Consider the following 67,846-nt stretch of genomic DNA (forward strand, 5'->3'; position numbering starts at 1 on the left):
GTACCCAGCTTATGGTGTCTCTCCACAGTCTGGTGCAGGAAGCAGGCGTCCTGCAGTGAACACCAGGAGTGGCCATCAGAAAAGAGCCTTGGGCTACTCCTGGCTGCCACAGCCTGGTAGAAACCAGTCACAGCCTCTGTAAAGGGGTAACGGGCAGTGCTAATGTCTGGCCAGAAGAGATGATACTCATAGTTCTTCAACTCGCCTGCCTCGTGCATGGCACGGAGATGGTCCAGTGCCTGGAGCCAGGCCATCAGCACAGCATTGTGGAGCAGCACCCGGTTCCACTTGCCCCGCTCTGCCGTGTCCCACAGCCCCTTGCGATTTGAGAGGATACTGAAGGCCCCATGCAGGTGGACTGGCAGCCCTGAGATGATTGGCATGGGAAGGTGGCAGAAAACTTGCCCCTTCTCAGCATCCAGACGTGGCACCCACTTGCCATCTTTGGCTGGGGCAAGAGGAAGGGCCACACCAGCCATGGGAAGTGGAGGATGAAGTCCTGCCTGTGTGTTCTGGTGAAACAGTTCCAGCAACTCCCCATCACCCTGACACACCAAAACCAGGTAATGCCACATTGTCCTGGATTCCTCCTCACAGGCTGAGAGCTGCTCAATGGCTGCCCAACTTGGGGGATCCCCAGGGGCCCCCAAGTCTCGGATCTCCTTTCGCTGCAGCGTGGCCAGAGGCATGGTATCCTCTGCAGAAGTGGCTGTGTCCAGCAGCATCTCCAGGGATAGCTCCCTCACGTGCTTCAGGAAGAGCAGCAGGAGCCTGTTAGAGCGAAGGAAAGCAGCCCCAAGGGACTGGATGCGCTCTGTACCAAAGGCCTCAGAGCAAATCTGCGATGTCACAGCTTCCTCTTCAGTGCGAAAAGGCAAGCGGAAAAGGCTCCCTGGAAAGGGTCCTGGCTCAGGCAGACAGCAGCCAAAGATTCCATGGTAGGGCTGAAACTGTTCAGCAAAGACACGGAGGATGCGTGGCCGGCTGGAGAAGTCCAGGCGGATGCCAGGGGAGCCGGCCCTGGGGATGTGCTTGCCCAGATGGGTGCCATTGGGATCAAAGATGAGCAGTGTCTCCCCACTCAGCACTGCTGGCACATCCGTGACACGGTAGACAGAGCTGAAGCCCAGACCAAAGTGCCCAATCCGGCCTGCCTGGCCCTCCTTTGTGGCAGCCCCAATCCGGGTGATGTTCTGGAGGTCATCCTCTGTGAACAGGGCATTGTTGTAGGCCCAGAGGGCTGGGCCATGGCAGGCAGCCATGCCTGGGTCTAGCAGCCCAGAGGTGGCCTTTCTGCGGCACCGCAGGTCCAGAAGGAAGCGGCACACGGTAGCGCTGGCATCCTCTGCATTCTGGACCATCTCTGTGAAGAGGTCGCCCTCCTCGCCGTATTCCCGGAGGATGTTGCGGAGGCGTAGGGTGATGGGCTCTGAGGGGCCACAGGCTGTGAATGGCTCTGGGCCCAGCACCTGCGTGCTGAGACACTCCGTGCCCAGGAACATGGCTGTGCTGGAAGGCACTGCCTCGTGCACCACCTCTTGAACATCCTCCTCTTCCTCCAGCTCCATGTCCAGGTACACAGCAGAGGCAGCTGGACGGAGGGCAAAGCCTGAGCCCTGTGGGATCCTCACAGGAACTGGCACAGTGCCCTTGCCCTTGTGGCCCCGTCTCTTCAGCCACTCTAGGACAGCTACAACCACCTGCAACTCTGTGGCAGTGCCCGCTCTGGAGCCGCGCCTGTCTATGTCCTGCCCCAGGGAGCGCAGGGCTGACACCGCCCTCTCCTCACTCACCCCGTCCACCACCCCCCAAGCCCTGAAGAGGCAGCTGTAGGGCAGGAAGTCAGGGGGCACTCGGGGCACCAGCAGCCCCAGCTCCAGCTTCTCAGGATAGCCCAGTACTGCATCACGTGGCAGGACAAGCCCAGACTCAGTCCACACAACGGCACCATCTGGGGCAGTCCCAAAGGCCTTCAGGTTTTCCTGCATGTGCCAGTAGATAGGCTGGAGAGCGGGACCCACCTCATCCATGTCCCTGCGCCCCGCCAGCTTTCTCAGCTGCTCCCACACTCTCTCTGGCGGTGGGGTCTGACTCAGCCCCAGCTTCTTCTCTGCCTCTGGCACAAAGGCGTCAGTCAGGGGCATGGCAAGCCCAACCAGGGATTGGTACTGCATGGATCGCAGCTCCCGGGGGGGCAGGAAGGGCTGCCCAAGCTCTCCTGTGCACTTGGAGTGAGGTACCCATGGCAGGGCCTGGAGCTGCCTGAGCTCTGCAGCGCTGAAGCCATCCAGTGCCTTGGGGTGGTTGCAGACTGTGATCAGTGCCTCAGCCCTGTCCAAAGCTGCCGTGCCACCCTGACTGACTTTTGCTGCAGCTGCCAGGATGTCTGAGGGCAGCAGGCACCCCTCACCATGCCGCAAGCCCACGGCCCTCAAGGCACGTAGGACGGACGGAGTGTGGAAGGCAGCAGGAGGAAAGCGCTCGGGTCCCAGCAGGGCCTGCAAGGTGCTGTCACAGGGGTCATAGAGGTCTTGCGGGCATGCGGGGCCATCAGGGGTCTCCAGGAAGGCCAGCTTGCTGCAGGCCTGCCGGAGTGGGGAGCTCTGTGCAAAGACAGTGTCTCCGTGCTGCAGTACCCAGAGCAGCAGAGCCTGTGTCTCAGCCACTCGCCCCACATATGCGCCTTGGGCCACAGCTCTGATGGCTTTCAGCATCACGCAGGCTGCACTGATGAAGGGCCTCTGGAGCCTCCCGAGTAGCCGCCGGTCAGCTTCATCCCGGCACCGCAACACGGCCTCCGGCAGCACCACGTCTTGGGGCAGCTCCAGCTCTGGCTCCAGCGCCAGGGTGGCAGCAGCTGGCACCAGCTCTGAGGGCTGTGGGGTGGCCAGGCAGGGCAGTGGCAGAAAGAGGGGCAGAGCAGCCAGAGTGGCCATGTCCTGCTTTGTCAGGGATGGGACGTCTGCCAGGTAGAGCCGGAGGATGAGCACATCTGCATCAGGAAGCGAGGCCATGCGGGAGGCCAGTGCTGCAGCCCCCTGCCTGCCCAGGGCCCGCAGGGCATTGAGGGGGGATGGAGGCAGGACATAGCGGGACAGGGAGCGGTGCCACGCGCTTGGTGGCACCACAGGGCAACCCAGGACCTCCAGCACAGAGGCCACAGCAAGTGGCAGGAGCTGGTCCTCCCACACCTGGAAGATAAGACTGGATTCAGGTATCAGTGGAGCCAGATGGACAGTGGGGGCATCCAGTGAGGACAGGGCTATGAGAGGAAGTCCCTCCAGAGGGCCCAAGTCATCCATGTGGTGGGCCAGAAATTGCCACAGGGCTGGGAACCAGGAGGCTGGGGGCTGGGGGGGGCCTTGGGCTGGGCACCATGTCACTGGGGTTGAAGACTGGGATGTCCAGGTGGGGGGCAGAGCCAAGAGCAGGGTCTGTACAGTCACAGCTGGATCCAGCAGAACCAGGTTGGGGAAGAGACCTGTGTACAAGAGGCAGAGGCTGGACTAGAAACATGTGGGACCTGGGATATGGCAGGGGGACACAGGATGGGGGAAAAAGAACCTGCAGGGGATGGGTGGCCCCCATATGGGATGTGGGAGGACCTGGGCTCTGGGGGGGTGGTGTATACCCTTAGTAGGAGCACAGAGAATCCAGTAACCCCAGATGGATGGGGATATAAGAAAGAGATATGGGAGGTAAAAAGGTGTTAGGGGAACCAGTATTGGGGCGCACAGAGATCTTCAGATGAGGAACACAGTGAGACCCAGGACCCAAGGGAGCACAGAGGGGACAGAGGAATGTGGGAAGAACAGCAAGGACATGGATCTCCAGAGAGACAGGGAAGTACAGGGAGATACTGGGGCTGCAGAATAACCCAGGGCGTAGAAGGTTGCCTGGGGATGTTGGGATTTAGGGGGGGCAACCAGGGGACATAAAAGTGGTCCAGAGACTCCCATCTCTTACCCTCCTTGGCAATGCCTCGCAGGAGGCTCTCTAAGCCTGGCTCCAGGTCTGAGGGCAGGAAGGACCCGGCCAAGGCAGGTAGGAGCTCCCTGTGGGAACAAACAGACATGCTGGGAGACCAGAAGGGCAATGGGGAGCAGCTTTCTGGGCACCTGCCTCAGCTCCCCCTTGGTTACACTAGGTGAGAGAAGGAGGGCAGTGAGGAGCCCAAATGTCCAGGGACAAATATCCAGGTCTGGCCATGCCTCCTGTTCCCAATTCAAGAGCAAGAGCTGTGACTGCGGGCAACTGTCTGTCCTGCCCACTCTGCAAGGAACGAAGCTGCCGGGGTCCGCGGGCTCACCTGGGGCAGTCAGATGTGTCCATGTAGACAACGGCTGACGCAGTTCCAAAGGCCACGAAGGTTCCGTCGGCGCGAGGCAGAAGAGGGAGGCCCCAGAGCTCAGCATGGCAGCCATCCCCGGCCACGTAGCGCAGCAGGGAGAGGCGGCCGGCAGCCGGGAGCTCTGCGGCCCCGTGGTGCCGCAGCACCTCCCGCACGTGTCCCGCCGTGGCCTCCCGCAGACCCTTCGGCATCCCCAAAGTCAGCGCCCTCCACACGTGGGGTGGGACCTCAGCCACCGGCTCCCCAGCGGCCACCAGCAAGGCCTGAATCGCCTGCCGTGTGGCTGCATCACCCACAGCCTCTGGCAGCAGCACAGCCTCGAGGGCCCGCAGCCGCCCCGCTGCCCCGTCTGCGGCCGGCAGCAAGACGGGGGCAGCCGCCAGCTCCTGGCACACACGGCTCATCAGGCTGTGGATACGGCCAGAGCTCGGCGTGCACTCGGGGTCTGGCCACAGGCTGTAGGCATCTGCACCGGGCAGAGCCACGGCCATGGCAGCCAAGTGGCTGTAGACCCGGGGCAGGAGGTCGAGCAGCAGAAGAGCATTCCAGCGGGCATCTTCCTCACCCTCCTCACCCTCCTGGGGCCAGCGGAGGTGGCGGCGATCATCAGAGAGGGCAAAGGGAGCGCTGGCATGGACGGGCAGCCCTGTGGCTGTCTCATCAGTGGCTGGCAGTGGCAGGAAGCAGCAGAGCCGCCCTTGGCAGGCCCCGTGGAGGGGGTGTGCCAGGCTCAGCTCAGGGCAGCACCCCAGCCGTGTGCCCAGAGCCACGACTGGCCCCTCAGTGGCCCTGCCTGTGGCCACCAGCCACTCGCTGCCAGTACTCACGCTATCCCTGTGCAGGGCCACCAGGCACCACGCCAGACTCAGCCCCTCATCCCCCAATGGCACCAGGACAGGGAGAGGCTGAGGGCATGCTGCAAGTGTTCCCATGAGTGTCTGGACCCCGTCAGGGGCCACACGGTGCAGGGCCACGCGGCGGACATGGCGGAGGAAGAGGAGGGCAAGAGGGGCCTCTGTGAGGAAAGTCTGCATGAGGTTGCAGATGCGCTCAGCATTGGAGACCCCTGCAGCGATTTCTGAGGGTTGCTGGCGAAGGGGGAAGCGGAAGAGGGTGCCCTGGGCTGAGGCACGGTGCTGTCCCACAGCTTCCAGCCCAGCCCAGAAGGGCTCGAAAAGGCCAGGAAGGTCCTGGGCTTCGGAGATGTCCCAGCGCTTGCCAGCACCAGGCAGCACCTGGCATTCGGGGTCCAGCACCCCCAAGTATGGGGGGCTCAGCACACCTGGTAGGTCTGGAGACACGGGAACCGTAAGGCCACAGAGATGACATGGACACCACTGCCTTCCCAGATCATCCCAACCCATCAATGCCCAGCCAATGGCCTCAGGTTTATCCCCATGGTGCCTCCCATAATCCAAAGCTTAATCCCAATTCACCAGTCCTCCCTCAGTTTGTCCCCCTAGCCCTGCTCTCCATTGCCAGCCAGCCTCCCTCCAGCCTCCTGATGCTTCAGGTTTCCAGCTTCAGGTTTCCTCACTCTGGACACAGCCCTCCATTTGGCACACCCCCAGTGCCCCCCAGTTCCCCCCAGCACCTGTAGTTCAGTGCCTCCAGTAAAACCCAGATCCCCAGTTCAGTCCCAGCTGAGGCTCCCAGTGCCACTCACCGGTGAGGTGGTAGACAGAGGTGAAGCCCAAGCCAAAGCGCCCCACGCTGTGGGGATCCTCCCGCTTGTGTGACACCCCTGGGCGCTGAATCCCTGTCCAGTCCCGGGGCGACATCACATCGTCATTGTAGGCCAACAGAGCTGGGCCTGGTCAGCACCATCCATGGGTAAAGGGGGAATTGGGACACGGAGCAGGAATTGTCATTCACACTCAGTGTTCCCACAAGCTCCAGTCCCACAAAACTCCCCTCACTAGCACTGAGGCCTCCCAGTAACCTCAGTGTCCCCAGCACATCCCAGAACCCCTCACCAGTTCCAGTTCCCTCAGTCCCTCCCAGCACCAGCCAGTGCCACCCCAGGGCTTCATCTGGTTTCTCCCAGTGCCCGCAGTGCCTCTCACCCTGGGTGCCCTCCAGGCCCCCTCCGGTGATGTTGAATTCCCGCTCGTCAGACACAAACACGACCTCGTTAGCGCCAGCATCGTCTGCATTCTGCACCAGCTCCTGGAATTAGACACCAGTGCCTGGTCACCTGGGCCCTCCAGGCCCTGAGAAGAGCATCAGCCCTCTCTCCCAGCTGGGCACCAAGGACCTGGGGCTGGTGCTGGACAGGGACCAGCCCCACTGCCTGCAGTAACTCTGCCCCGCTGGGCAGGAGATCGCGGATGGGTGATGGGGATCTGACCTTGAGGATCTGCCCTCTGTCCGGGTACTTCTGCAGGATGCTGTGCAGGTAGTCAAGGAAGCTGGGTGCCCGCTGGCAGAAGGTCTCTCTGTAAAGCAGAGAGAGGGAGAGAAGGTGTGAGGAATGCTCTGTAACCAAGATGCCCATGTTCTCCTTGGATCCCGCAGGATGTGCCTCTCTTTGGAAAGGGTCAAGGACCCCATCTCCTTCCAGGACCCCCTGAAACAACCACCTCCAAGGATGACAACTCCACTTCCCCAGACCCCTATCTCTTCCTGGGATGCTCCAGTGCACTGGTTTTGGCTGGGATGGAGTTAATTTTCTTCCCAGAAGTGTGTCCAGGGCTACATTCAGGATTTAGCATGAAAACAGTGTTGGTTGCACACTGATGTTTGAGTTGCAGCCCAGTCAAGGACTTTTCAGTATCCCATGCTCTGCCAGCAAGGGGGAGCATGGCCAGGAGACCTGACCCCAGCTGGCCAGAGGGATATTCCAGATCACAGAACCTCCTGCCCAGTACAGAAACTGGAAGGGGGTTGGCCAGGAGCCACCGATCACTGCTGTGGGATGGGTGGGGCACTGGTCAGTGGGGCATGAGTAACTATTGGGCTTTACTGGTTTCTCTTGGGTTTTATTCCATTCTCTCTCCTTTTCATTACTATTAGTAGCAGCTGTAACATCAATATATTTAGCTTTGTTTCAATTATTAAACTGTTCTTGTGTCAGTTCAGAGGTTTTACCTTTTCTTTTTGATTCTGCCGTACTGGGAACAGCAAGTGGCTTTATGGTATGAGCTGCGGGCAGCTCAACTGTCCTGAGGGTTTAGGTAACCACAGAGTACAGGGAAGGGGAAGGGGAAAGGCTACGCTGGAAGATTTGTCTCATGGCTTGGCTCTCGCAGGAGAAATCCTAAGGTGTAATTATTGACAGTTCCCACTGGATGGCTCCCGAAGCCCATCGGGGACGGCAATGCTGAGCACAGCCGGCAACTTCGATTCAGCTCCAGCCGTTCTCTCGTACCACAGCCCCGTGTTACCAACCACAACAGAATGATAACCTTAGTCCAGAGCCAGGGAGGATGAACATTCCCACGGGATCACACACACCAGGAAGGGTTTTTATAAAATGCACCTGAGTGCACGGGCAGGAACTCCAAGAGCAAACTATGACCCACAGCTGTTAAATAAATACGAGAGATGCTCACAACAACTTTGTTTTAACACACTCTGCTCAGATCTGTTGTTATTTCAACTCTTTGTGCCCCAGTTGAGCACCAAGGACTGTTGTGGTTTAACCCTAGCCAGGAACTCAGTCCCATGCAGCTGCTTGCTGCTCTGGTGAGATGGGGGAGAGAATCCAGAAAAGGTAAAACCCGTGAGTGAAGATAAGAATAGTTAAATAACTGAAACTAGACTAAATATATTGACATTACTGCTGCTACTACTATTAAGAATAGTAATGGGAAGGAGAGAGAACAGAATAAAACCTGAGAGAAACCAGCAGTGCCCAGTAGTCACTCATCACCCACTGACCAATGCCCAGCCTGTTCCCCAGTAGTGATCGGTGGCTCCTGGCCAACCCCCTCCCAGTTTCTGTACTGGGCAAGAGGTTCTGTGGTCTGGAATATCCCTCTGGCCAGTTTGGGTTGGGTCTCCTGGCCATGCTCCCCCCTGATGGCAGAGCATGGGACACTGAAAAGTCCTTGACTTGGAGTGAGCTCGATGGGGCTCCAACTCAGCGTGTTACAAACGTTGTTCTCACTTTGAATCCCAAACACAGCACTGGAGCAGCTTCTGGGGAGAAAATTATCTTTCCCAGTCAAAACCAAGACATCCAGCAGCTCCCAAAAACCCTTCCTGTGAGCCCTGACCGCTGCAGTCCTCACCTCCCTCAGTCACCCTTCAGTTCTCCCCAGCACCCCTTGAGCCCCCTGGCCCACCAACAGCCCCCTGTGACCCCCAGAACACTCCAGCCATGCCCTGTCTCCCCCCACAAACCCCCAGTGACGCCCCCAGATCCACTTACGCCTTAGGCTGCTTGAGGGCCATGGTGGGCACTGCGGGGGACCCCTGCCCACTCCTGGAGCTGGAGCCGGAGCTGGAGCTGGAGCTGCTGCTGCTGCCCGGTGCCGCAGTGCGCTGCCGGCGCTCGGAGCTCCGCTCCGCCCCCTGCTCCGCCTCCCTGGTGCCGCCTCCCGGACCGGGAGTTTCGATTCCCCGTTGCACACACTCATTCGGAGAAATGTGCTTTTTTCTCTTTTTTCTTTTTTTTTTTTTTTTTTTTTTTTTTTTTTTTTCAAAAATAGGGGCGGGGAGCAAGGAGGCATGAAAGGAGGCGAGGAGGACCAGGGCGGGAACTTGCCTATGGGGCAGGGATATGGGAAAGTGGATACGTGGATGGGGTATGGGAATACATGGGTGTTGGATAATATTTTTTTAGATTTAGAGATGGGGTAACTGAGACGTGTTTTAAAAACTTTTATTCCATTTTCAGTCGCATGAGAAGGGTGAGACACTACAGATGTTATAATTCACACCATCACAATCAGAAGGCAACTATTTCCTAATTACAATACGCTATAAGTGTTTCTTGGCCTATCAGCTGTAGTCCCACCATGCTATAGATGCTTTAAAGCCAATCATCTAAAATTACCCCTCGTGGGTCCCACTACAATGCATCTTTCATAGTTCTATTTCTCTAAAGTATCTAGTCTTATTTGCAAGGCCACCTTTTGAAACTTTTTTCTAGCTCCATCTCTCTCTCAACAATATCTGTCCTATTCCATGGCATTTCTAGGTCAGCATTTCTTATCTCAAAGTTTGCATCTGGATGCACACTGTGTGAGCCTTCTGTCAGGCCCTGAGAACTCTCTACAAATCTATGTCCCACATGTGGGGATAGGGCTACAGGGATATGGAAATATGTAGGGATACACCTACAGGGATGTGTGGCAAGCACATTTCTCTCTCTCTCAGGATTTTTTATTGAGGTGCACAGAGAGAAATGAAAGAGAAAACAATTTCTATTTCTGCTCCTTGTTTTTCTCTTGTGGAATGTGTTTGGAGAATTGTTTACCCAGAGTGAGCACTTGGTTGGATCATGGTGGATTGTTTGGGCCTGATGGCCAATCAGATCCACCTGTGTCTGGATTCTGGAGAACAGGGTCACGAGTTGTGAGTTAGTGAGATATGATAGTTAGAGAAAGTAGCATGTAGTATTTAGTATTCTCTTTTACATAGCATATAAATGTATTATAACATAATTATAATAAAGAAATCATTCAGCCTTCTGAAATGGATTTAGACATCATCATTCTTCCCATTGGGTTTGCCGACATCTACCACGGGGATGTGGTATGGGAATCCGTGGGGATATGGCTGCAGGGATGTAGTATGTGAATATGTGGAGACACTGCTGTGGGCCCAGGGCCATCAGGGCCTGGTCTCCTGCCTCAGACTGGCCTGCAGAAACACCTGAACTGTCCTGGGCCAAAGGGCTGTATCTAATGGATCATGGGACCATACGGAGATCTCTTGCACTGTAGAGATCACATAAGACAAATTTCAGACCCATGGACTGTTACAGACCATGTGGGGACCACACGACATCACAAGGACACCACATTGAGGCTACTTGGACTGCAGAGTGAAGGCAAAAAGACCACAAAGGCATGAGACCACTTGGAATGTATGAAGAAGGAACCTGTAGGACACAGTGACTTGGGGCAAATGTTGGACAAATTTCAGGGGATGCAATGAGGCACCTCTGCAGGGAAGCCTCCTCACTTCTTCCTGCTTTCACCTGTCTGCTGAGTGCGATGGTGTTCGGGTCAGTGCTCCACCGCTTTGACCCCTCTCCAGGCAGATTCCCATTCCTCCAAGACCCTCAATCCCTGTGACCCTCAGAGCTGTCCTGGTTTTGGGCAAATCTGGGAGAAAACCTCCGGAAGGAGCCCCCAGAAAGCAAACCCCCACGGCCCCTCCCCCACCCGCTTCGGGAAGAATTTCCTCAGAGAGAAGTGGAAAAAAAACCTGTTTATTTAATAGGCAAAGCACTCCCCAGCACAAAAAACGAACAACACCAGATGACAAAAACTCTTTCACTGCTCTGAAGAGATGACAAATTCAGAAAGTCTCTCCTGGCAGTGGTCGCCCAGTTATCGGTCTCTGGTGCTGGGGATGGCTCCTGCAGGTCACAAAATGCAGGCTCTCGGTGTTTCGTGGTGTTTCCCAGGTCCCAGTCTGGAGCAGGTTTGAATGGTATTCAAGAAAGGGAAAGAAAACAGTCCGGGAAAAAAAATTGGACTGCCTAGCTAAAGTAACTAATAAGCAAAAGCAAAAGCAAAAAAGCAGGAGCAAGAGCAAAGCGAAAGCAAGCAAGCAAGCAACAAAGCAAGCCCTAGCCTCTCCTAGACACAGACCATGGGGGGGGAGGTGAGCTGGCTGATAAGAAGACAAAACAAACCTTCACTTTTCAGAGCCAGTCCTGAAGGCACAGAACATAATATCAGGCATGAACAGAACACACGATTTGGGATACAAGCACCATAACATCACCCTAGGACAGGTGGGACTGCAGATAGACATGGGTCTCTGCTCCGTGTTTCCTCTCTGCAGGGATGGGGATGAGTCCTGCAGTGCTGCCAGGAGCTCTGGCTAGCCAGGTTACAGTGGGACACACACATAGCTGCTGCTGCTGCGCCAGAGGATGGCGTTGTGCTCACAGGAAAAGCTGGGGAAGAGAGAAGGGAATGTTTGGGTGATGCCATTTGTCTTCCCAAGTTACTGTTACTGTGATGGAGCCAGGCTGTCCCGGGGATAGCTGAACCTGCCAGTGGGAGATGGGGAATTGTTGCCGCAGGCCCCCAGCTGGGTAATAATTAGCATTGACTCCAGAATTCAGAAGGCTGATCAATTGCTTTATTATTATATCATCTTATAGTATATTATATTTTACTTCTATTACAGTATATTACATTAGCAAGAGCTCTCACTCACTACTAACTTGAAAACCCATGACTCTCTCTCCTGAGAGTCCCGACACAGCTGTAGATCCAAGCAACCATCACCAGAATCCAATCAAGCAATCACCTCGGGTAAACAATCTCCAGAACACATTCCACATGGGCACAAACACCAAGCAGCAGCAAGTGAGATAAGAATTGTTTTTTCTTTTCTTTGCTTCTCTCACAGCCTTCTGTGGGAAGTGCCTGGGAAAGTCTGTGCCTGCTCTCTGTGGCCAGAGAGCTGCTGCCATAGGGAATAAATCCTTTGGTTTGCTTTTCTTCCATGTGCAGCTTTTCCTTCCCTTATTAAACAACTTTATCTTAAACCACAAGGGGCTTTTTTTTCACTTTGACCATTTGATTCTCTCTGCCATCCCACCAGGGATCGTGTGTGAGGCTTAATTGCTGTCTGGGATTATACTATGACAGAAGGTAAGTAAAATGAGTCCTTCCCTTGATAGGTGCAATAAAACTGACCCTGCTCTTCCCTGCTTTTTCTCATGTGCTGGGCTGAGAGGTGGACAGAGCAAGCTGAGGCACCTCCTGGGCTGTTTGGAACAGTTTAGCATGTCTGGAGCAAAGTCTTCCTTGTTGTTCTCTCTGGATGTAGCAGGGCCAGGACAAACACCAGTGTTCAGAGATGAGGCAAAGGGAGGGATCTAATTAGACATTTATTCTCCAGTATCTCGGCTCTCAAAATTAAGGCAAAATTTGAAAAATTGAAACTGAAAATGAAAGGCAAAAATAGGCAGATCGCAAGAAAATGAAGTAGAACCCAAAACAAGACTGACATTATAATTGTTTTTTTCTCTTTTGGAAAATGCAGGTTCACTGAAAAACCAATAAAACCTGCTTGTAAGAAAGAATCAGTTCTTATTATTCTGAACTAATCTAAAACAACCCAGGTGGAAAAGCATTTTTCCTATTAATATTTTCAACAAGAATATTTTACTATTTTATAATTCAAGATGATGCATTTATTGCAGTATTTTAATTAATGCATAGTTTAAAGTGTGAAAAATTAACCAAAAAAAAATATTTACATAAAATATTTTTAAAATTTAATCTTAGGAATGTCTTCTCATTTGTCTTCTTGGACAGCATTATTTCCCAAGTTTTTGGCTTTTTTTATCACATTTCTAAAATTAAAAATTTTATCACATTTCTTGCCTTGGGAGCCTGAGTTTGCTGCTTCTCTTCAGCAGAGGCAGGTGTAGGACGCTGTGAAGTCTGTCCTGACATTTCTAAAGCCACCTTTCCTGGGAAGTCTGCTGCAGACTGGTTCTTGCTGCTCTCTGGCCTCGGTGCTGGGAGACATGGATGGCTGCATGCTCACCTGGTAGTGTGTGAACAGGCAGGTAGAGTTTGTTTCATGCTTAGCTTGTCGGAAGATGCTTCTGCATGTCTTTAGAGTTTGTAATTAAGACCTCCACTGACAGCCAGGGAGAATCCAGGTGGGAAGTGCCAGCCAAGGCCTGCGGGGCTATCAGGACACATGGCTCAGGTGTTATGAATGTGTCCCACCAATGAGCAGGCTATCAGGTGTCCTGATAGCCTGCGGGGCTATCAGGACACATGGCTCAGGTGTTATGAATGAGTCCCACCAATGAGCAGGTGGAAGATCATGGCTGGAGTCTGCTTTGCTGACTGGGAGCACTGCAGCAGTTGCTAGATTTTGGCAGCAGGGGTGGTTTCTTGTGATATTTGCATGGTTTGGAAACAGCTTGTATTTCTTTATTCTTCCCTGTTTTGTTTCTAGTATGGACACACTTCTGCTCTAGCCAGTGAGGCTGCAGAATTAGACTGGGGAAGGTAGATGACTGAAAGGAAAATATTATGTGACAATGGTTTCCTTCAGGACCAAAAATAGAAGAACCTACTGCTTCACATATTTGCACTGTAGCCAAAATTTTGCCTTGATGATTCTGATGGCTCCCTTCCAAGTCAGCATATTCTGTGATTCTGAGGTGAGAATGTCCAGTGGTAGAAAGGGCTAAACTGGCTGGGAGCAGGAATGCTGGGGATATTGACTCCTGTCAGAGGGTGACATTTCACTTGCTGCTGAGGTGAGGACGTGCAGCAGCCTTGTCTTGTAGGCAATGCAGCTGATGAGGAGCCACCTTTGGGCAGTAGAGGGAGGTGTAGCTGTAGCTGGGGGTGAAGCCCAGTTCACAGGGGAGTTCTTTGGAGTTGCTTAAGTGGATATGAGGAATTGTCTCCAGCCACAATCTTTCCCTACTGCCTGTAGAACCGTTTATGGTGGTGGGACTCTGGGGTACATTGTTCATTAAAGCTTTTGATATTTAAGCTCAAATGTGCTTGCAGGGATACAATAAGGGGCACATCCTGTTGGTGCTGTTTGTGGGAGGACCTGTGTGCCTGTCGAGACCTGTGGGACTGGCTGTGTCTGTGTGTGACCCCACCTGTCCTCTGGGGACACCACAACTGCTTGGACCTGGGGCCTTGGAGCTGTGGCAGCCTCCTCTCAGGCTGCTGGATCAGGCAACTCCTAACAGTGGTGATGGAGGGGGGAAACTCTTTCCATGGTCCCATGCTCTGGATATGCACCCAGAGGTTGGTCTCAGGCTGAGGGATGTGACAAAAGGCTCTGGAGAGGGGAGCAAGGATTCCAGTGGGCCCATGAATGGGCCCACGGTGATGCCACCATCATCCTGGACAGTGTGAGCCAGGCCAGAGCCACAGAATGGCCAGGGCTTGTTCTCCACTGGGCATGGTGAACCCAGAGCAGTTTGGTGTGGCCACTGGGGGCTGTGGGGCTGAAAGGAGGCTCTCCAATGAGATCCTGATGCCTTTTTGGGGCTACCTAAAACCAGAGGCCAGACAAAATTAAGGGAATATTAAGCAATTATATTTATTGAAGGGCCTTCAGGTACATTTTGGGCAGACAAAGCCCCCCAGGGGCTACACCCAAAATGGATAACAGTTCACAGGTCTTCATACATTTATAACTTTCATAAGTTTGGTCCATTTGCATATTGGGGGCTAATCTTCCAATTACAGCTTCAGGTAATGAAGTCACTTACCCCCGGTTTGCTCCCCCCAGCTCACTTTTGTTTACATTTCTTGTGGCCTGAGACAGTGAGGTGTCCTTGATTGCCAGGCCTGGAGAGGAATTGCTGTGTCTGAACAAAATGGGAAACAGCAGCTGACACTGTATGGAGTTTAGAGTTATACACTAAAGAATTTCCGGATTACAAATATATGAAAAATATAAAAGCTAAAATGCTAAGTCATCAATGCCAATAATTAGTTGAGGCTGGGGGAGGCAAAGGGTGGTTAGACAGGAGAGAGGGCCAGAGGAGGTGCCCAGAACAGGAAAAGGCCATAGGGCACCCTGCTGCCAAAACTTCTTCTTGCCCATGGAATCTCCAAGGGAGACCGAAAGGGCTGAAGGGGGAAGGAAAAAAAGGGTCTGGAAGAAGTATAGCTTTGCCTTTTTCCCCTGGTTTACAACCATAGAACCCCCACCCACCCAGCCCTGAGCATTCCCTGTTTTTCCTCTGGAGACCAGTTGTGGCAGAGGTTGCAGACGCCAAGGGTTCAGGATGTGCTGCCTGCAGCTCACAGGAAGGCAGGGAGCTATAAGCGCTGCCACCTTCAGAGCAGGACTCCTGGACAAGCTGCACCTGTCCCACACAGCCCCAGTGCCAGAATTCATCTGTTCTCTTCTCCCACATCCAGAGGTGCAAGCGACTTTCCCTGTTTCATTAGCTCTTCGTTATTGTCAAAGGGAGCTCTGTCTACGTCACTGGTCAACCCAGAGAAGATGCAGCTGAGGTGCACCTGGCTCCAGGTGTGGGTGGAAGGGAGCAGCTGTCTGGAGTAAGGACCATCAGTTGCTTCAGTGTGGGACTGAAGGGGTTTGGATGGATGAGGAGTGGGACCAACCCTGTGGGGTGCACCCAGACCTACAGGTAGGAAGTGTTGCTGTCCCTCCTGCAAAGACAGACCCTGTAGCCCAGGAAATGGCCAAAAAGGAAGTCAAGTTCCTTCCCTCCTATTTCATTCTGCTGAGCCACCAAACTTGTGGGTTTGTGGTTGCAAAACAACCCCCTATTTCATAAGACAGAGAAGAAGCCATTTCACCATCAAGTGACCAGATCTAAGAAAGAAACAAAAAGTCCTGATAGCCTTTCCCCCAAGGTCTGCCAGATCCTAAGACCTAAGTTGTCACAGGGGCCCAGCCCTGGGCATGTGACTGGGACGTTGTGGTTCCAGTTCAACCATCCCAGCCCTGCAGTCGTGCTGCAGAAACCCAAGCTGTGGGACAGAAGGTGGCTTGTGACAAGGTTGTATCAGGAGCCACAAGAAGCCACGCAGCTGCTTGGTGCCTCTGGCCAACACTTTGCTCTGAAGAAACCGTGCTTGACCCGAATACAGAGGGAGCCAAGAGAGACGTGATGCTGCCTGTGACCCATGTGCTGGCCTTAGGTGAGTGCCAGAGGCTGTGGGGATTCCCAGAGGGTGACAGGATGTGTCCAGACACTCCACAGAGATGTTATGCAGCTGATTCTCTTGCAGGCACTTGGCTGGTGTCACAGAGTGAGGCTACACCAAGTGAGTATCTTGAGAAGGTGGATGGGGAGTTTGGACACATTTCTGGGCCCACCCATCTCTCAGGGGTCTTCCACAGGCCCCTGGAACAAAATTCACCCTTGTATGGAGATGGGGCCTAGTGGCAGCCCTGGGCTCACAGCAGGGCAGCTGCTGGGGGCTCCCTGTCTGGCTGGCAGCATCTCTCTTCCTGTGCAGGTGCCCCCACAATCTCCATCTTCCAGAAGCCACCTGGGGTGATCCCACCTGGGGGTTCAATCACCATCTCATGCATTTGCCAGCGTAGCTATGGCAGTTTTGTGCTGTACAAGGGCAGCCGCCGGCTCCTGGAGCAGAGTGGCAGCAGGGCCGAGTTCTCCATCTCTCATGCCACCTACAAGGATAGAGGTAGCTACAACTGCCATTACCTGGAGGGAGGCACTGTGCTGGCTCGAAGTACTGAGCTGGAAGTCCTTGTGGAAGGTGAGTGATGTGCTGTTTCCCCTCTTGTGAGGTCACATGCCCCAGGGCACACCAGGATGCCTATGGCTGTTCCCATGATGGACGGGGTTTTTTTTTCTTCTTCCCTGGCTTGGAGAGGTGGGGACCATCTTCACCTCTGCCTGAGCCAATTGGTGGCTTCACAGAGATCCTGGTGTTCCTGGCACATCAAAGCTCTCTGCACCTTCTCATTCCCTCTCCTGTCCCCACAGAGCTCCGTCTGCCCAGACCCAACCTCTCTGTCCTGCCTGGGCAGAGGGTGACTCCGGGAGCTGATGTGAAGTTCCGCTGCACCACCACACACCCCAGCACCGGCTGTTACCTGTACCTGGAGGGCCAGATCCGAGCCCAGCTACTCCCCAGGGAACGAGGTGACTACAACCTCTCCCTCGTGCAGGAAGGTGACAGTGGCCGCTACAGCTGCCAGTGCTACACCTTCAGTGCTTCGATAGAATGGTCTGCTGTCAGCAACACCCTGGACTTGGTGGTGAGAGGTGAGACGTTGCCCCAGCCACATCCTGCTCCACTCTTCCTTCCTGCAATCTGTCACATCCTGGGGGAACTAGAAAAGAGGATTTAGGGCAGGAAAGCAGCTGTAAGAGGGGACCAAGGAGAGGGTTCCGGCTTCCTTCACCTGTGTTTGAGCCTGGCCAGCTCCTCAGGGACCCTGTAGATGACCTAGACACCAGGGTTGCTGGTCTGACAGGTGGGGATAAGTCAGAGGACACCTCTCCCTGCACCTCCCAGCCTCAAGGACAGTCATATGTTTTGTCACAGCTCAGTGTCACCATCTTGCTGGCAGTGGCATCTGAGGGCCAGCTCCATGTTTCTTCCCTCCTTCCCATCTTTGGCCCCACTTGGTGGGGTCACAGGTGAGAGGCTGTGAGTAGGGGGTGTCCCAGGGGACAGGGATGTGGGAGGTGCAGCTGGGGGCCCCCTCGGGGCTCCCTTTGCTCTCTATGAACTTCCCTTTGTGTCTCTTTAACCGAGGACATCCCTGGGGTCTCCCCTTGCCCTCTGGATCCTTTGTGTGTCCCTGCCCCCGTGGGAGGACTAGGATCTCCCAGTGGATTCCTCCCCAGTGACGGTCCCTTCTGTTCCTGCAGATTACACGCTGTGCAACACCGTGCGCCTGGCGCTGGCGGCCGGGCTGCTGCTCCTGTTGGGGCTCATTACGGCTGAGGCAGCGCGGAGCCGCTGCTGCCGGGGCTGGGGGAACTGCCCGCTCCCCGCGGGCAGCGCTGCCCCGCCGGGCACCGCCGCGGGACCGCCGCGGTTGTTCCCCTGCAGCCACCCGCGCCGGGATGAATAAACCCTTCCTGTTGCTATCCCTGTCCCGGTCCTGGCTGCCTCGGGGGTCCCGCGGGGCGGGCGGGCGGTGGTGGAACACCCAGGAACACGCAGAGGGGTGGGGTTTTCGCCCTTGGGCAGCGCGGTGACCGCTGCACTGACCGCTCCTGCTGTGCACTGACTGCTGTACTGACAGCTCCTGCTGGGCACTGACCGTTGCTCTGACTGCTGCACTGATTCCCTGGCCACACAGTGACTGCTGCACTGACTGCTCTTGCTGCACAGTGACCACTCCACCGACCACTCTACTGACCACTCCTGCCACAGAGCAACTGCTCCAGCCATGTTGTGCCTGCTCCTGCATGGTGACTGCTCCTGCTGCACACTGACCACTCCACTGACCTCACCTGCTGCACAGTGACCACACTGGCCATGCAGTGACTGCTCCCACACAGTGACCAGTGCACTGGCCTCTCCCACCATGCAGTGACTGTTCCTGCTACCCCACTGCACAGTGATTGCTCCCACTGCCCTGCAGCAGTGTGACTGCTCCAGCCTTGCAGCGACCGCTGATGCAGCGCAGTGACCACTTCTGCTTCACAGGCCTCTGTTGCTCACATTCGTTTATTATTTTAAAACACTGACAAAACATATCACACCATCATCTATATATATAAATTTACCTTTGTACCACTATAAGTTTATATATATAGAGCCTTTAAATCTCTGTACATTCAGGACACACAGTTCCAGAATAGCTGCACTGGCTACAACAGAAGGATTTTCATTATGAAAACACAGAGAGGAGGCACCAATATCAAAAACACAGAAAAAAATAAATTAAGAAAGAGTGCAAAATGAATGAAAGTGCAAAAAAGCTTTTGTTATTATAATCACACTCCCTCCACAATATGGTTCCCATTCCCCCCTCCAAGTACGAGTGAGCCTCAGGCCCCAGAAGGAAGGGCTAGGCTGGAAGAAGGGAGCCAAGCTGTAGCCCTCCTGTCTTTCCCTCTCTGCATCGAGGAGCTCTCCTGGAGGATGAGGAGTGAGGAACCCAAGTGGCAAAGTCATACCCCTCCCCTGGCTCCCTCTTCCAACAACCCCATCGCACCCCTGGGCCCAGATGTGCCCCTGTGGCAGCAGCTGCCCTAAGACCCCAGCCCTCCTAAACCACTGGAGGGTACTTTTCTCTTCTGAAAGTGCTTGTGATTGCCATGGAGAGCAGCGGAGGAAGGCGAGGGCATGTGGCTGTGCTCTGCTGGGGCAGGCATGGCCACCCTCCCTGCTGAGCTCCAGGCTGGCTGCTCCCATGGAAATGGAGACTTTGGCTTGCGCTGTCCCAGTGCTGCCCATTTCCATGAGGAGGAGAAAACAGTTTCCTAAGAGGCTCCAACTGCTCCTACATACCTAGAGTCAGCCACAGACCAGCCGTCCCAGGATACACCCCGTAACTGAGGCTGGAGCACGTAGTGGGACTTCTCCCATGGCTCCAGCTAAGCCCTGCCACCACCAGCTGCGGAGGCAGGAAGGGCAGAAAGAGAGACTTGGGGACCTCCACTCAGAAAAACACTTGACTTGAAGAATTCTTCATTGACTTAGAAATGCTGGCTGCAGTCACAACTCTCAGAAAGGCCCCAGAGGAGAACCTGTGGGCCAGACCCAGCCCACTGTCCTCTCTGACTTCTTGGTGACGCAGCAGTAAACGTCACTGTGAGGAATCGGGTCAGGCAACAGGGGAAGGACAGAAAACTTCGGTGCTTCTGCCTTGGCCACAACTGTCCTTAACAGTCCCTGAGGGGGGATTCCCACTCAATGCTCTGTGGGGATGGAGGACTTACCAAGGCCAGGGGTGCAGCAAACCTTCCTTCTTGCTGGTACCAGGGCTTCCCTGCTGGGACCAGGGACAACTGCTCACAGAGGACACATCACATGAGACTGTGGGATGGGCATCTGCTGCCTCCACAGCCCTGGAGACCCCCACCCTAAAACAGCAACACACCAACAGCAGGGGAATGGCATCATGGTACTCCCACAATCACCCATCCACACATACACAATGCTTTGAGTTTGGTTTTAAAGGACACAGAAGGTTACACGTTTTAACAGTAAATAGCCCTTGACCACCTACAAACCCTGTAACTCCCTCACCCAGACAAATCCAGCAGCTTTGTACCCCAACAGGTACATCAGCCTGAGAGGCTGAGGAAGTGATGCTCAATCCAGCAGGTGTGTGACAATGGGACTGGTGTTCCTGACAACTGCTCCCAGCACAGATCAGACCTGGTGGGGACCTGGGCTCCAGCTCTGCAGCCAGACCCCCCAAACAAGGGGCAGCACCCTGGCAGTCCAGTCCAGGTCATGTCTGCTTTTAAGAGGGAGGTGAGGAGAGCCCAGGGTAGGTGGTGCCATGGCTGGCACAGTGTGGCGATGCACCTCTGCCTGTGTGGCTGGTGCCCAGGCAGAGCATGGCTTGGCTGCACCCAGCAGCAGAGCAAGAGGCGGTGGTGCTGGTTGTACCCAGCCCTGGAGGGCAGCCAGGGTTTGGCTCATGGCTCCTCTTCCCTTCAGCAGGATCTTCTGAGCTCCTCACCACCTCTGCTCTCCCAGGCAGCCCTGTGAGACACAAGGCTCTTCCTCCTTCACAGTAGTTTCAGATCTGATGCCTGGGTAGCAGCTCCTCTCCCAGCACCCTGGGATGGTGCTCAGTCCCTTCCCCAGCAGGAGGAATGACTTCACACATGGGAATACAGCAGATGAGAACAGGATGCTTTCCTAAAATAGGTCCTTGCAAGCTCAAGGTTTGTGTCCAGTGTGAGGGAGCCTCTTCATTCCAGATTAAACCTGGAAAAGTCTCAGCACCATTCACAGTTTGGGCTGAAGGTCCCAGGCCTCCTCCTCTTTTACCCTAGCACACAGTTGCCCAGAAAGAGACTCTCCATCAGCTAAAGAGACCAACTTCCACACCACTTCCTACAGATGAAGGGTGGCTCGGGGAGTGACTCTGGGACCCAGGAACACAGCTGTTTCTTCTCACTCACCTGCTCCACAGCTGGCCACACTGCAGTGCTTGAAAATATGCAAGGACATAAAAAAGGAAAGGAGAAGGAAAGCTGCCTAAATCAAACCCAAGCAGTGACAAAACAAAGGCATGGACAAGTTGCAAGTCCTGCAGGAAGAGCAAGCAGCAGACATTTCAAGAGCAGGTCAAACATGACCCCAGATATTCAATAACAGAGTCAAAATGCTACATTTCCATGGGAAGCCTCAAACAAGTTGACCCAGATGTGACAGTGCCTCCCAAGGCAGCACAGCTCCAGGACAAGTTACTGGTGCACTTGCTCACACCTCTGCATCCATGTCTTTGGGCACTGGGAAAGGAGGGAAGCTGTTTTACTACTGGAATGTCATTGTTGGGAATGGGAAAGGAAGTGGACCTGGGACTGGATCCCTGGGCAGGTGGCCATCTGGGCAGGTGGCCATCCTCCAGCACTGCACAGCCAGCCCCTGCTCCAACAGCTCCCACAGCAGGTGTGCCAGGATGATGGACCATGGAGAGCAGTGTAGGGACTGCCAGGAGGTACAGGGGCCTATCAGAAGCTGCTGGGACTCTGCCAGGACCCCCAGGAATGTTGGCTTTTCTGGCTCTGCAGCCTTTTGGTCCCTCCTCCATCACAAGGGACAGTGTTACATGAGCATTCCCAAACTGCCTGTGTCTCTGTTGGAAAGATGCTATGTTCTGAAAAGGACAGAAACAAACCAGCTAAGTGCTGGATTTCTTTTAGCTCTGCACGTAAGGTATCTAGGGACAGCAGAAGATCCTGCTCTTCAGACACCAAAACCTGGGTGTCTTGTGAGGGCAAAGAGTGGAGAGAAGGCAGCTTGGCAGAATTGACTCAGCCAACTCAGGAATGCCTTCAGAAGCGACTGTGGATCTGCCTATTGGAGCAATGGATGCTTCTTGTCCTTGGCAACTGTCTCCATCCTAGAGAGGACCTTGCTCCTAATACAAGGACCAAAGTAAGCCCGACTTCCTTTGTAGAGGGCTCTTCAATAGGTGCAAGGGGAACAAGCTATCCAAGCATCCTTTCTCCCAGAGAAGTGCTGGACCAAACAGTCTGAAGCGCAAGAAGAAATGAAGCCTTTTCTGCACCCAGCCAGCCCTGGCCTGACAGGGCCCTGAGGCTGTTGAATTTCAGGAAAGAGGAAGAAAGCACAGGTGCTGGTCGTAAGCAGAGCAGCTGCCAGGACAGCTGCTCTGTGAAGGGGCAAGAGGTGGCCACTGGTTTGCAGTGCAGTGCAGGGGCAAAGCAGTCATCAACTGGCCTTAAAAAGGGAAAATCAAAAGAATTCAGAGAAAAAGGCAAAATGAGCAGAAGCTCCTCAAGAATGTCCCTTGGAAATGGTGTTAGCACAAGTACTCCCAGAGGATCATACAGAGGGAAAAATCCCAAATCTCTCTCAGCTGCTGAGCAAAGGCAAGAGCAGCCTTTAAGTGGGTGTGAGCATGGATGCAGGCAGTCAGTCCCTTGCCATGCCTGGGTGACTTGAGCAGGTGTCAGTCCCCTGCTGTGACACCCTCCACAATGCTCCCCCGGCCCTCAGCACTCCTGACCCAGTGCAGGCACAGCAGGACACAGTGGGGGCAGCTGTGGCACTAAGATGGGCCAGTGCCACATCCTCCCTCCTTCCCTGCCACCGCCCCCGAGGCCTGCGGCCAGCCTGGGCCCAGCGCTGCAGAAGGGCAGCGTGCAAGGAACAGGATGGGAGATGGACTGGTGGGAGAGGGGAGATGTGGCATCCAGGCGGACACGAGCAGGATGTGACAAGCTGCGGTCGGCTGGGGGAATCTTTGTCCTGACTGGATAGTTTGGCAGCACCAGTGAGGAGGGAGGGTCCCGGTTGGGCCAAGAGAAGTCACTTTAAGGTGTCATCAGCGTTCTTGAACATGAGGATGGCATTGTAGATCTTGAGTGCCGGACCCAGCTTCACATTCATAATCTTGACGATGTCAGCCTGTGTCAGCAAGAGGAACGCCTCACCATCGATCATCTGGGAAGGAGAGCAGGGACAAAAGGCACTACTGCAAACCTGGGCTGGCACTCCTGCAGACAGCCAGCACCAGCACGACCTGGGCAGAAGCCACAGGTGACTCCAGAGACCAGGGCAGGGCCCACCCACAGCACTCCCCAGGGAAACCCCAGCTGGCAGCTCATGTGCCCAGGAACAGGGCAGAGGGGGAGAAGCCCTTCCAGGGCCATCCCAGGAGCCCACACTGCAGCCAGGTTGGGATTCTATGCTGGAGCCCCACGGGCACAGCACAGAGCCACCACAACCTGCTCTGGGCAAGCAACCATCCATTCCCTACTCCAGGGACCAGCACTTGTGGTTGCTGCCCCAGTTCAGCTTTGCCTGCCTGAGCACCCTTAAAGCACAGGGGCCACTCCCGCACAGGCTGTGACAGTGGCTGTAGCCAGGGTGCCCAGGATCAGCCCCGGGTGTCAGAGCCACCCTCACCACGTGTGCCCACAGAGGATCCAAAAATGCCAACCCTGACAGGCAGCAGTGCCACCCAACTGCTGTGCTGGTGAGAGGGGCAGAGGGGGAAGGATGAAAGGGTGAGGAGGAGCAGCTCCCCACAGGAGGCAATGGTGCTCTTCAGGCTGCAGCACCATCCTCCTCATGCCCCCCATCCACATCCCCACAGAGGGGCCCTCTGTCCCCCATGCTGGGAGAACACGGCAGCACAGCTCCGTGGGGCTCAGCAGTTTCCCTCCTGCCCCATATGGACACAGCCAGACAGCTGCACACTCCCATGCAGTGGGGCTGCAGGGCAGAACCACTGCCAGGTGCTGGATTTGCCCTCAGCATCCAGCAGCAAGCCACTGCAAGAAGGCCACTGGCTAATTCCTCCTGGCCCTCGTGGGGGCCTTGACCCCCTGGTCTCATCCACCAGCCCTTCTCACCTCATCCTTGAAGAGCTTGGCTTGGTCCTCACAGCCTGTCAGAGTCTGCACAAAGCTAAAAACCTTGGAATAAATGAGAGAAATGTCAAGACAGAGCAACGTTTCTGGCTGGAGACCCCCCCCCAGTCCCACATCCTCACATTTTGAGCTCTGCAGGTGGCACGGGGCTCTTGGGGCAGAGGCTGCAGTGGCTTTGCCCTCCCATGCCAGAGCCCACCCCTTGCCCCAGGCACAGGCACTGGCCTGAGAGGGGCACCCAGGGGGTCATGAGGACATCAGGGGATCGTTAAGATTGGCAGAACCCTCTGTGGTCATTGAGGCCAACCACTGACCAGCACTGCCAAGGCCACCACTAAGCCATGTCCCCAGGTGCCACATCCACACAGCTTTTGAACTCTTCCAGGGATGGTGACTGCACCACTGCCCTGGACAGCCTGTGCCAGTGCCTGAGTCAGGCAGGCAGAGGCTGCTGGAGCTGGTGCCAGAGCTCCTCCACCTATTCAGGCCTTAACAGGGGTCACCATAGCTGCCCAAGAAAGTGAACAAAAGTGACAACTTGTCCAGCAGATCCCCCCTTGCTAGCCCAGGGACGTGGCCACTGAAGTGCCTGGTGCATGTGCCACAGTGCTGCACAGCTGGGCAGGGCGCTCCCAGCCATGCCAGCAAAACAGGGGCCAGCACAGAACTGTCCAAAGCACCTCACCTCATCAATGGTCCACTTGGCCACCGTGGCTGCTGTGATGCCAGCCACCCCCGGCAGCAGCTTGCAGTGCTGCTCCCAGCACAGGGACAGGGCGCGGTCGGGGTGGGCGGACAGGGCGGACATGAAGAGTGACTGGTGCACATTGTCTGAAGAAATAGCTGGGGATAAAGCACAATGTGTGATACGAGGTAAAAGATGAGAACATCCCATGCAGGTATCAAGAGCCAGTGGCTGTCCCTTCAGTCAACAGGGTTTCAGTGTATCCAAATGTTCGCTTAGATGGGATTAGGGATCCTGGGGAAAGAAGTTTAGACAAGCTTGGCTTTGCCTTGTTCTCATGACCTTTAATCATTCATTTTCTACTCACTCCCAGTGGTGGGGTAGGTAGCAGGACAGCCTATGGTGAAAGGGATGCTGGATGGAATACACATCAGGCATTTGCTTCTGTCAGGCATCAGAACTAAATGCCAGGCCAACTGTCCAGCATCAGTTTCTGTGTGGCAGCAGTAATTTGGCACTTCACAACCACACTGAAATTTTGGGGCACAACTTCTCACCACCTCTGTCTGAAGAGGACAAAGCAGCACAGAAAATACAGTGCCATGGAGAGGATCCTAATTCGATGCTCTAAAGCACTCAAAGACTCCCAGGCATAACCCCAGAGCCAAATCAAGGGAGCTTTGTGAGCCCTGGCACAAGGCTGGAACGTCTCTTATCCATGGTCGAGTCTGGCAGCTGAACACAAGCCCCTCACTGGGGTGGACCTGTGTGAGCCAAGGGAGACCCATCCCCAGCACCCCCACCCACCCCAGCTCCTCCAGCCTTGCCCTGCAATGACACCATGGGAGAGGATGGCACTTACTCTGGAAGTCTTCCTGCTGGATCTTCCGGTACTTTGGAGGCCTCCCTCTAAAGAGACAGGAAGACTGATGTCCGGCTGGGCTGGGACTGGCCCCAGGGCCCTCCTCCCCAGCGTCCAGAGCAACACCTCAGCAGTGGGAGCAGGGACCCCTTGGGCCCTGACCCAAAGGGCTGACAGCCAAAGCCAGAAACCATGGGAAGAAAAAGTGAGAGAGGTGCCCGGCAGAGCTGGCAGGACCAAGGCCAAGGAGCCTCTGCGACCTGGTGACTCCTGCCAGGGCGGGCAGTGGTGGCACAGGGGCCCTCCCCACACGGGGCTCACTGGCTTCCTACCTTCCATGGTGCCGAGATTTCTTTCGCTGAGGGAAACCCATTGGGCTCCTCTTGCGTGTCGAGGCCTCGGTGTCAGACAAGTCAGCCTTCAGCCTGCCCTGGTTCTTCTCTGCCAGCGGGCACCCTGAGAGGCAGTAATGGGCTGTGAACCTCCCCGTCACATGGCCTGAGCCATCGCAGCCTGGTGTGGGGCACTTCCTAGAGAACAGAGGGGACACAAGCGTTGGGCCCAGCTTGGAGCAGCATCGGGTGACAAGCCAGCAGGGCCACCCTTCTGCCTCTGAGCACAGGCAGCCATTGCCCTGGCAATGGAAGGCAGAGGAAAGATGTGCTGAGCAAATTCCTGCAGCCAGGCTGCTGGGGGCAGGAGCAGGGCACAGCCAGTCCCTCCAGGTACAAACCTTGGACCTCTGCCATGCCTGCAAGCCTGGGCAAGGCACCCATGTGCTGATTGAGCAGCTCATCAGGGCTCCCAGAGTCTCCATCTTCCCTTGCCCCCACAGCATCCAGACCAGCCTCAGAGCAAGCAGTAAGCATGTGCCAGGAGCGTGGCCAGCAGAGAAACCCCCAGGAGGCACACCTGCCTTCCCCATCCTCACAGATACTCCACCATACTGGCTCTTCCAGACACCAGCCTAGTGCTGGGGTTGGCACCAGACCCAGACTGGCTTCCCTTGGAAAAGGTCCCTCAGGTGACTGCCTGAGCTGGAACCATACACTGCTCCTTCGTGGGACTTCCCAGCTCAAAGCATGACAGGGAAAGGCACCCAGGAGGGGTGGGGGGGACAGCATTGTCACAGCTGGTGTCACTGAACAGCATCTGCACTGTCCTCTCCATAGCCCACAGGTGCCCATGGTAGGTGGGCACACAGGACACCTTCAGGGGTTCTGGGGCAACAGGACAGGCACAGGAGGGGCTCACAGGGGTTACTCCAGCTGGGGTCCTGCTGCTGCCCTCGGGCCTTGCCCAGGGAGCAGGGGGCAGAGCCAGATGTGGTGTGAGTGCAGGGAAAGGCTGGATGCTGGTGGGAGTGGCAGGTGAGGAAGAGCAGAGGAAGAGCTGGCCCGGCCTGGCAGGGAAGCAGCTGTGCCCCTCCAGGCTGTGCCAGGGAGCTCACCTGTGGTGAAAGCTGTACTTGGAGCTCTTGGAGTGAGGGATGGTCTTGCAGCCAAGGCTCGGGCAGCCCCCATGGGCAGAGGAGGCTGGTTCCTTTGGCCCTGCAGCCAGAGGAGAGGAACAGGAGAAAGGCTGTCACGGCTGCAAGCCCAGGCAGAGCCAGGGCTCTGGGCTCCCTGCCTGCACCAAACAGGGAGGGCTTTTCCAACTGAGAAATCCATGGAGTGGCCTCTCCTCCCTTCCCATTCTCAGCCAGAACCTGTGCTCCTGTTTCTGTGCATGGGCAGGTGGCAGTGACAGAGGTGTCTGGTGTGCTTGTGCCCTGGAGGGAGGAACTGACACAGGTGCAGCACTTACTGAGAGGAGGCTGCAATGGGTGTCCTGTTTTTGAGCACCAGCCCATGGGATGGATGTCCGGATGATCCGCATCAATCCAGAAATCATACACGTGGCTCCAGCCATCAAAGTGGACCTGGGGAAGCAAGTAGAGGGGTCACCCTTCAAATGCCAGCACACCTCTCTCCAGAGGAGCTCTGGATCCTTCCTAGTTGAGAGCAAGCAGCAGGGTAGAGCTGAAGTGCAGCACAAGGCTCTCCACTCCTGGAGCCAGGCACTGGGACCTGCCCACATTTGCACATTCCCAGTGAGCTGGGAAGGGCAGGAGTGAGCTAGTACAGTGCCTGGACACAGGCTCAGTACCAATGCTCCAGCACCCACCTTTATCCTGTGATCTTCCACGTCCTCCACACTGGCCACTCGGATGAAGGAAGGAGTCCTCCTGTCCACTGCCTCCAGCTTCATGTTGACCAGGAAGCCATGGGGCGGGCGCTGGAAGAGCCCAGTCAGGGGGAGCAGGGAGCTTCAGGCTCCTGCCCCCTCAGCAGCTTTCCCAGCACTGTGTCCCCCTCGAGCCCAGGTCCCTGCCTGGCCCTGGCCTGGCCAGGAAGAGCCATCCCAGCTCACAGTGGCAACAGGAGAAAGCAGAAACAGACTCACTGCATTTGAGTTGTCTTTAAAAAGATGTGCCCCAGGGAAGAAGATCTCTAAGAGACACATTTTGGGGATATATATTGTAACCACGCTTGGCTGGACACGGCTGCTGGTGGTGCAGTTTGACACAAAAACTAATCAAGCAAACCTAAATTATTTCCCATCACTCAGCTCCTGTTTAGCTGAGGGCACAGTCATACTCCTCATTTTTCCCAATTTTGAACTATTTGCCCAGGATACCCCTGACTTCTGAACTCTGAGTGTAGATCCAAAGCCTAGGCCTCTGGCAGGAAAATACAGAACATCACTAGGCTTGTCACAAAAGCAAAGACCTGACAATGAAGAAAACCCAAACTCCTGCGCAGGTGGAGTGGAGCAGATGATGTGACACTCACCACTTTAAAGGCCCAAGCTGGGACAGCAGATGCTCCAGTTTCTTTCAAGTACTTTTCCCAGGTGAAGTTGTCAGGATCAGGATAATCTGGAAGAGGGAAGATGCAGAAGGTGAGAGATGCCTGCAGGAAGTCAGAAAGTACCCCAGAATGCCCGACTGCCTTCGAGGGCCAACCAAGTCTGCTGGGCACACGGGAACCTGAGAGACACCAAGAAGTGCTGCTACTTTCTCATGGACCACAGTACAAGGAAGCAGAAACAGCTGAGTGTGCACAGACAGCTGGGGTCCTCCTCATATCTCAGAGTGGAGACTTGGCCTAACACAAGCACCATGCTGCGCCTGAACATGTTTACAGGAGCCTTGGCAGGAGGTTTGTGTCCCCAGGACTCCCATGCCACCTTGAAAAGCCTGTTCCCAAGGGGATGCACTCCCAGGCTGCACCTCACCAATCACTGACTCACCTTGAGGAGGTGTGAGGGGTTTGCCGTGCTCATGACACCATCCAACTGGGTGGATGTATGGACTGCTGGGATCACACCTAGAAAACATACCCAAGCTCTTACACAGGGCCCTCTGTGGGTGTCTCCCCACCACTGGCTCCCAAGAGCCTCAGTACACTTACCAGTAGTCATAAGTATCATCCCAGTTGTCAAAGTGCACCAGAAAGCGATTGTCCACCACGTCAGTCACTGTGGCAACACAGATCAGGGAAGGGTTCATGCGGTCCACGGCTTCGAGCTTCATGCCCACCTTGAAGCCTGGAGAAGCCTCATGCTGGCAGGAGAGAGGGGCAGGGCTTTTTCAGAGCTGCAGCCCCAGCTCCTTCCTCACCACTGCCTATGCCTGCTGCAAGAAGGCACCTGCCCAAACCTTCCAAAAACCACACCCCATCTGACCTCCAGACAGGCCTGGGACCACTGAGGCTCCCAGATGGGCAGTGTGCTGCACTGCAAGGAAAGAGGAAGTAGGTAAATAACTCAGCTGGGTCACTCAACTCAAAGCAAAGAAAGAGGAAAAGTGAAAAAAAAAGAAAGAGGAAAAGTGATCTTCAGACCTTCAGGATCTTCTGTAACTAGTAAATTCCAAGGGAAAAAAAAAAAAAAAAAAAAAAAGTCCTCCAACTGACACTAGTTCTGCTTTGTCCCAAAACACTTGTTTCTGGTCAGTCAGCAGCAACCAATGCCTCAGGCATGGCAGGAGGAGCTGGGAGCCTTCTCCCTTCCTTGCCTTTATTTCTTGAATCCAGATTCTGTGCAAAACACTGCATCGCACACACTGGTGGGGCTGTTGCAGCAATGAACAGCAGGGTTTAGACCAATAAGTAACTTGCAGAGGGTGATTTGCCAGTAGGGTGAGTTTCCTTTGCAGCCGACAAAGGAACAATCAGCATTTTCATTCTCCTATATTCCCACTTTCCTTACCCAAGCTTCCATGTGAAAAAAATAGGCAGACACAGAAACAACAAATATACAAAGAGGCAAAGGAATTATACTTATGAAGCATTAAGTGATATATTTTAGCCAAATAATTGCTGAGAATAGTAGTTACTTCTCATCAATACTTCACATTTAATTGTCCATGAGATCAACCTGGATGAAACATAATCAGACCAGCACCAATTCTGGGCATGTCAAATGAGTGTCCAAGCTACAGATCCTGAGCAACAATGTGACACATGCTCCTGGCTCTTCAGAACTGTGGGCTTGAGGGGTGTGAGATGGACAAAGCAAAGCCCAGTGCTAGAGGAAGCATTTTGCTCAGCTGGAGGGGAAGAATCAAACCTGAACCTGTAGGCTCTGGCAGGAAGGAGATGCTGCTACTCACAGTGTTTCGGACCATGAAGAGGTGCTTAGGAGCTGCCTGAGCCTTTGTTAACTTCAGGTAGTTTGTCCAGCTGAATTCTTCTTCTTTATAACCTACAACCCCTCAGGAAGAGAAATGAGAACAGTTAGTTCACAGCCAGAAGGATGTGAGGGTAAGCCTGGCCATCCCTGAACAACTGTCACCCTGCCAGCATATCCTGCTGCAGCAGGATCTGCAGCAGCCCTGGGATGCCCAAAGCCCATGGCTGAGGGCTGATAGGTGGTTTTGAAGGGGTGTTAGGAAACATGAGCAGTGGAGTGGAAATCTAGAGCACAGTTCCTCCTCGGGTCCTGCCTGCCCTGGGCCACAGCTGGTGGCACTGGGAGGTCCAGAGCAACAGGGCTTTGCTGCAAAATGTGAGCAAGCAGAGATGGGTGCCTGAAATGTTATCCTGTGGAACTCCACCCGTACAGCAGCATCCCTCCCTGGCCCCATGGAGCCAGCCTGTCCCCACCTCAAGCTCTACATTTGAACCACTCTTCATCCCCCTCCTTCAGCATGACCCACCACCTGAGCTGAATTAACTCCTTACCTTTGGGGGGCTGGAGTTTGTGCCCCGTCTCCTCAAACCAGCCAGCAGGGTGGATGTCGGGGGAGTCAGCATTCAGCCAGAAGTCGTGGCACTCGGAGTAGCCATCAAAGTGGAGACGCATCCGGTAGCCACACACCTGCCAGCAGGGAGGGAGGAGAAGGAAAGAGCCATGGAGACCTGCTGCTGTCCCTGGCTGAGCATCACACCCCCTCCCACATACCAGCTCAGCATGGTTCACTTTGGGAAGCCAAAAGTCAATCACAGGCCGGTGCCCAAACTGGGAGGCACAAACCAGACCCAAAGGGTGTCCAGCATGGAACAAGGTCAGTGCAAAGCCACCACAAGCCAGCCTGAAGAAGGGATGTTCAGGGTGCATTAAATGCCATGGTGGAGCACCTTGCTATATCCAGCAAGTGCACAGACTCCCTTTTCTGCAGCCTAGGAAGCAGCTGATGCAGAGATTTTGGATAAATGCCACACTGGCTGCCTGGGGAGCTCTGCAAGGCAAGGCTGGTTCAGCTGCCACTTGGCTGAGTGGAAAGTGGATCTGCACGGACACAAGAAGAGTAGTGGGATGCCTCCACATCCTCCATCTCAAGGGCTCAGACCTGTCTTAGGGACATAAGCTGTTGCCATCACCACAATCCCTCCCCCCGTGCTGTGTCAGGGTGACAGAGACCAACACAGCTCCACAGTGCTGTGTTCTGTCCCTCCAAGCTGGCAGGGAACTCCCTACTTGTTTGCCTGAGGTGCTGGAGCAGCAGCTCATCTCCTGCAGTGACAGGTCCTGTCTCCTCCAGGGGCCATCTGGCAGCACCTCCCCTGCCCCAGAGCCTCTGGCTGAGTGGGAGCCAGGAGCAACCAAGGAACATGGGCACTGGAGGCTCCTCACCTCAGCCACTGTCAGGATGAAGTACATAGATGGGTGCTGCGGGTCGATCCCCTCCAGCTTCATCCCCACTTTAAAGCCATTTTTGTGCTGGGAAGCTACTTGGTACTGGAAACAAAAATTAAAGTACAATGTAAAACCAACACAGGGAGTTGGGTCTAGAACCCACCAGGGGAGCAACCACCAGGCAATGGGAGCTGCTGGGGCCAAGAGACTGTGGGCCACAGGTTATGTTGTCATACAAATTTCATTTTTTTCCCATAGGAAAAAAACAGTGTTACACCTCCTTATGGATTTACATCTCTTGCTATTGGCAGGGCAAGGTGTCCCTGGGGTAAAAGCTGAAGCCGGGGGAGCAGGACACAGGCCTGACTTGTTTGCAGCACAGCCTCAGGAGAGCCCACCTGGCTCCCAGGAAGGGCTGGAGAGGCTCCACCACCCTGCCAGAGTCACAGCAGTGTCCTAGACAAAGGTGGGGTGTTTGGGATGGGGCTAGCACCTGCTGGGGAGTGGGACTCTGGGCAAATCAAAACTGGAGGTTGCCCAGCCACTTCCAGCTGACAATGGGAGCTTGGCTATTGCTCAGAGTCCCACAAAATAGGGAAGCAAGGAAGAGAGGAGAAGGAGGAGGGGTGGGAAAAAAAAAAAAGGGAAAGAAAAGAGAAGACAAAAGAGGGGAAAAGACAGGAAAATCCCAACTCACATCCTGGAAGAGATCTAAAGGGGCAGCGACAGCTTTCTGCTCCTCCAAGTAGGACGCCCAAGACCAGCCTTCTTTCTTCTCCTCACTGGCACCTGAGCGCAGCACAAACGCACACAAACGCTGCTGAGGGGCCGCTCCAGCCCCATCCCGCTCTCACACAGGGTCCTGCATCCCTGCAAAGCTCAGCACCATCCTTCCAGAGCCCCTTCTCCAGCAAACCTGGCTAGCTGCACGATGAGGGGCAGAGCCAGGAGCACCCATGACCCAAATGTCCTGAACCATGTCCTGGTAAGGCACCTGGGCTAGTGGAAGGTGTCCCTGCCCATGACAGGGGGTGAAACCAAGATGGGTTTTAAGGTCCTTTCCAATGAGTCTGGGATTCCAGGGAGTGTGAGGGATGAGCCATCAGGACACCAGACCTGACCAGACCCTCTTCCAGCCAGAACATCTGCTGTGTCCACACAGGATGGATTTGTGGAAGCCAGGATCCATGCACAAGTCTGGGAATCATTCCCAGCTGCAAGGGACTCCTAGACAGTCAAACCAGCAGCAGGTTCACATCCCAGCTCTGCTATCCTCTGCTCTGAGAGCCACCTGAGCCCTCGTGGCACAGCAAGGCCACTCTGATGCCCTAGAGATGTGTTTGCCCACGACAAAGAAGACAGTACTGTCTCTTCATAGGCAGGGAGGTGAGCCTTCATGCCTTTGAGAAGGCCACAAAGGCCTTGCCCAAGACCTATGAGACACAACCCAAGTCTCTTGCTCTCCAGCTTCTTTGTCTCCCTAATTTGCAGCTGCTGAAGGGACTCCAGGGGTGCTGTGCCTATTCTAGAGCTGAGGAATTTCCAGCTGCAGATCAGCTATGGCAGACAGCCATAGGTACAGCAGGCTAGAAATGCAGGAGGAAAACAGATCTACTCCTTCCTCCTTTGGGTTTAGGGGAAGAGGAAATGGAAAAAACCCAGAAACTTAGGGAAGAATTTAAAGGTGAACTTCAGTGAGCAAGGTGACTAACCTTGCTTTGCTGACATCTTCAGATTGAAAAACACTTTTACTATTCCTTAAGACATAGAAAAAGTGCCAGGCATAGCTGGGGAATCTTTGAGTACAAGCTCTGCACTTCTGGGAAATGGCAAATACACCAAGAGTCAGAGCATACACTGACTGCTGCACTGAGGTAGCCAGGTGTATATTTTGTTTGCTGAAGTACTTCTAAAATAAGAGAAAATAAAATGCTGAAGTAACAAAGCTCATCTCTGCTTACTTGTATGCAGCAGGGAAGGTTACATGCTCAGGGCTCAGAGTGAGAAGCAGGTATGAGATCTGAGATTCCTTTGTAATGATGGTTAACTCACTGTAACATCAGGGGTTAATGACACCTGGCCCCTGCCACCGTCCCTGCACTTGGTTATGCAGAGGAGTATGAAGTTGTAACAGTTTAATTTTAAAATTATTTTGAGTATGACTTTCAGTACTCAAAGTCAAAAGGTTTCCCATGAATGTTTATTTTCAGTGTTTCCTGAAGTTTTCCTTGACACTGCAGGGAAGAAACCAACCAAGAAAACACTGCATCCCTCAGCTTGTCTCCTTTCCTTCCATGTTGACAGCTCTGCTTTTGAGATCTGTGATACAGTCCTGAAATAGATCCCCACGGGATGAGACAATCCCAAATCACAGGGCTTCAGTGGCACTGCACCTACACGAGCAGCTCCCAAACTTGTGAGCTCCTGATGCCACGAGGGAAGTTCCCCATGAGCCAATCCTAAAGAAGGGCAAAGCCACACGTGGTGCAGTCCTGTTTGTGCTCAGGACAGTGTCCCTGGGAGCAAACACAGTGCCCACGAGCCAGTAACAAACTGAGCTCCCCGAAATAGATCCCCACGTGATGAGACAATCCCAAATCACAGGGCTTCAGTGGCACTGCACCTACACGAGCAGCTCCCAAACTTGTGAGCTCCTGATGCCACGAGGGAAGTTCCCCATGAGCCAATCCTAAAGAAGGGCAAAGCCACACGTGGTGCAGTCCTGTTTGTGCTCAGGACAGTGTCCCTGGGAGCAAACACAGTGCCCACGAGCCAGTAACAAACTGAGCTCCTGAGGGGAGGGACAGGAAGCTCTGTCCAGCACGGGCCAGTGCCAGTGCCGTGTCTGTAAGGGTGCCCCCTTCCCATGGAGAGAGAGAGAGGAAAGGAGAGAAATGGAAAGAGACAGAGAGAGCAGGATCAAGCAAGCAGAGGAGCTCACAAGCCTTCAGGACCACATGCCAGCGCATTGCAGTGGGTGTTTGACCCTGCAGGAGCACCAAAAGGGTCCAACCCTGCAGGGGGACCCCCCAGCCCCAGCAGCAGTGCTCACCCCACAGTCCACCCTGCCCTCCGTACCGTGCTGGCTCCCGTTCCACGCCTCAGCCTCCAGATTGCTCATGGCAGAGTCTTCCACAGAGCTTTTCTTCTCTTCCTGCTTTTCCTCCTAGACATGAGAGCAGATAGAACAGAACCCAGAAGTTTTTGGCTGTGTGTTGTATCCTCACACTGGTGCCCAGGGCCACAGTGCACCCTCAGAAGGTTCACAGTCTGACCAATGCCTGGCCCAGAAATGGACTGCCAGAGAATCTGGTGATGGGAGCTTGCAGGGACTGGTAGCAATCACACATGGACTGGACCTGCTACAGACAGTCAGGGCTGGCAAGCAGAGCTTCCTTACCTTGTCAAAATGCCTCCCTTCCCCAGGATACTAGCACATAGACAGACACTCCCCTACTTCAACCCTTACCCTGGTGGCCCAGACACAAGAGAGCAGCTGAGAGTGGTCAGTACCTACAGCCCAGCCTGGACAGTCTGGCACTGCCCAGGCCTCAGTGCTCCACACGCCAAACAACCAGCCCATTGCTAGGAGCCCTCATCTCCACACATTCAAGTCTTTTTGGCATTTTGGCCAATCTGTTTCCCTTTTGACCTGCTGCTGACAGAGCCCTGAGCAGCACGATGAGATCTGTACACGCAGGGTTGGCCTCCAGCCCCTGGGACACTGGCTGCACCCACCCCCTCCCTGTCTTTGTCCTACCATTTGTTCAGATTCATATTCTTCCTCCGAGGGGCTCTGATAGTCCTTCCTCTTTCGTTTCTTCACAGGCTTGAGGATTTCAGTGGCATTGGTGCTGCTGGCAGAATTTTCCACAATGACAGACCTGCACAGAGGGAAGGAGGGCCAAGCACTGCAGCCAGTGCAGCACAGTGACACTGCCTGGGGTGTCAGTAAGGGAGGGACTGTTGGACAGTCACTGTCCCCCCATTTCTTACTCACACATACCCCCACCCCTCCTGTGGGGGGATGTACGCACATAAGTTGTCAAGAGTTAGAGCCAGGGACAGGCCAGAGTCACCCTCACACACTTGGGTGTTAGAAACCTGAACCCAGGGATGAATCAAAAGAGATCTAGTTTAGTAGTAGGGCTCTAAGCTGCACCAGAGATGCTGGAAAACAAGTCCTGAGAGTCACACACTGGTCAGGAGTAGGGCTGGAAATGCCCCCGTGACCTGTCGCCTTCCACTGCTGCTCAGCCTGGAAGCCCCCAATGCAGCAACCTCCTGCTCCAGCAGATATGCGTTTATGAGGCCACAAATTGGGCAGGAGAAAATCTAGCTCCCATGCTTCGTGCTGCTCCCTTGGGAAGTTTCCCTTCCCCAGCCTGCCTCCAGGAACAAGCGGAACACGCGGTACCCCCAGCACCTGCCGGAGGCAGAGGCATTCCCATCCCTTGCTGGAGCATGTGGAGCAGGGCAGGGAGGGAGGGCAGAGGGATGGATCTGGCTCTGCAGGGCACAGACCCCCTTCCTTTACCTCTCTTTGAACTGCTGGTGGCAGTGCTCGCTGCAGAAGCCCCTGCCCTCCCGGGCCCCGTCCCACATGTGTCTGCGGCCACAGGTATCGCAATGGCACAGGCCTTCTGCCGTGGGCTGCTCCGGCACGTCTGCGACAAAGGAGCAGCAGTGAGGCACACAGAAGGACAGCAGACACTGGAGACATTTGCCTCATCCATGGGGACACCAGACAGCATCTGCTGGATGCTGGTGCCCTCTGCAAAAGTGGCACCATGATGCCCTTACCCTGAGCCACAGTAGGATTGTCTCTGCTGGGGGGTGCCACCTCGGAGTCCCCATCTTTCTCTGTGTGACCCTCCTTCACAGCTTCCACGGGAGGCATCTTATCAGCACTCACCACCTTCAGCGTGCCGTACTCATTTATCCGGAACTGTCATTGAACAAAAAGCAAGGAAAAAAGAGTTCAGCAGGTAGACATGTAACTGGGTGGCTGGTCTGAAAATGAGGGACAGGGATGTTCATCAGTGTGTCTGACAAGAGGACAACTCTTCTGAGCACAGAGGTGAGCACAGCACCCCAGGCCTTGTGAAGGTGCCCTGCATGCAGCCTGTGCTGGGCACTCAGATGGAGCTGGCAGGTGGGTGGCTGAAGGATGAGGTGTCCTGAGGCTGAGCAGCAGCTGAGAAATGGGTGCATTTCTGCAAGCTGTCACTTGAGGCACTGCTGACCTGCTGCACTGAGGCACCTGCTGCCAGATGAGCACAAGGCTGCTGCTCCCACGGTGAGGGCAGGACCTGGGGCACAGCCAAGTCCACAGCATAGTTTGGAAGGGAAGATGTCCTGCACAGCACGTAGCACCCCTGTGCCTCCTTGTGCAGGGCAGAGCTGCTGCAGCCCCCCAGGCACCTCTGTGAGCTCTGTGCTAAGCTCCCAGGATGGCAGGGCCATAGGGATAGGGCAGAAGAAGAGCTGGGGCAGCTGAGGGATCCTCCAGCTGGGGTGCAGGAGGCCCATGGCACATCCTGGTGCTCCTTACCTGGCACAGGCTGAGGGATTTACAACCACAAGCAGCTGTGGGGAGAGGCAGAGGGGTCAAACCCAGTGGCCCAGGGCTACACTTACCCGCAGGTTACTCCCAGGCAAAGTTGCCACCCCATCTTTCCACTCCAGCACACGGACTGTGCTGCAGGTCTGCACCCCGCTGATCTGGGGAATGACAGCAGCTGTGATGGGTTCATTCCCTCCTCCCCTGTCTGGCCTCTCAGCCCCTGTGCTTCTCTGGGGCTCCCGAGGGAATCGCTGGATTTCTAAGGTGCTCGTGGGAAGGTTGATGGCAGTGGCGTTTGCTTGAGAAGGGAAGAAAGGAGACAAACAGCCAGAGGCATACACAGAACACTTCACTGATGCAAATAAGGCTCAAAGGCAGCCCAGGATCCCAGAGGACATGGTCTCCCAGGTGAGGGCTCTGCTGTGGGCCAAAGCACAAAGGAAGCAGAGTGACGCAAAAAAAAATATGCAGCCAGTAATGGCTCATGCTGGGGGGTGGCACCAACACTATCCACATTCAAGGGTTTCTACTTCAGCCTGATCTCAGACTGTTTCTGTGCCTAGGGTGCCCTGATGTGACAGGAGTTTGCTCCTGGGCTGCAATTTCCAGTTTAGTTGTGTTTCAAGGGAACGCACTGTGCAACCCAGGGCCTCTCTGCAGTGAGAACTGAGGCACCAGGAAAAACTTCTAGAGAACACTCCTCCTCTCACCTAACACACAACCATGCTTTGCTCAAACACCTCCTAAAAGACACCGGTCAGCTGCACTCAAAATTGTCCCAATTTTCAAGAAGGGGTAAGAAGGACGACCCTGATAATTACAGGCCTGTCAGTCTCACTACAGTGCTTGGTAAAATTATGGAGAAGGTTATTCTGGGAGTTACTGAAAAACACTGGAGAGACAACAAAGTCATTGGTCACAGCCAACATAGGTTCACAAGGGGAAGTCCTGGTTAAGCAGCTGAATCTCCCTTTATGGAAAGGTCACCCCACTAAGCTGACCAAGCAAAGCCAATAGATGTGAGTTTTTGGATTTTAGCAAAGCCTTGATACTGCCTGTCACAGTACCCTTCTGGACAAAAAGTCCAGTACAGAGCTCATCCAGTCCATTGTCCATCGGGTGAACAAGTGGATGATGACTCTCCTACAGCTGGGTACAAAGCCTTACAGTAACTGGGTGCACATGGGGCTGGTGGCCATCAACAGTGGGGTTCCCAGGGTTTAGGGCCAGTGCTCCTAAATTCTTTATAAATAATCTGGATGGGGGAACTGAATGTCCATTAAGTAAGTTTATTAATAACACTTAATTAGGAGGAGCTGTGGACACCCTTTAGGATAGAGGGGCCTTACACAGAGATCTGGACGGACCTGAGAGCTGGACAATCCAATCACCATATGCATGAAACAAGAGTAAGACCTGGATTGTGCACCTAGGATGGGTTAATCCTGAAAAGTTGTATGCCTTGGGGACCAAGACTGGGGAGCTACTGTGGGGGAGGGGTTCAGGGGCTTTGGGCTGAGGGCAAGTGGAACAGGAGCCAGCAGTGTCCTGGCAGCCCCAAGGGCCAGCCCTGCCCCGGGGGACATCAGGGGGGTGGGTGACTGTCCTGCTCTGCTCTGCTCTGCTCTGCTCTGCTCTGCTCTGGGGCAGCCTCACCTCCAGCCCTGGGAACAGTTTGGGCCTCTCAGCACACAAAGGACAGCTGAGGGCTGGAGTTGTGTCCAGAGGAGGGGACCAGGATTGTGAAAGGTCCTGAGGGCAGGACTTGGGAGGAGCAGCTGAGGCCACCTGTGGGCCTCAGCTGGGAGGAGAGAAGCTGAGGGGTGATCCCATTGCTGTCTGCACCTTCCTCCCAGGGGTCAGGTGCTGATCTCCCCCTTGTGGGACCAGCAATGGACCTGAGGAGATGGAATGAAGCTGCCTCAGGGGAGGTTCTGGTGGGACATTAGGAAAAGCTTCCTCACCCAGAGGCTGCTCAGTGCCTGGAAGAGGTTCCCCAGGGAAGCGGTCACAGCACCACGTTCAGGGAGTGTCTGGACAACACTTGTACTGTTGGTTTCATTTTAGGTGGTCCTGGCAGGATTTGGACTCAATGATCCTTACGGATCCACTCCAGCTTGAGCTGTTCTGGGATTCCATGCTAATGCAGCAGCCCAGGAGCTCACAGCCCTGCAGAGCAGGTACCAGCACACTGTGCTGCCCTGGCTCAGGGCCCCTCACACCAGGGATTCAGTTTAAAGCTCAGAAAGATTTGATTGACCACAAACAGTATAAGTGATGTGGGATAGCCACAGAGCACATCCAAGATGGCAACAGCAGCTTGGCTTTGCCTCCCAAGGTTTGGGAGGAGCACAGCTCCCCAAGGAATGTGGGCTCTCCAGGCTGGGGAGGCAGCAGTTGCAGGGGGCTGCTCCACATACCTGGTATGATGAAGGCAGTGGTGGGCAGGTGGGTGCTCTGCACAGTGCTCTCGGTGGTGACCACGTGGACACTGACCTCCCCAGCTGCACTGCCCTTGGTGCTCCTCACCACCTCCATCTCCCCCCTGCTGTCCATCACCTTGCCTGAGCACACAGCGAAGCCCTGCAGGGCAGCAGGGAACAAATCAACTTGGGTACCAGTATAAACACAACAAAGGAGCGAGAATGTGACAGCACAGGATGGTCTCTCCCAGCAGAAATCCCTGAAAGATTTATTAAAGGTCCCACATGAAGGTCACAGCTGGCACCAACATGCCCCATGAAAGCCCCTGTTGTGAGGTCCCAGCTTAGAGCCTGCAAATGCTGAGGATTTTTTCTCACCTGGCACGACCATAAGATGGCACGAGCACAACAGGTCCACCACAAGCTGCTCCTGGCTCCCACGGGGGCCCACAATGCTCTGACAGACTGTGACTGAGAGCTGCCAAATCTCACCCTGGAGCAGGCAGAGCTCCCTGCAGGGCCCCTTCCCGTTCTCCCGTCAGTGTGTCACCCTTGATCTTCTAACTGGCTGTAAGAGAATTTCACAAGTGACAGGAGTTACTGGGGGTATGAGTGGGGGGAACCTGATGTTCCTGTACCCCCTCTGAGTTTCTCAGGGGACTGGTGATGCTCAACCTGTCTAGCTGTGAATCTCAAGGAGGAAGCAAAGTGTCAGGGCCTCGAGGGCATGACTGGCTCTCTCTGGCTGTGACTAGCCCCCCACCCATGGGCCCAGGGGCTCCACATTGCAGCAGCATCCTCTCCAAAGCACCTGCTGCCAGGATAGAGGCAGGGCTAGAGAGGACCACAGTCATGTCTTGGCTCCTCCTGATCCAATTTGAATTCGAAAAGCAAGATATCCATGTGGAAAAGAGGATAATCATTTTGGTGAAGGAGGGTTAGCTAAGAATTGAGCTACAAAGGAAAAAGTCTGGAATTTTAAAACTTGAGACATTCAGATAAAGGTGTTACAATCAGAGGGTACAGAGTGGGCTGGTGTGATCACATTGAGGGGAAGATCTACTTCTCCCAGTTCTGTCAGGTTTGTGACTAGAAACACCTGATGGTCAACTGGCAAACATCACAGACCTTTCAGGCTCTCCAGGTGCAGAAAAACACTGTTAAGTGTCAGGACAACTGAAGGAACTGAGAAACTAATCTAGACACCAGACTCCAAGTGAAAGCCAAAATTAATTTAGCAGGCAACCTGTTTCAGTGCTTCCTAATAGCCAGTAGGAATCTATCTGCTTTTTTTGGCACTTAAATCCAATCAATCCTTGATTCATCATTGGGTCAAATATTTCAAGGACAACTCTTCATTTTGTGGGAACTTTTGCCTTTTTTTAAAATTCTAACAGAATTTGGGACTGGAAATGCCTAGAATGGAAGAGAAACAACTAGATCCAGTACTCAGGTTCATGACGCTTCACCTGAGTTTCTTACAGTCTCTGATGTGAACACAAAAGCAAATATTTGCTCAGGAAATGCAAAGCAGTAGTCAACATTATGGTTTAATTTTACTTAATTTTGGGTGCCAGGAGCAGGGAGTTGGATTTGATGGTCCTTTGGTGTCCTTCCAGCTTGAGATATTCTGTGACTGTGGTTCACTCTCCAAATCCTTACAGGACTAGGCTGATGCTGTGGACACTGTGAGCTCAGGGTGAACAGAATGAATTTGGATTACAGATTGAGGTGCTGTTCTTTAAACTGGAAAAGCTAAACAACTGAGATTTAGGCCTTAACCTCCAGACAGGTCCTCCTCCAGCAGCCTCCTGGGAAAGGCCTCACTGCAGCCAAGGGCATGTCCCAGCACTGGGGCAGCCTAGCTCAGAGGGTTGGGAGCCCTCCAAGAGGCAGAGGAGCCCATCCAGCCCACAGCCCTGCCCTACTGTTGGACTCAGTGATCTTACAGGTCCTCTACAACCTTAACAATGCCATCATTCTACCACAAACTGTGCCTCCTGTTCCCCTCACCTGTCCCTCAGCAGCAGTGTGAGTGCTTGCCCCAGCACTCCTGGCTGGAGCAACTTCTGTCTTGCTCATGGAAACCTTTCCCTCCCCAACTCCTTGTCGCAACTCCTGCCCTTTGAGCACACATGGAGCACAAATTCTATTCCAAGGCCACACATGAGCTGCCAGAACACTGTTGGTGCGAACCTGTAAGCACACTCTTGCCACAGCTGAAACTCAGCGGCTCCCAGGGCTCTCCCATCTCTTGTCAGGGGCTTCCATGGTGTCAGAAAACAATTTACCACCAACACTGCTCCCATCAACCATAGCACACACTGGTAAACTTTTAACTCAGCATTCCTGGGAGAACCCCCACAGCCCCTGGACCACGGCCCCACAGGTGTGGGCATGCCAATACCTGGGCTGCAGAGCTCCATCCCCACCTGGAGGCCTGAGAATCAGGATTGGAGGTGTTGTTTGCAGCTCACAGTTTTTTAAATCCTGGTATAAAACCCCCTGGAAGGACACTATACAAATCAGTACTATTCCAAATATAACATAAATACAAATCTTTTACTGTAAAAAGTGTTTCCCAACAAGTGAAACCACCATATAAAGATACAAGTATTAGTAATAATTCAACTACCAAAAATCTCTCTAAAAACAAAACATTTAAAAAACTTCAATCAAATCCTATCTACAAAGTCATCTACAGTCATCAGCTGATTCCCCAATGATTCAAAGTTTTAGAAATTTTAGTAATAAACGTATAACCTCTGTTGTTTCTGTTTTCTATAAGTAATACCAATAAAAAGTAACTATTTTTAATATTACATAAATGTTTAAAAATATTAACCCCTTCAAACACTTACTACTAATATATATTAATTATATCATGTAAATTCACTAGTTTTTGTAATAAAAACAACCTGTTGTGAAGTATCCCAGGTCAGGAGTGCTACATGAGGAAAAGGGGCTCAGCCACAGCTATGAGCTGCCCTAGCACCACTGCCACAGCAGGAGAAAGACACTTTGGATAACCCTGCTCCCTAGGAGCAGAAAAGAGGTAATCAAGGGGATGCCCACAGCTCAGACAACCCTGGTGGCCTCAGCCCCTGGAGCCAGAGCCCAGGAGGTACCACTGCCCCAGAGATCCCTTCAGGGGATCCTGCAAGCCCTGGAGCGACCCATATGGTCACAGGATAATTCAGGAACCTCCGAGGTCTGTAATTCAACCTTCTGCTCCCAGCAGTGTGGGATTACACCAGGCTGCTCAGGGCTTTACCCAGTCTGGTCGTTATCCAGCTACCAGGATGCAAATCTGCAAATTAGCACAACAATTAGCAAACCAAACTCACACTTTTTCCTTGGATGCTAGAAAAGGGTTTTAACTCCAGAGGGTCGTCAGGCATTGAACAGGCTCCCCGGGAGAGCTCCAGGAGCATTTGGACAATGCTCTCAGCCACGGGGTGGGATTGCTGGGGTGTCTGTGCAGGACCAGGATCCTTGTGCTCAAGATATTCTATGATTTGTTCTGCTGATTACCCTAGATATTGAACAAAAGCTTTATTAATCTTTATGGGTTTTTTTTTCAGCTATTGTCTTAAAACACTTTTAGTTTACACATGTCCCAGTGACATCTGATAAAGCTCTGCCCACCCAGACAAAACAGAACCAGGCTGCTCAGCAGCCTTCAACCCCTCCTCCCAAATGCAGCTTTTAAAAGAGCAACAGTGGAGCTGCAGCTGTTTTGCCTTTACAGTGAGACCCTGACTTCTCCATTTTTCCTGGTATTGAGTGTAACTCCACATCTTACAGAGGGTGCAGGTGAGCCCCACTCCTCAGCCAGCTGCCCATCCAAATCCACAAGGACTCCTCACTTCTGCCTTCTGCTGAGGGACAGCCAAGGATTCCTGGCTGGAAAAGCCAGGAAGGAGGAAAGCCACCCCAAGAAACCCCCACACACATACACATGGTGCCTCCAGAGAACACCACAATGTGCTGCTGGAGGGTAGTATTTTTCAAGACAATTCTCATCTGGGAGTGCTTTGGTCCCTCCTGCTTTGCTCCTGGAATCCCGTCTCTGCGTAAGAGGGCTGTGCACATGGAGCCTGTCTGCAGCCAGACCCCACCAGCCTATCCTAACCAGTTCTGACAGCAGGATCAGTGTCTCTGAACAGTGGTCTCTGTCAAAGACAAACCCTCAGGTTCAGGAAACAAAGCACCAGCACAGAGAAGGGGTCCCTGCATGGTCCCTCACCCAGCAGGGAAGGGTGTTAGCACAGGGCACCTGAGTCTGACCACCCTGAGCACCTGGGAGAGCTGGGGACACCAGCTCGTGCACATAGTCACAAGGACGAAGGACACAGGCCACAAAACACACCCTTAAAGGCAACCAGGATCACTGGCCCTGCTACTCACAGAGGTTTAGCTGTGCCAACAGGAATCGCTGGGTATTGGCACAGCCACATCCTGGAGCAGCAACCCTGGGGCTTGCAGAGCATCTCCAGGGCTGCTGTACACACGAGCCTCCAGCTCTGCCACAGCCTCACACACACCCTCACACACACCCTCTCACCAAACCACGGCAGAGCCAGGGAGTGATCTGCTCCTTGGGAAGAGGAGGGACGTGCTGCATGCAACAGGCCACAGAGGAGCATGGAGAGGGTAGCTCCCGGCACGGAGCTGCGGCACAGCCCTGACAGTGTTTACAAAGCATGATCTGCTCGAGAGAGGTGCTTCTGTTCATCACAAAATTGGCTTAAAGTATTCTAATTCAAACAATATTAATGGGTATTCACGTAGTGGCTTCTCAGAATTTCAAATATTCCTAAAACCTGCACTGGTACATGCTGGGAGCCACCCAGCTGGGAGGAAAGGTCCTGCTGGACACCAGGATGCCCATGGGCCAGCAATGCGCTCCTGCAGCAATGCAGAACAGCGTCCTGGGCTGCACTGGGAGCTGCGACACAGCTGGTGGAGGGAGGGGATCCTTTCCCTCTGCTTCACAGCAGTGAGGCCAGCCCTGGAGTGCTGGGCCCAGAGCTGGGCTGCCCAGTACTGGAGACAGGGACAGATTGGACAGAGTCCAGCACAGGGCCATGAAGGTGATGGAGGGACTGGAGCATTTCTGCTGTGAGGAGAGGCTGAGAGAGCTGGCACTGCCCAGCCTGGAGCAGAGCAGGCTCAGGGCATCTCATCCCTGGGGATAAATACCCGGGGGGAGGCTGCAGAGGGGACAGAGCCAGGGACAGCCCCAGGGGCCTCGGGCACCAAGTGACACACAGGAGGGGCCCTCTGAGCTCAGGAGACACTTCTGCATTGGGAGGGTGGCTGAGCACTGGTGCAGGTGCCCAGAGAGGTGGTGGAGTCTCCATCCCTGGAGAGACTCAAAAGCCACCTGGACACATCCTGGGCAGCTGGCTCTGGGTGGCCCTGATGGAGCAGGGGCTGGGCAAGGTGACCTGCAGAGGTGCCTGCAGCCTCACCCAGCATGAGATTCTGTAAATTATTTTTCTCAGGAATTTCCTCTGCCATAACAGAGAACTTCCCCATCCTTGCCATCAGCAGAGATACGGATTTTTAATTGCCTCTAGTGGCAAAACTGAGCCTTTGAGAAAGACCACTAGCTGGGATCATGCTCAAACTGCAAGTGGCACACCAGAGCACTACAGAGACCTGAGGGGCTGAGAGCTGCTCTCTTGGATCTTCCCCTGTCTTCTGGCATTGCCCAGGGCAGGTGTTTAGAAGACTAATGGCAGAAAATACTTGCTTTGTAAACACACAGGAGCACTCAGGAACACCCTTGGCACAGGCAGGTGGCCCAGTGGAGAAAGACAATCACACACTTCTTCCCTTCCAAATTTGAATGCTGCTCCAAAGCCAGGAGCAAATGCCTCCTCTGGAACAAACCAGGGGCAAAAAAGTTTTGCTCCTGGGTTCTTTAGAAGCATGGTGAGGTTTGGAGTAGGACACAGTATTTATCAGCATCTCAAAACGAGATGAAATGTCCCTCTGTGCAGTAAGAGGCTGTTCATGTTACGCATTTCAAAAGAGAAAATAGATTCTGTGGAAATGGAGATGAGAGGGAGAAGGGCAATAAAGCAGCAAGCCACCTTCAGCTTTAGGTTCAGACACGGACGACAAAGCAGAGACACTCAGGCTGGGTGTCACCTGCTGTCCCCAGGAGCTTCACTGTCACCAGGACCAGCTTTTAGGCCTGTGGATCTGCTCAGACCCACAGGTGGGGAGGATGAGCAGTTGCCAGCGATCCCATGTGCCACCCCAAAGGGGTCGAGGTGACACCATCGAAGCTGAACGCCAAGGCCAGCAGGCAGCCTGAAGCCTGGCCACTTCTGAGGAGGACAACAGGGACCACCACACCCACCTTCCACTGCCCCCTGAGAGCAGGATCCCCACTCACCACCCAGACCTCCACAGTTCGGTATTCTTCCACACTTAAAAGCAGATGGAAACATATAAACAGGATGGATACCTGACCTCAAAATGTTTCTAACTGTCCAGTGTTTTATTTTGTTTTATAACTAGTAAAGAAATCCAGGTAAGAACTAGTAAAATCAGTTCAGAACCTGTCCTGGACCATGTGGAGCACCCTGTCCACAGCCTCGGGTGTTTGTGCACTGCTAGGCTAGAGCAAAGCCCTCCACGCTGCAGGGCCCTGTCCAGGGCTGCAGTGCTGTCACTGCAGGCTCCGGGACAGCACCTGCACACCCGGTGTTTTGAGAAACACCCGAAGAAACCCGGCCGGCCGTCCCCCGTGCGAGGAGCTCCCAGCCCCGGCGCGGCCCGGAGAGGCTCGCCCGGGGCAGCGCGGTCCCTGCGGCCGGGGCTGGGCAGCGCCTCGCAGCTCGCAGACGCCGGCGGGACGCGAGCCCGGCCCGGGCCCTCAGCGCGGCGATGTTCGGGGCACAGCGGCGGCCCGGCCGGAGCCGGAGAGCCGCTCCCGCTGTCCCGGCCCCGCCGCCTTCGGGGCAGCCCCAGCCCCCCCGGTCCCTCCGCGTGGCTACAGCACGGGGGATGTCGGCGCTTTCCCCGTCAGCGCCGGGCTCGGCCCCGATGGCCCGGCCGGGGCCTCGCCCGTGCGGACACCGGGCTGCGGCGATTCCGGGCGGGGACGCGCCGAGCCCGGGCCGGCGGCGCCCGGCCGCGCTCCTTACCTGCACCCGGGCGGGCGCTGCTGCGAGCCCCGGCGGCGCTGCCCGGCCCGGCCCGGCCCGGCCCGGCCCGGGGTGCGGGGGGCGCGGAGCGGGAGGGGCGCGGGGCTGGTCCGAGTGTGCGCGGGGAGCGCGGGGAGGGGGCGGCTCAGCCGCGGCGTCGCCGTGGAAACGCGCGGGGCCGCATCCGCAGGGCCGCGCTCAGCCCCGCCGCAGCTTTTCGGGGGGATGCGGGGAAAGGGGGGCGTCGTCATGGCAACAACGGGAGCCCCCCGGACCGGCCGCGCAGCCCCGGGCCGCGGGGCCAGGGTTAGACGGGACGGGAGAGCACGGAGCCACGGGGTGATGCTTCGCTGAGGCACGGGTGCTGTGGGTGGGCTGGAGCCCCTCTGCTCTGGAGCCAGGCTGGGAGACGGAAGGTGCTCCAGCGAGAGCAGAGAGCTCCTTCCAGTGCTTAAAGGGGCTCCAGGAGAGCTGGAGAGGGACTTGGGACAAGGGATGGAGGGACAGGACAAGAGGGAATGGCTTCCCACTGCCAGCAGGCAGGGTTAGACGGGACACTGGGAAGGAATGAGGATGGTGAGGCCCTGGCACAGGGTGCCCAGAGAAGCTGTGGCTGCCCCTGGATCTCGGAAAGTGTCTCAGGCCAGGCTGGACAGGGCTTGGAACACCCTGGGAATAGTGGAAGGTGTCCCTGCCCATGGAATGAGAAGAGCCTTTAAGGTCCCTCCCAATCCAAAGCATTCTAAGATTGTGTGATTAACTAAACACCCATCAGACAAGAACAGTGGGGACGTGTCCTCCACAGCAGCCAAGGGGACCATAGCAGCTTCCCAGGCCTTGTCTGGCTTTGGTACCAGGGCAGAATCCACTCCCCAGCACTCCAATCACAGCCCCAAAGAGGGACCAGAGGATGTTAATGTGATATCCCCAAGATCCCTGGGAAGTGAAAGGATCACTCTGACTGGTCCTGTAGTGGAAATGCAGGATGGACACACTGCAGTAGCGCTTCCAAACAGCTCTGGTCAAACTCAGAGCTGCTCACCTCCCACCCTTCAGTATTTTGTGGCCATACAAGAAGTGTGTTCAGACACTTACACAAGGTCTGTCCCACTTACCTGCAGAAAGTGGGAGTGGAAGGAACCAAGGCTGGAAGCACAAGGGCCAAATGTACAAAAAGCTGCTGAGAAGAACCCTCGCTGTGATTTGGATGGGCTGGAGAGAGGTGACTGCTTGCTCACCCTGACAGCCAGCTCTGGCTGCTCCAAACCTGGGGCACAGAGTGTTCCTGCTCATTTTGGAGACTGTAGGAACAACCTCACAGTTTTTGTGTATCTGCAAGTTCCTTGAGTTGTATACTCCAAAATTTTTACCATATTAAAAATATTAAGTTAGACTCTGATGAAGCAACAGATCCTGCAAATCAGGAGGGAAGTAACAATATATTTCCTTTGCTGCTACTGCCTACTTCCCCATTTTCAAATCAAACTGCAGTGGCACAGTGTAGAAAAAGGTTTTCCCATATCAATCCTTTTATGCTGCGGAGGGAAGGTCAAACAGATTTGAATCAGGAGCAGAGTGAAACTCAGTCACTTGAAAAGCAACCCATCAGTTCCCTGTTCCTGTCTGAGCTTGCTGTAAAAAAAAAAAAAAAAAAACAATCAGGAATTCAGAATGATGAATTCCTAGGGAACAGCTACATTAGGTAAAAAACAGGAAACAGACTTGGCTTCCCAGTGAGCCCTGCCACTGATGTAACATCAGACCATCTCCCTCTCTGTGCCTTAACTTCCATTTCTGTGACCTCTGTTGGAAGGGATCTCATACCTCGAGATTGGGGGAGCTGTCCTAGGGAAGGGACTCGGGGGCTTTGGGCTGAGGGCAAGTGGAACAGGAGCCAGCAGTGTCCTGGCAGCCCCAAGGGCCAGCCCTGCCCCGGGGGACATCAGGGGGGTGGGTGACTGTCCTGCTCTGCTCTGCTCTGCTCTGCTCTGGGGCAGCCTCACCTCCAGCCCTGGGAACAGTTTGGGCCTCTCAGCACACAAAGGACAGCTGAGGGCTGGAGTTGTGTCCAGAGGAGGGGACCAGGATTGTGAAAGGTCCTGAGGGCAGGACTTGGGAGGAGCAGCTGAGGCCACCTGTGGGCCTCAGCTGGGAGGAGAGAAGCTGAGGGGTGATCCCATTGCTGTCTGCACCTTCCTCCCAGGGGTCAGGTGCTGATCTCCCCCTTGTGGGACCAGCAATGGACCTGAGGAGATGGAATGAAGCTGCCTCAGGGGAGGTTCTGGTGGGACATTAGGAAAAGCTTCCTCACCCAGAGGCTGCTCAGTGCCTGGAAGAGGTTCCCCAGGGAAGCGGTCACAGCACCACGTTCAGGGAGTGTCTGGACAACACTTGTACTGTTGGTTTCATTTTAGGTGGTCCTGGCAGGATCAGGGTTTTGGACTCAATGATCCTTATGGATCCCCTCCAGCTTGAGCTATTCTGGGATTCTGTGAACTTTTGTTAACGTAAACCTATCTCTTTGTAATGCTTTTATGACTTAATTTATTCTGACATGGATTTTTCAACCCTGCTGGTCCATTAGTCCCACAAGACCCAATCTGTGCAGGGCTGTTATGCTCTGGGAGTTGTTTTGCTGCAATTCATCCCCACAACATCCTGCTATTCCCAGGATGGCAGCAGCATGCACACGTCACTCCTGTCCTCACCCACAGTTACGTCCCAAAGCCTGACACAGACGTCATAAAACATGAAGCCCCAGGAAGCTGCTGCCATCCACAGCTTGTATTCCCACTGGGAAGGTCACTGCAATGCTGTGTATCAGTTTCATACTTTCTAGGGGGATGTTTTGTGAGGAGAACTGGGTCTGGGCTGCCACAGGTACACAGCTGACACCTGAATGATGGCAAGTGGTGGATTACACTTTCAGTGTCACAGAGCAACTGGTTTTAATTGTCAGCAAATAGACCCAGACAAGGTAATTGGAAAGGCTCTTTCGGAAATACTTTTCTTGTGTCTCCCGTTACTGTCAGCACATGCTCCATGCTGGAACCAGAGCTGAGCAGAACAGGAGCTCCTGTGGCACCCCTCAGGTGAACTGTACAGCATCCCCGTCACCACTGTGATCACAAGAGACTCTGCTATTTTCCTCTCATGCCAATGCTGAACAGAACAAAGAGCACAAGAGCTGTGCAGAGGAAAGCATTTTGCACTTTACCCCATTCTGCTCCAGCAGCTCCCCTGGGTGCAGTTGTGCACTTGTGGTCACACCAGGCCCATGAGCTGTGACCCACTGCACACCTGCTGGCTTAACAGCACTAACTTCTTATTCCCATTTGCAGGATAATCCTGTTCCAGGAGCTGCACACCAGTAATAAATCTACAACCCCCCCCCCACTCCATCCACATGCCAGCACAGGCTGTCATTTCCAACCCTTGTGTCACCTGCAGCTTTCCCTCCACTGTTTTTGGTATTTTGGACCAAAATCACTGTACTCAGTTCTTACCCAAAGGAAAAACACAGGAGCAAGACTTAAGTGTCTGCTTTTAAAATGAATAAAAAGAGTATTTAAGATATTCTAAATTAGACAACCCTGCGAAAGCCACTTTCTGTGAACAAGAGTCAAGTTGCCCTTGAGTCAGAGAATCACCCAGAATCATGCCCAAAAGTTGAGTCCTAGTACAAGCTGGTGTGAACTACACTCTGAGTAGTCATGCATTAGCTGCAGACATCTTCCTGTGGTCAGCACTTTTTCTGTGGTGTGGATCATACCAACAGCTCTGCCATTCCTTCTCCCACAGGAACACACCCTTGTGCTTCCAACCCAGCCTGGTAAAGACAGATGTTGCTAAAAGGGTGGAAGTTTATGAGCCACTCCAGAGCAGTTTGTTTATTGCAAATTTTTACTGGATTTTGAAACAGCAGAAACTTCCCCTCTGACACCTACGCATGCATTTAGCAAACAAAGTGTGAGGAAGCTGTGAGAGTTGAGCCCATATTCTGCTATTTTGTCCTTTTCACCTAACCACATAAAAAAGGGGGAGAAAAAGGCTGATCACAGTGTAAAAGTGACCATTATGATCCTAAGGACACATAGATAAAATTCCTGAACTGCTGCCACTATACCGAGCAGTATTTGTGTTAGTTGTGCTTCTCACCTTTTAAAGTAATATGTTCCTGTTTGCTTTAAAGAGATCTGACAAAGCCAGAACACAGCAAAGAGCTGCTGAGGGTGTTGCTGGCCTAACAGCACTAACTTCTTATTCCCATTTGCAGGATAATCCTGCTCCAGAGCTGCACACCAGTAATAAATCTACAAACCACCCCCCCCCACACTCCATCCACATGCCAGCACAGGCTGTCACTTCCAACCCTTGTGTCACCTGCAGCTTTCCCTCCACTGTTTTTGGTATTTTGGACCAAAATCACTGTACTTGGTTCTTACCCAAAGGAAAAACTTTATCACCAACCACATAGAAATTATGAATCTTTCAAATGATCCCAGGGTTTGCATCACCTCTCAAAGACATTCCCAGCACCCTCCAGCTATTTGTTGGGATTTCCAGGCTCCTCAGCCAAGTTCCTGCTTTCATGATTTCTGCTCTTTGATGCATGAAATTGCTCTTTGGATGTCATAGTACCAGCCTAAACTAGACTTCAGTAGGTATTGGAAATAGTTCAAGCCATCCCATGTGTGAAGAATAAATCCAAGAATTTTTTTTAATGTCCCTCCCCATTGCTCATCTAAAGGTGGTTACAATCAGGATTGGGACAGTCATCTCCCAATTGTAAACAGAGTCTGAAACCACAGAATTTAGAGGTAGAAATGTTATAGTAGGAAAAAGGAGGGTCACTAGAGCCCCCCAGCTCTGCTCCAAGCAGTGATATTGCAAGGTGAGAGACTTATTCTAGTGTACATCAGACACAGAAGTTGTGCCCTTCCTTACAGCAACACAGCTCTCCCTGACACAGAGTCAAATAAAAAGTGAATCAAATAGAGGTTGTGGCTGCCCCATCCCTGGAAGTCTCCAAGGCCAGGCTGGAGGAGGCTTGGAGCAACCTGGTCTGGTGGCAGGTATCCCTGCCCATGGCAGGGGGTGGCACTGGATGGGCTTTAAGGTCCCTCCAGCCCAAACCAGCCTGTGAGTCTATGATTTAAGGACAAAACTTGCATTTATGTCAAAAAACATAACACATAGAGGGATGCTTCTTCAAATATAGGAGAAGGCCAGGACCACACTGCAAATACAGTCCCAGATTCTAAGTTTCACTTTTAACTGCAGTGTTGATTTTTCTTTTCACAATTTGCTACAGGACACTTAGATTTGGTCAATCCTGCACCCTGCATTTGATGAGAAGGGAGGTTTCTCTTTTGTCTTTTTGAAGACAAATTTATATTGATTATACCAAATGAAAAAAAAAAATCCCAAAAAACTCACAAAACACAACAAAAAAAAAGTCAGGTAGCCCAATTCTGAAACATATCCTCAAAAGGTTGTGCCCAGGGTCAGATTAAAAACGGAGTTATGACAATGTCAGGTGGTTTCCCCATCAAACTACTGCTGCTACTGCAGGCAAAACAAAGCACATGCAGCCAAGCATGCAGGTCCTGTAGCCTTTTACTCTTGTATGGAGATTTATCCCAATCCCTTTCATCACACCCAGAAGAGATCTCAGGAATAATCACATTTGTGATGACCACCACACACCAGCCTGTGTTGCACTCCCACAAAAAGTGCTGCTGGCAGAGCTGGAACACTATGGGTGTTTGGGTTTTGCTGGTTCCTTACAGCATTATCACAAGCCACACATTTCACTGCCTGGCTCAGGATCTGGCACTAGCAAAACTCTCCTGGCTTTCCAGAGGAAACCCATCCAGAAGGATGAGTCATGCCTGCTTCATTGGCACAGTGAAGGGCAGCAGCCAAAGGAGACAGACAATGTGGCTCCAGTAACACTGAAAGAAATGTTGGTATTTAAAGGAGTTCCAGGTAAATTGGTTAAATGCAACCTGCCCCCTCCCTGTAATTCATGAATAAACCACAGCCACTGTCACTGCAAGCTTGGCTCAGAAAGCTGAGTGCAGCTGGTTAGGAGCCATCTCTGCATTCCTGACCAAGGCTGGGGTGCCCAGGGCCTCAGAGTGGCCAGGACATCCTTGGGCTGGCACTGGGGTCAGATTCAAAAAGGGATTGTATCTACAAAAAAGTAATGGTCAACATCTTGTTATCACACATACTGGGAATATGCACATTCAACCTGCTGAGCTCCAAGCTCAATCCTTCTTTTGAGGAGTGTGATGTGTATTTTAGCAGAGGTCTCTGTGAAGTTGTTTTACAAAGAGGAGCACTTCCCATTCAAATCTGACCTACTCCATGATCAGAAATATAACCAAACAGCTTAACTCAAGTACCTTAGGCTGTAAACCTGAACTTAACTGTTCACGCCCAGGGTGAATTCTGTAGGAAGCCCCCAGTACTCCCCTCCCATCTGAGATCCTGCAGTAATCAATATTGCAACACCATTTTTGTACTCATGCTAAAATACACCACCCTCAGCAAACAGCTCCAGTTTAACCCAAGAACTCATTATCGCTAATTACCACCAGGGCCAGGTGCAGATAACACTGCAGCATCCAGGCTGACAACCTGATCACATGGCAACACCAGGCATGGAACTACTCCACTTCAGGTTCCAGGAAGGTGAGCTCGGACCTGACCACTCTCCCTAGGACCCCCTCTGCCACCAGCATGGACACTCACCTGCAACAGGCAAAATGCAGCTTTTCAGAGGCCATCAGGAAATGGTGAGAAACTGAATTTCAGGAGAATTGTTTACAGGATAAAGAAATTCCAGGAAAGACAAGTTGGCATCAAGTCACATTTCACATGTGCCCTGTGCCGACCCAATTCTCTGGGCAAGTGTGTAACTTGGGACCAGAGGTGCAACTGTCACACCCAGCCACACCTGCAGAAAGGACAAGGTGACACACTGGGACACAAAGAGCTTGTACTGGTTTCAAGCATACCACCAAGAGCCTGTCAAGAGCTACCAAGTCTTTCACTAAACCAAAGAAGTTTTTTCCGTAAAAGCAAGGTACATTGTGATTTCTCCAGCACAAGGCAGAGCAAGAATCCCATTTCACTGCAATGAACACAAGAGTTTGAGTCACCAATTTAATTTTATACAAGTCAAACTACACGTTTGTATAAAGAGTACAAGGCAGTTCTAATGTTTGCTACTGCATGTTACAAAAATCAATTTAACTATAAAGGGGATTTTTTGGGATGACTCCTATTCCACAATTTACGTGAACTGGCAACTGTGGTTTAGCAAAGCCTTTGTTAAAACTAGAACTCTAGCTCCAAGAGAATACATTTCCAATAAAGTTCAGACCTACACACAAGAGGATTATAGTTCTCCTAGTCTGAAGCAAAATGTTAACATAAGTGAGTCAAAGGGGAGGGAAGACATATTTCTTTACCTGGGTTTCATGTCCAATGGGGATTCAGAGGCTGACAAACCAAACAGCGTACTAGTGACTTGGACCACAGCCAAAAGACACCTTCGTGTCTGACAACAGTGACACTTGAGATTCAAGCAAGAAAGTTTTTATTCTTTCAAGTGTGGAACAAAGGGGTTTTCAGCAATACTGTAGGATACAGGTTCCAGAGTACCTTAATACAGTCTGAGGGGAATGTTCTTTTGGCAAGTCAAGGTACAAAATTAAGTCCTCCAACTTGAGTTTATTGCTGGTCTAAAATCTTCCTAGTACTGTTACTGGTTTATACAGTTTGCGGACTGCTTCCAAAAGTAAGATAAACTGTGTGACCTGCCCAGCAAGGCAATCCTGCCTTTGGCAGCAAGCTGAATCCTATGAAGCTAATGACACCCATAGTTCTAATGCCATGAAAAAAATAGGAAAAAAGGATACTTTCAAAAAGCCCATATTTAAGCCTGTCTATATTCAGTTTATTTTTAATATAAAAACCCTTTGCATTTAAGAGTAGTTAAGTTACTCCTGCAGAAATGCTATAAAATCAAACTTTCAGCTCAATTTCTACAAAATGGGGACTCTTCCTGCTTTGTACCACCATTCCACCTGGTATTGTCAAATTTGGGATACAAATTAAACCTTTATACCTTATGCCTTAGTTCTTAGGCCATTCACTCCTGTGAGAGAAAAAACCAACTTCTGAAGTACTAACATAACACTAATGGCCTGACAGGTAAGAAAATGTTCCGTAATAGTGTGCAAGGTGAGAGGAGAGTTGTAGTCCTAATCTCTTGAACTGGATCTTGATCGTGAGCGGGACTTTGAGCGAGACCTGGAGCGGGACCTGGACGCAGCTCTTTTGGACGGTGACTCGGAGCGAGCCTTGGCAGACGGCTGCTGCTGCGGCGAGTTGGAGCGAGACCTGCTCCTGGACCTGGACTTAGACTTAGTATCCCCTTTACCATTTTCTTTGGGAGATCGAGATCTGGACCTGGATCTGGACCGGGACTTCTCAGACTTCTCCTTGGATCTGCTGTGCGAGCGTGAACCCCTGTCAGACTTGGGTTTGGATTTGCTCTTTGATCTGGATTTCCTGCTTTTGGATCGGGAACGGGAGCGGTCTTTGCTTCGTGACCTGGATTTAGATCTTTCACAGAGAGAGACAGAGAGACAGAGAGAGAGAGGGAGAGATTGGGAGAGAGAGAGTTTATACTGCATGGCTTGCAGTGTACTTCCAGCAGCTGTAAACATCTGTCAGTGAGGGAGTTCCTGCACTGGCAGTGTTAACACTGAGGCACTTACCGGGAACGGCTTTTGGAGACACTACGGGATCTGCTGCGGCTGCTCCGACTCCTCCGACTTCTGCTTCTAGACCGTCTCCTGGATCGTGACCTGCAGACATTTAAAATGTCATTCCCTTTCCCTTGGCCTCGTTGTGCCCTCCATAGGATGGAAGGGATCTTAAAACATCATTTTGTTCCACCCCGTCATGAGTAGGGACACCTTCCACTATCCCACGTGGTTACATACATACTACATAAACTTTCTATCAAACTTTAAAAATTCTCTACAAATCTATTTCCTACACCAGGTTGCTCCAAGCAACCTGGCCTTGGACACTTCCAGGAATCCAGCAGCAGCCACAGTTTCTCTGGGAAATCTATCCTCACAGGAAAATCTTCCTGATTGCATCTAATACAGTCTGCTATCTAGCAGCATAATCTAACAGAGAAAAGCTGCTACAGAACTTCTCAAGAGCCAGGGTGGTTCTACCAGGGTGGGCTCAACATACTGTCAGTGAATCACATCTGAGGTTTCACATGTGAAAAACTGCTCAAACCTGGCTTTGCTGTATGATGTAAAATATTTCCTTCTACACTGAGGCCTCCTCCTATTCCTAAGCCATCAGCTTAGGTAACTGCTGCAGGTAGGGCACCCAGCCCCATGCTGATTGTAACCACTTTTGCTGCAGTGACCACCGTGTCCCCTGAGTTACCTGGACCTGCTGCCAGAGTAGGATCGCCTGTGGCTGGAGCGTGGCTTGTCCTCCACCAGCCTGATCTTCCTGCCATTTATCTCTGTGCCATCCAGCTTGTCCAGGGCGCGCTTCATGTCCGAGTACGACCGGAACTCGATCACTCCTTCATTTGTACGTTCTTTGTGGGCATCTGCATAGGTCACCTCCCCAGCCTGCCTCATGAAATCCTGCCGGGAGCACAGGGCAGCTACAGAACAGGGGGGCTCTGCAAGCAGCTCTCAATGCGCACAAACACTTTTAAATTATTCTACTGCAACAAAATCAACGCTGCTACTAAAGGAAGCTATTGCTTCCTGATAGTCACAACAGACTGCACACAGAACATCAATACCTACTTTTAGATCCTGCCAACTACAGCGACTGGACAGGTTCTCAACAATCAGCCTGAACTCTGTACGAACGGGCGGTCCGTATTTATCTCGTCCCGACTGTCTCCGACTGCTATATCCGCCACCACCCCCACCTTGATTGTACAAAGAAACAAAGTTAGGTTGTCTTCTAGCGTGAAGGAAGCTCAATGTTCTGAAAAAGTTAGTTTAACAGTCATATTTACTGGAGTAGGACTTTATTTCGCTAAGCCTCCAATAAACTTTGCAATTTTGCCATGATCTATATTAACGGCAAATCAAACAGACTAACATCCTACAAGTCTGTGCTCCTAAGATCTGTTAGAGAGTGACTGCTCCTTATTAGATTCACCTTGCTAAGTTTTATTTTACAGAACATTGTAAAATATAAAACTTAACTGATTACATGCATTTCTACATTTTACAAAAACGTTTACTAGTTACACTAAGTACTTACATCACAGTATGAGGTTTTTGGTGGTGGTTTGGCCACAAAACACGCAAGGTAACAGTCACCTAGTTCAGTTTAACCAGTTTTGTCTAACCCTTGGAATCCTCACCATCACCCTGCGTCTAATGGCAAAAGGCTGCTGTCGTCATGGCTTCCGGTAAGGTCAGCCAAAGGGTCATAGGGCAAGGGTCACACAATGTATGGAAAAGCCATGGCCAGGAAAGGCAGTCATCTTAGCCTCAGTGGACACAGCCTCAGCCCCACTGGTCACTTTTAAATTGAAACATCAAGGACTTGTTAAAAAGTTTGAATTGAACATGCAACAATTTTAAAACAACATACATTTGATTTTTTTAAAAAGACAGAAACCCACCCCCCCCAACACCACGATTCCAAACACCACCGAAAAATCAACCTTAGTACTTTTAATTACAGTACTAGGCTATTCAAGCTCTACACAGCTCAGCTCAAGAATCTACACGACCGAGCTGAACACAGAAATATTTACAATACCCCCCCTTCAGCACAACAGATTCCTGCTCCAAACCCTCCCCCCGCCCCTCCCATATATCCAACTGAATCCATCACAAAGTTCACAGCTGAGCGATTCTCCCCCAGTTACACAACGATAATTTATACACTAACATTACCGATGCAACATCGCTGTCACATCTAAATGCTCCCAGGAATACCGGAGCCGTTAATTAGCAGAGCAAACCCTTTCTAAAAGGCCACGATTTGGCAGCCACAACTGCTCCGGGATACCCGAGAGCGCCGCTGGTGCCGAGGAAACCGCCGCAGCCCCAGCGGTGCCCCGGGTACCCCCCCGCTAACGACCTCCCCCACCCAGCCCCGGGGCTCGGTGCCAGCCGAGCCCTGCCCGCCTCCGGCCCTGCCCGCCGCCGCCCCGAGCCCCGCGGGGAGTGACGGGCCCGGACTCACTGCGGCTGCTGTAACTGTAGCCGTCCCTGTCGCGGCGGGGGCCGCGGGCATGCTCCACGATAACCCGCTCCCCGCACAGGTCCTTCCCGTTCAGCTCGTACACGGCATCGTCGGCGTCGCGGGAGTCCTCGAACTCCACGAAGCCGTAGCTGGGCACAGGAGAAAGGCCCGGTCAGGCGGCGGCGGGAGCACAATGTCACGGGCCCCGGTCCAAGTCTCGGCCCCTCCGCTCCGCTCTCCCCCCGGCCGCCATCTTGCGCCGGCGCCACGCGGCAGCGGCCGCGACATGGACGGGCCCAACCGGCCCGGGGCGCACGGGAGGGGCGGACGGACGAGCGGCGCTCACCCGTTTTTGAGATCGACCTCGAGCAGGCGGCCGTAGCCGCTGAAGAAGCGCTGGATGTCCTTTTCCCGGACGTGGTAGCTCAGGCGGCCGATGTAGACGCGCGGCATGTCCGCGGCGGCGGGGGTAGAAGGGGAGGGAGAGGAAAGGAGAGGAGGAGGAAGAGGAAGGGGAAGGAAAAGAGACAGAAAGAGAAAGAGAGAGAGAGAGAGAGAGAATAGGAGCGAGAGCGCTGGCGGCGTGAGAGGCGGAGGCGTTGCGGGCCCGCTCCGCACGGCCGGGCCTGGCGCACCACAATGGCGCCCACCACCCGCCGCCACTTTTATAGCGGGAGGAGGGGCGCGCGCCAACGTCACCGCGCCGCCGCGCGTGCTCGAGGGGGTGCTGGTTGAGCGCTGCGCGCGCGCGTGCTCGGGGGGTGCTGGTTGAGCGCTGCGCGCGCGCGGGGGCGCGGGCGGGGTCCGGCGAGCGCGCGGCTCTGGGCATGAGCCGCCAGTGCGCTGCGCCTCACGCGCTCAGTCCCACAGAGCCCCCGCGGCGAGCTCCGGAGAGCTCCGGGGTCAGTCCGAGAGAGCCCCCAGGTCAGACTCCTGCTGCAGAGGCAGGCACAGGCTGCCCCTCGGGATGCTGCAGACCTTTGCTGGCTCCCTTCTTGATGCTGCTCCTTCCCAGCTCACTCAGCCTGTCCCAGCTTCCTTTCTGCCCTTCCCCGACCTCCTGCAGCTCCACTCCAGTGCTCCTTTGGGGAGGAGCTGCCAGAACTGCAGCCAGGATTTCAAGTCCATGCTAAGCAGGATTTAGGCAATGCCACGAGGATGTGCTCATCACCAGGGAGGAAGGGAAGAGCAAACACCCCCAGCATTTCCTTCCCTGGGGTTGGGCTGACAGCAGTGGTTTTCCAGCTCTCCTGTGTAGAGTTTCCACGGCTCCATCCCCGAGAGCCCCACTGCCCTCTCTTGGAGCAGCAATGGCCAGATCAGTTTGTCATTCTCTGCTGCCACTCACGACGGGTTCTCCCCTTGCAGGCAACACGTCCTGGTGTGAATCAGCACTTGGCTTTCCTCTCTTCTCTCCCCACTGGCTGCTCTCAGATGGCCAAGGCCAAACACCTTTCTATTAACAGCAAACTTGGTCTTCTCACCCCTCCTTCCAGATCCAGATATTTAGAAATATGAACGTGGGTTTGGACACAAGGAATTCCCCAAACCATGCAATGTCCATAGAGACAGTGTGGATATTGAGAACTAAAGCTTCTAGGGCACGGAAGCCCAGCATGGAGGAAAATCAGCAGCCTCAGCATTAACGGGCTTTGGCATGACTACAACATCATCTCCTCCTTATTCAGAAGAATGCAATTGGAAAAGTTTAACTGGAAAAAGGTGCTCCTTAGAACTATTAACAGAATGCGCAAACACAGCTAGGAAATGGCCCTTTGTGGCATCTGCCAGTCTCACCAGCACATCCTTCCTTTCCTTCTGCAGGCTCTCCAATTTCCTCTTCAGAGATGTCACCTCCTGGTGAAGAGTCACAGTTTCTTCCTGTCTTTCAGAGGCCTCTTTCTCCAGGGCAGTTTCTCAAGAAATGTGCTTGACTGCTGCCTCCCACCAATCTGCAGCAGGGAAAAGGAAGGAGAAGGGGAAAAGCAAAGCAAAGGCAAACTGATGTGCATCCTGCAGAGACAACAGCACTGTCTTTGCCTGTCTGAGTTTGCCAGGCTCTGAGCCCACAAGGGCTCCAAAGCTGACAGAAATGAAGACAACTTCCAGGCAGAGAAAAAAAACAGGAATGAAAGGGGCAAGGTTCAGAGGGATAGGAAAGTGTGTTTGCTCTTGGCCTTGTGCAGAGTGAACAACCCAAGAGAGACAAAGGCGAGGGGATGCCTGTGCAGCCCTGCTCCAGAGAGGCCAATAGCCTGGAGGCTCTGGCAGGGCCTGGAGTTTGGGGGAATTGAGCTGAGGCATCCAGCTACAGCTCCTTAGCACAGAGACGGCACCTGAAAGGCTCCAGCTGTGCAGAGGATCAGCCATGGCACAGCCAGGTGGCACTGCCAGCCACAGCATCTTTCTCAAGAAAAAACTTTCACTGGCACTTGGATGGATAAATCTCCTGCTGGTTGTTTTTCCCCTCTGCCATCTCTGGGCACTTTTCCTCTGCAAGCCATCAGCGAGATCCCCACAGGTGAGACAGGATGGGGCAGTGGGTAGGAGAGGAGAAGCTGTACCTTGCTCGCTTTGCTCCAGCTGTTTCAGCAGCTCCTGATTGTGGGCTCTGAGATGGTCCCTCTGAGCCTGTGTCTTCCTCAGCTCCAGCTCTGTGTCCTTACACTGTGTGGCAATGGCCTTTGCTCTTTCCTCAGAGCTCTGGAGCTTCACACGCAGCTCAGACACCAGCAGCTGCTTCTTTTGAGTTGCCTGGTGAGCTGTCTTCTCTATCTCTGCCAGCAGCATGGCCTGCATCTGGAAGATGGATGCACAGAGCCTCAGGGACAGGGCTGCTCCTGAGGCTGCAGAGTGGGCCGTAGGGAGAGCAACAAAGAAGAAATTATTTCAGGCAAAAACCATGCCAAAACCAGAAGCAAGGATTCCAATGGTGACATTGGAGAGAAAGACATGGAGAGACACATGTAGAGAAAAGAGGGAAAAGAAGGCAATGGGCACCCTTGAGGCTGCAGCTCTGAACAGCAGCTGAGATGGCTGCGCTGGAAATGCCCTGCCCAGCCTGCCATAGCCACCTCTGTGTCCCCACATTGCTCAGTGCCCGGCACAGGCACCAACTCTGTCTGGGACAACACTGCTAACTGAGGGACAGAGAAGCTCCAGAGGAGTCTGCTGCTGCTCCCCTCCCAGATTTCCTGTTGGGACCGGAGAGAGAATGGGGGGAAACTTTGGCAGCAGACAGCAGATCCAGCCTTGGCCTCAGCGTGCAGCAGCAGCCCCGGGCAGAACACGGCAGCTGTGCATGCTGCTGGGAGGGGAAAGATGTTGGGGCCTCCAAGCCAAAGGTGCTGTTGTGTGTCCCTAGAGAAGAGGATGCCACTGCACAGCTTACCTGGGTGTTGAGCTCCTGCATTTGTCCTCTATGCTCAGAACAGTGCTGCTCTGCCTGCTGAAGAGCAGAAAATAACTGAGACATACTATTTTTCAATTCTAGGTTCTGTTCTTCCAGCGTTCTGAGGCACTGGTTCTTCTACTTCAGAGACAGAATCAGCCTAGAAGGAAAGTCTGAGACAGCCCCAGAATCAGTCCCACAGTGCCCTGTCACAGCCTCCTGAGAGCCTGGGCTGCCCCAAGGGCTCTGTCTGTGGAGACCCTTCCACGCACAGCTGAACAGGAGAATCCCAAACATCTGCCTGGAGTCACCAAGAGTGTGTCCTGACTTCCCTTTAATGTTCTGAATTAGGAAAATTCTCCCAATCTGTTGACAAAAATCCTCTCAATATGTGGATAAATGCACTCTTACAGTCTGCTGGGCTTTACATTCAAAGCATTCGTAGTGTACACTATGAGCTGTATAGTTGAGATAAACTTCTATATATCTAATTATTATATTGTATTACATTAAATATTTAGATTTCATATAAGCATTTCTGTTCACATGCAGATAACATTTTTATATTTCATACTACATAATCAAAATAATAAAAAGGCCACATTTAGTCCTACTCCAGGATTTTTCCCAGCTGCTTTATAAGCAGCTTGTGTTCACCTCGTGCTTCCATGCTGGTAAATCCCTGCCTGTGACAGCCCAGGGCATCACCACTGCCTTCCCTTTCCAGGGTGTTGCCCTGAGTGAATCTGTAACAAAGCAATTGCTGAGTTTGAGATAACAGAACTGGGAGAATCTCTCAAGTCTCAGGTGTTTTTCATTTAATACAAGCTTGATTCATGAGTGCAACAGGTAGTGAGTGACCTGTTAAGGTGGAAAGGGCTTGGATGATTTCACAAATTCAGGGAGTGCTTTCTGTGTGCAGTTACAGCAACTAATTTACAAGTTGCTGTATTTTTTTTGCTACAATATATAGATATTTTGACTTGTAGGTAAATTTAGCCATTACACATCGCTGTGTAGAAAATTCAAAAAGCCTTTTCTAAGTCCTGAATAGCTCAACACAGACAGGAACAGTCCAAGAGATGTTCTATCTTGTCCCTGAGCCTACTGAAATAAAAGCTCTCCTGGAAGTGTTGGGATGTAGCTCACAGTTGAGAATTCTCCACATTTGGCTGTTCTGTTGGAGAACAAGCTCTGAAGCACCAGAGCTTTCTCAGAAACTGGTAAGTGGGAAAACTGTCTATTACTAAAATGTCACAGTGTCTCTGAGCCTCTCCTCTGGGCAGCAACACCATTGCACTGAGTGGGGCATACACAGACCTAAGGATTAATTCTACCAAAAACTTAAAATATAGAAAACCCTTTTATTTAAATAATTTGTGTCTCCTTTGGGATAACTGCAGGTTGTAATGCCTAGTCCCAAAGCTCCTCTCCCCACCATACTTGGATTCTGTTATTTTCCACTCCTGTTCTCCCCAGGAAATGACTCCCTGGCACAAATTTAAAAACCTTTGATAGGTGCATTCATCTGGAATTGTCTGTGCTGGCACCTATGGAGCTGCCTGTAAGACCCACTGGAAACAACCCCATTAGACAGTGCAGCTAAACCATCCTGTGCCTTGTGAAGGCAGTGTGAAAGCCTGGAGTAATGTCCAAGGACAAAGAGGAAAACTCAGCCTGGTTTTAAGGGCTTCCCTGCAGATGGATGCCCTTCAGGACCAGAGCCCTGAGGAGCTGCCTTTCTGCAAATATCTACCCTTCAGTGCTGTTTTCACAGCCCATAAAAGCTGCTCTTTCGTGGGTGATGATGCTTATTTCAACATCTCTGCCTCTCAGTATAAGGAATTTCTTTCCCTGTTCCAACAGGGAAAAGTAAATTCTTGATGGCAAAAGTGCTATCCATGCAACCTCTGAGCTCTGAGCCCTCAGCTGGTGTTTACATCAGCACCTTTTCTGGGGAGAACATCCCAGTGCTGTGCCTTGGAGGTGGATGAAATGCAGCCTGTTTAGCTCAGGGCTGTATAGAGTGGGAATGATCACAGCCCTGTGCTTCCAGGCTGGGTTTTGTGCACACAGAGAGATGGACTTTGGCCCTGCCCACCCTGGGACCGCAGGTGGTGGCAAACAAGAATACATGAGGGAATTGGTTCTCCTGTAATGAGACCACCCGACAAACCCTCTCCCAAAAGCAAAGTCAGGTTAGAAAAATCCCCAAACCAGTCGGCAACAAAGCAAGACTAGAGTGAGACAGATCAGGAAAGGGAAAAACGGCACTAGAAATGCATTTGCTGGGTCAGAGAGTGTCTAGATGGGAAAAGGAGACACAGTTCCCTGCTTCCTGCTCATGTGTGAGCAGATTCAGCAGAATCTCAGCACAGGCACCTCCCTGGGGTTGGGCCAGCACGGCCCCCAGAGCAGCTCCACAGCCAGAACTCCTTTCTCCAAAGCATCAGTGCCTGGGCACCATGTGCTCTTTGGAATATGCAGAGGATGTGACACATGGGATAAGAAGTCCCATGGCCCATGGGATGCTGATATGCCAGCACTGGCTGTTGTGTCTTTCGGGCTTCAGGGGCCCTGATAATGTGATGGCTGTCTGATAGAACATCTCAAGGTCCCTGGCAGGTGGCAGCAGAGTGAGATTTGCTGAGGCCACAAGGAAAGGAAGGGAGGATTCATGTTAGGATCTCGTCCTTTTGTTTTGTTTTTCCATTTCTGTCCTTCAGAAGGAATCCAGAGTCTTCGAGGTGCCTTCTCACTTGGTACCACATCTTCCTCCAGTGCCCTCTCAAGCCATTTGCAAATATTTCCTTCTCACATCCCCTGCCCTTTTATCAGTGTTTGTCCCCCATAATCAGTGATGTGTTTTTCACACTGTTTGTTCTCCTTGTAGCTTTCTCCCACCTTGGTCCTGGATTAGGACAAACCTGGAGCCCAGAAGATGAATGGCAAAACCTCTCCCTGTTCCAAGGCCATTTAGGGACCTCTCTGACCAGCCTTGGCTGTAATTAGGATAGCCTCACCCTTGTCCTGTCTTATTCCTTCTCTTTTGGTCTGTTGGAAATCCTGGAACACAAGAACTGGCTGTGAAACAGTGACACAGTGACCAGAGGTAAACCTCATCTCTCCCACAGTCCAGGCAGGCTGGCAGAGGTTGCTCAAAGCAGATGCAGATAAGATCCAATTATCTTCTCCATCCTTCTGGATCAGTGCCTGACCTCTCTCTGTTGTGCCCTGTCATTTTTATACCCTTGATTGGCAGTCCTGTTCCTGACACCCACGAGCACAGAGCAGTCTCAGCCCTGAATCCACAGCTTTTCTCACAGCCAGAGAGATGTGTGCTCCTGGGACTCAGCATGATCCCCAAACCTGTGAGTTTTATGGTTTGATCCACCAAATCAGCTGGAGCTGCACAACTGGAAGCTGCAACTCTGTAGTTCAAGCCTTTGTTCCTTTTCCCTAGGCACTTAAGAGAAATGAAGACAGATGAGTATTGTGGTGTTTCTGTGCCACAATGGAAGGAGGGAGGAGTGTCAGAAGAAGAAATTACATTCATCTTTTCCCTCCTAAGGGCGAAAGGCTCTGATCTCTTGCTACAAAGGTTCGAATCTGTAATTAATCATAATCTCTGATATATGAAGCAGAGCTCTGGTAACCTTCTACAGGCCTTTTATTGTTAGTCCTATATAAATATCAATGTAATTTGTCTGTCTTGTTAGGGGCTAATATTTGGATTGTGATTATTTCCTGTAATCTGTTGTCAGAGGAGCCCTCAGTGTGAAATTCATGTTCTTTCTCCAGCCGTTCCAGCAGCAGGTATGGCCATATATGTGTAGCTCATGAAAATAATCCAAAGTATGCATATTATGAATTTATAATCCACCAGCTGTGTGTTGCAAGACTGGAGTTTCAGGATGCTGCTGTCAAATGTCCAACTGTTTCTGTTGCACTTCCCTCTCCCATCACCCCATTCTTGTCACACTTCTCTGACTGGGAACCCAGTTCTGAACATGGGGCCTGCTCCAGAGGCAAAATGGGCAGATTTTCTCCCATTTTCCCATAGTTCCTCTTGGGGAGCCCATAAGAACTGACACCAGAAGGATTCATATGCAAAACGGCCCAACTCAGTTCAGGTGTTCCTGGGGTACTTCACTGTTGGGGTCATTCCCAGCATCCCTGGGTGTCTCACCTTTATCTTCCTTGTGTTTGTGGGGAATGGAGAGAGAGCAGAGGGCAGGAGGTGTCCCTTCGGCGCCTGAAAGTGTGGCCCTGCCTACAGGGGTCTCTTCTTCTTGCACATGGCTTTTTCTCTCCAAAATTCAGGATCAGGGAGCATTGCAGGGGATAATGTTCTCTTCCATAGCATGGGGGGAAGAAAGCAAAGGGACAAAGAAGCAATGTCTCAGAGACAGGCCACAGCTAATCAGTGAGCTTCAAATGAATGATTTTTCTATGGATTTTTAGTTTTCCAGCTGCAATTCCTAAGGATTTTAAGTCCTCTGCCCTGTTAGAACATGAAAGCTCCAAAAGCTATTGGCATCCAGTCATGGAACAAACTAAAACTGTCTCTCATTCAGGTGATGTTACCAGCTCCCAGGACCTGATCAAGCAGCTCATCCATCTGCTGTGCCTTAGCACCACCTTCAGAGCCATCCCAGCCAGTGACTCCTGGGTTTGGATCAAAATGGGACCCCCTGACACATACATAGAGAGCTGCTGAACTGACTGTGACTGTTTCTGTGCAGCACTGCTGGAATGGGACTTTCCCCCACTGTTTCCTTTGCAAAATGTGAGGGAATGTCCTCCTATGCCTTGTGGGTCCCCTCTGGGCTTGGTCTTTGAAGTGGCCAGTGCAGGAGAGCAGCCAAGCACAGATGCACATGGGCTGTCCTGGCTCTCAGACTCCTGCTCTCTCTTCTGCCAATGCATTCATACCCCCATGGTCTCTCCATGTGGGCAGGGGCTCCCAGCATGGCTCAGAGTGGGTGTTGGTACAGCTAAAGCTCACATATGCTGAGGGAAATGGGTATCCTTGGGCTCTGAAAGTGTTTGTCCCTCTGCCCAGTAGCAGCAGCTGATGTTTTGTGGACTTACTGCATCTCCAACATGGTCACAGATTCCAGCCAAAATTCTCTCTGTACTCCAGGTAGAGGAGGCAGGAGGTCCTGCCTGCCCCTGAGAAGGCTACAGGAGGAATGCCATCAATTCTGTGCCCACAAAAAGCATTAATTGCACTCTGAACCCAAATTTCTCATTTTATTCAGTTTGGGAACTCTATGAAAGTGCTGTCAGCTTCTGCTATGGGTATGTATAGAAAATCAGTTGATGTCTCCATGTGGAGTGTCTAGACACAGCTGGCACACTGCTGGGTTAATAACATTGTGCTGGTTTGGGCTGGGGTGGGATTAATTCTCCTCACAGTACCTGGTGTAGGCTGTGCTTGGGATCTGTGCTAGAAACTGCTGATAACTCAGGGGTGTTTTCGTTACTGAGCAGGGCTGGCACATCCAGGGCTGTTCTGCTCCTCACTCCTGCAGCAAGAGGAGTGCGCAAGGAGCTGGGTGGGGGGCACAGTGTGGACAGCTGAGCACAGCTGACTCCAGGGACATCCCAGACCATCATGTAAAGCCAGGGAAGGAGAAGTGGGGGATATTCTGAGTGATGACAATTATCTGCCCAAGTCCCTGTTACCATGATGGAGCCTGACTGTCCTGGGCATGGCTGAGCACCTCCTTGCCCATGGGAAGTGGGGAATTAATCCCTTGGTTTGCTTTGCCTGTGTGTGCAGCAGCCCACAGGAGTCCTTTTTGCTGCCTGCTGTGGGGCTCCAAGCGTTCAAGATAGTGACAGGTTCGATTGGAATGTGCTGGGTGGAATCTATAGGTGTGAGTACTGTTGAGCTGTTAATTGGCAGCTCTGGTGCTTGCTGGGGGCTCAGCTCACGCTCAGATTGCAATCTTGTGCTCATTAGTGGCAGCTTTTGGCGTTCCCTGCTGGCTCTGGTGCTGCTCATGTCACTGAGCTGTGCCTGGGAACACCTGGATAACAGCCATGGAGATGTGGCACCGCTGCTGCGTCTGTGCTGTGCTGGCTGGGCAGGCTGGGACTCCAGGTGAGCTCCAGTCAGAGGGGCTGGGACCTGGGACGAGCCTGTGCAGGAACAGGGACTGGGACCTGGCATGAGTCCACACAGGAGCAGGACACCCCAAAGTGTCTGATAACTCCACACCAGGGCAGGTACTTCTGGAAGTGCGTGGCTGTTGGCATGTCCATCCAGCAAAATCTGTGCCTCCAAAGGGATAAATCCACGCTGGAGAAGGG

The 67,846-nt window shown here is 53.0% G+C and overlaps 4 protein-coding genes and 2 long non-coding RNA genes across 17 annotated transcripts in view; 3 read left to right on the forward strand and 3 right to left on the reverse strand.

Moving 5' to 3' along the window:
* The window catches only part of LOC128796577 (sacsin-like), a 16,719-nt gene extending 7,898 nt beyond the window's left edge, over window positions 1-8,821 (reverse strand). For both annotated transcript variants that reach the window (XR_008433840.1, XM_053958376.1), the window contains exons 1-7: window positions 8,727-8,821; window positions 6,702-6,789; window positions 6,418-6,520; window positions 6,018-6,164; window positions 4,310-5,642; window positions 3,967-4,055; window positions 1-3,481 (exon numbers count right to left, since the gene is read on the reverse strand). The exon at window positions 1-3,481 is cut by the window's left edge. Coding sequence is in view for 1 of the 2 variants with exons in the window: in XM_053958376.1 (XP_053814351.1) it covers window positions 1-3,481; window positions 3,967-4,055; window positions 4,310-5,642; window positions 6,018-6,164; window positions 6,418-6,520; window positions 6,702-6,789; window positions 8,727-8,749 (5,264 nt within the window). In the remaining variant the exon portion in view is untranslated. The remainder of the gene's footprint in view (window positions 3,482-3,966; window positions 4,056-4,309; window positions 5,643-6,017; window positions 6,165-6,417; window positions 6,521-6,701; window positions 6,790-8,726) is intronic.
* A 5,525-nt stretch (window positions 8,822-14,346) lies between these two features.
* LOC128796867 (osteoclast-associated immunoglobulin-like receptor) lies at window positions 14,347-18,582 on the forward strand. Its single transcript, XM_053958911.1, has 7 exons — window positions 14,347-14,361; window positions 15,439-15,520; window positions 15,904-16,158; window positions 16,249-16,284; window positions 16,480-16,743; window positions 16,974-17,255; window positions 17,868-18,582. The coding sequence occupies exons 1-7, from the start codon at window positions 14,347-14,349 to the stop codon at window positions 18,071-18,073; spliced, it is 1,140 nt and encodes a 379-aa protein (XP_053814886.1). The 3' UTR covers window positions 18,074-18,582.
* A 3,500-nt stretch (window positions 18,583-22,082) lies between these two features.
* On the reverse strand, window positions 22,083-46,932 carry L3MBTL1 (L3MBTL histone methyl-lysine binding protein 1). 11 transcript variants are annotated; one of them, XM_053958432.1, is made up of 25 exons: window positions 43,042-43,122; window positions 42,613-42,732; window positions 42,102-42,199; window positions 40,073-40,262; window positions 39,692-39,854; window positions 37,346-37,569; window positions 36,509-36,653; window positions 36,243-36,372; window positions 35,466-35,589; window positions 34,784-34,871; window positions 32,403-32,494; window positions 31,703-31,807; window positions 30,811-30,946; window positions 30,240-30,340; window positions 29,038-29,189; window positions 28,877-28,953; window positions 28,417-28,502; window positions 27,749-27,859; window positions 27,389-27,503; window positions 27,033-27,132; window positions 25,915-26,112; window positions 25,583-25,629; window positions 24,721-24,878; window positions 24,018-24,080; window positions 22,083-23,103 (listed from the first exon to the last, which is right to left on the reverse strand). In XM_053958432.1, the coding sequence occupies exons 5-25, from the start codon at window positions 39,825-39,827 to the stop codon at window positions 22,969-22,971; spliced, it is 2,523 nt and encodes an 840-aa protein (XP_053814407.1). In that variant the 5' UTR covers window positions 39,828-39,854; window positions 40,073-40,262; window positions 42,102-42,199; window positions 42,613-42,732; window positions 43,042-43,122; the 3' UTR covers window positions 22,083-22,968. The 11 variants fall into 11 exon arrangements, with proteins under 11 accessions (XP_053814407.1, XP_053814408.1, XP_053814409.1 ...); XM_053958433.1 differs by lacking the exon at window positions 42,613-42,732 and having other exon boundaries at window positions 43,042-43,130; XM_053958434.1 differs by lacking the exons at window positions 42,102-42,199; window positions 42,613-42,732; window positions 43,042-43,122 and adding an exon at window positions 46,861-46,932.
* Window positions 46,933-47,084: 152 nt separating this feature from the next.
* LOC128796706 (uncharacterized) lies at window positions 47,085-50,186 on the forward strand. The gene is made up of 3 exons (XR_008433870.1): window positions 47,085-47,199; window positions 47,982-49,740; window positions 49,893-50,186. It is a non-coding gene; the product is annotated as an uncharacterized LOC128796706 (long non-coding RNA).
* A 4,269-nt stretch (window positions 50,187-54,455) lies between these two features.
* Window positions 54,456-58,787, reverse strand: SRSF6 (serine and arginine rich splicing factor 6). Its single transcript, XM_053958690.1, has 6 exons — window positions 58,481-58,787; window positions 58,135-58,283; window positions 56,730-56,857; window positions 56,353-56,561; window positions 55,659-55,748; window positions 54,456-55,503 (listed from the first exon to the last, which is right to left on the reverse strand). The coding sequence occupies exons 1-6, from the start codon at window positions 58,585-58,587 to the stop codon at window positions 55,140-55,142; spliced, it is 1,047 nt and encodes a 348-aa protein (XP_053814665.1). The 5' UTR covers window positions 58,588-58,787; the 3' UTR covers window positions 54,456-55,139.
* A 277-nt stretch (window positions 58,788-59,064) lies between these two features.
* Window positions 59,065-62,022, forward strand: LOC128796917 (uncharacterized). The gene is made up of 2 exons (XR_008433928.1): window positions 59,065-59,856; window positions 59,959-62,022. It is a non-coding gene; the product is annotated as an uncharacterized LOC128796917 (long non-coding RNA).
* Window positions 62,023-67,846: the final 5,824 nt, after the last annotated feature.

The sequence above is a fragment of the Vidua chalybeata genome, chromosome 17 (genome assembly GCF_026979565.1).
Source record: "Vidua chalybeata isolate OUT-0048 chromosome 17, bVidCha1 merged haplotype, whole genome shotgun sequence".
NCBI classification, from domain to species: domain Eukaryota; kingdom Metazoa; phylum Chordata; class Aves; order Passeriformes; family Viduidae; genus Vidua; species Vidua chalybeata.

What these genes read in the sequence shown, in the direction of transcription:
- LOC128796867 (XM_053958911.1), top strand. An exon ending in TGAGGTGCACCTGGCTCCAG is followed by an intron (nt 15,521 to 15,903) that starts GTGTGGGTGGAA and finishes AAGTTGTCACAG; the next exon opens with GGGCCCAGCCCTGGGCATGT. An exon ending in GCTGGAAGTCCTTGTGGAAG is followed by an intron (nt 16,744 to 16,973) that starts GTGAGTGATGTG and finishes CTGTCCCCACAG; the next exon opens with AGCTCCGTCTGCCCAGACCC.
- SRSF6 (XM_053958690.1), bottom strand. Translation starts at nt 58,587, where the DNA reads ATGCCGCGCGTCTACATCGGCCGCCTGAGCTACCACGTCCGGGAAAAG. An exon ending in CTACAGTTACAGCAGCCGCA is followed by an intron (nt 56,858 to 58,134) that starts GTGAGTCCGGGC and finishes TGTACAATCAAG; the next exon opens with GTGGGGGTGGTGGCGGATAT. An exon ending in GTAGTTGGCAGGATCTAAAA is followed by an intron (nt 56,562 to 56,729) that starts GTAGGTATTGAT and finishes TGCTCCCGGCAG; the next exon opens with GATTTCATGAGGCAGGCTGG.
- L3MBTL1 (XM_053958428.1), bottom strand. Translation starts at nt 43,128, where the DNA reads ATGCTCCTGGAGCTCTCCCGGGGAGCCTGTTCAATGCCTGACGACCCT. An exon ending in CCCATTGCAGCCTCCTCTCA is followed by an intron (nt 27,133 to 27,388) that starts GTAAGTGCTGCA and finishes CTCTGGCTGCAG; the next exon opens with GGCCAAAGGAACCAGCCTCC. An exon ending in CCAAGTGGACCATTGATGAG is followed by an intron (nt 24,081 to 24,720) that starts GTGAGGTGCTTT and finishes ATTTATTCCAAG; the next exon opens with GTTTTTAGCTTTGTGCAGAC.